Below are 72,089 nucleotides of genomic sequence, written 5' to 3'. Positions count from 1 at the left end.
TTAATTAAGGGTATCTGTATTTTGTAAATGCCTACGTAGGGCTGGTGGTCAGGGAAGGGAGAGAGGCTAATGTGTCTTTAATGGAAAGGCTCTATAAATTCAAGTCCAGACACTGATAAGTAGCAGACAGAGTGGCTGTTGGGGACTAATGAACACTTGTGTATTCCCAACACACAGTCTACATGCCATAGTACATGGCAACAGCAGTGGCACTTCCACCAGCCAGATTCAATAAGTGCAGCTATTCCCAACATAGTGCTAAGCTGTACCTGCCTGCCATTAAGTGGTTAAAGGAGTCTCTTTGAAAAAGAATCAGCATTCCTAACTTAACATGGTTGAATACACAGACCAAGATCCCCCAGTGTAGCTGGACTGGACCAGAAGTGGCATTAACTGCAGGCAAATTGCTGCTGATTAAAAAGAGATAAAATTGTCAGTGTTTTTTTTTTCTTGCAGTTTTTTGATATCTCAAGTTCTCATGCCAAATATAAATTGAAAAACATGGTAAACTATTTATAGCCCCCTCCCACTCTTCTTCTTCTTCTTCTTCTTCTTCTTCTTCTTCTTCTTCTTCTTCTTCTTCTTCTTCTTCTTCTTCTTCTTCTTCTTCTTCTTCTTCTTCTTCTTCTTCTTCTTCTAATGGGCACTTCTCTATAGCATTGAGTTGCCTATGTGAAAACATAACCAAAAATTAACATATTACAGTTTGGTAATGAACTTCTGTGCTCTTTCAAAGAAGAATGACATTTCCTAGGATGAAAACAAATTCATCACAAGTCAAAAAGACATTGCTATAGCCAACCCTTAAAGGCTGAACCTGAACATGTTCATTTTCAATGTAGGAAATGCCATTCATTTTGTATTTTGTTCCTATACAAAGAGATGTCTTGAATTATTCATCGCCTACATTAATTCCCCTTTGTACTGAGTCAAATGTAACTTTGGAAACATTATCTAAATGTTTGCCCAAGTCTTTATGAAAACAATAAAATGAAACCCAGTAGTCAGGAGAGAATGGTGAGGTCATGAAGGAATCATGTTACTATTTGCTGATACAACGATGTCTCCATATTGCCTGGGGGAGGCAAATCATGAGCTCCAATTTTTTAACTCTTAGACTCAGTGTCATAGACTCTGCTAATAAAACCAACAGTGGCCAGAAGTGTATTTCCAACAGTCACGCTGGTGGTTCAGAGTTATGGCATAAAATTTCAATTTTCCAAGCGCAGTTTTCAGTGAAATGCGTATCTATAGCTCCTGACTATGATTTGGCTACATCATTATACATCCAACATTCTCTCAACAGTGGACTTCTCCTTATATTAGCAAAGTGTAACTATAGACTGAAGGCTGAATTCCAGCGTAAGAATGGTCTTGGGTACAACCTTTTAGCTGCGGATAGTGCCAAAGGCAAAGTAAGTACGTCCGAAATGTGCTTCTTGACAAATGCACTTATTTTTGCATATTGAACATGCAGTCCCTCTAGCCACTGCATAGTTACGGTTCATGGATCTTTTCATGTTTTTTCCCCAGTAGAAATGAATGGTGGAGACTATGCCTCCTCCCCCTCTTTGGCAACCTGTTTATATGACCTTTTATTGGCTGCAGGTCTTCCTCCTCGTCATGACACATTCAGAAAGCTTGTGGCCTCTACTTGTGCCTTTGACCCTAGTACACATAGTGGCAATTATTGGGTTAAAATCATAGTTTTTTCCTACCTTCTCCCGCCATAGGACAGGTTTGTGGGGAAAACATCTGATCCTAGCTTGTTTTTACTTGAGCACTACATCAATTCCCCACAGGGCTCAGATTTATGAATAATACCCTACAGCAAGGAAAACCTGTCTCTTTAAGAGACAGGCTTAAGTAGCAGCTTCCTCTACTTTGTGAATGAGCATGGTTTCCTTAGAGATACACCAGGGAACTCAGTGGGAGAAGTTGGTCTGCTTTGGACTATTGCTGTTGAATGTATTCTTTGGTTATTTATATATACATATATTCAGTAGAACCTCTACTTAATTTTATTTATTTATTTATTTATTTATTTATTTATTTATTTATTTATTTATTTATTTATTTATTTATTTATTTATTTTCATTTCATTTTATTTTATTTATATGCCGCCCACACTACCCAAAGGTCTCTGGGCGGCTTACAATATTAAGAAATTAATCCGTATTGGAATGGTGTTCTTAAGCTGAAAAGTTCTTAAATTGAAGCAAAATTTCCCATAGGAATGCATTGAAAACCGATTAATCTGTTCTGGCTGTTTTTTGTTCTTATGTAGAGGCGTGTTCGTACATTGAAGCATTAGTTCCCATAGGAACTAATGTAAAGCTGGTTAATCCGCACTCTACCACTAGAGGGAGCTTTTTTAAAAAAAACCTATGATGACCTAAGGTTAAAAAAGGGCAGGAAAGTTTTTCCCCCGCATTCTTATCTTGGAGCTCCGTTCTCAAGTAGAAGCAAAATTTAGCAAACGGAGTTGTTCTTAAATTGGATCGTTCTTAAGTAGGGACGTTCTTAAGTAGAAGTTCCACTGTATATATGTATGCCGTATTTGCCGGCGTGCAAGACGACTGGACGTATAAGACAAGCCCCCCAACATTTCCACTCAAAATATAGAATGGACGGCTCTGCTGTGGCGCCGGAAGTTCATGGCCACCCTGGAAGTTCATGGCCGGCGAGGAGGAGGCAAGGAGGATGGGAAGTGGCCAGGCGGGCGGCGGCAGCGGAGGAGGAGGAGGAGGGGAAGTGGCCTGGCAGCGGGCAGGTGAGCAGGCAGCTGGCTCAGCAGTGCGGGGTGGCAGGCAGCCCGGTGGCGGGCTCTGGCTGCTCAGGCATGGCCAGCTCTGCTTCCCTCCCTCCGTCTGGACCAACTGCCTGCCTGCCCGCCTGCCCTCCTCCCCAGCCGGTGCGGCCCCACATCACTCACTCAACAGCGGCAGCGGCAGCGGTGGCTCCTTCCTGGCCCAACTGAAGTGCACCCAGCGTATAAGACAACCCCCCCCACACACACTTGGAGGCATGTTTTTGGGCCGAAAAAGTCATCTTATACGCCTGCAAATATGGTATGTATGTTTTCCTCTGTTGTCTTAAATTATTCAGTAGAGGCTTTCTTTTCTTTTTTTTCTTTTTTTTCTTTTCATGTCCCTAAGGTAGAGTTTCTATAAAACTGGGAAATTCCCACAACACCATCCCACAAGTTCTTCCACTCCGTATATAGTGCATCACTAGTGGGAAGGGTGAGCTGAAATGAAACATAGCCATGGTTGTATCAATGCCTTTAAATCACAGATCTGCAGCAAATCCCTATCCAATGTTATTAAATCTTTACTAATCTAATCTGATTGATCCATATTTGCAGGAAGGAAACCTCATTGTCTTCAGTGGGCTTCGTCCAGGAAAGCAAAGGAGCACCAATATTTGTGTGGCTAACTTTAAGTGTGGCTTATTCAGAAAATTGTTGTAGGTGATGGTTTTATAAGTGACTAAGCAACCCACATATGACAGAGTGAAACCTGTCTGAATGCAGACAGTCTTACTTCCAAGTAAGCATGCATGGGGCTGGGCTCCATGAATGTTTGTATGTTACAACTGTACATGAATGATACTCGACCTTCTTATAAAAACAGAGTGTATGTATCCTGTATTTACTCTTGTTATTTATAAGGTATAAGAAACAACATGAGAAATATTCACATTTGTATTTATTTGTCACTTTTATTTCCTATCTTTCCTCCAATATTCTGATGGTAGTGTACTTGGCACTTCTTCTTTCACTTTATCTTCACAACAACCCTGTGAGGTGATTCAGTGTAAGAGGAATGAATTGGCCCAAGATCACCCAGTGCGTGGCATAACTCTGTGGGGACTAGAACCCAGGTGTGTGTGTGTGTGTGTGTGTGTGTGTGTGTGTGTGTGTGTGTGTGTGTGTGTGTGTGTGTGTGTGTGTGTGTATCTGCATTTAATTTTTTTCATCTACCTTCACCCCCCCCGGGGGATTCAAGGTGACATATAAAAAACTAAAAACCAACAATTAGTTAAAACAAATTCATTTTGATTAAAAACAATAATATAAACATTTTAAAAACATTTTTAAAATAATACATTTTAAAAAGACTTCATCATCTCAGTTGCCTGCTAGCTCCCTAAAAGCCACACAAATCACTATGCCGCACTGGTTGTTAGACTACACTGTTTTCTTGCAATTTAATAGCAAATGTTTTGAACAGCAGGTTTTCTGGATCTTGCTGTACTTTGAATCTTGAATCCACCATCCATTTAAAATCTCTTTTGCTCCACTGAAAACCAGAATGGCTTCCTTGGCAGCATTTTAGATTATGTTCCAGGCATTCTTTCAAAATTTCAGCTTCCAAATGTAAAGAGTAAATTCCCCCTTGCCCACCACTTCTACATATGCCATCTCTTCCATGCAGAACAGGGGTGCTTAACATTGTTTGGGTCACAACATGGATCCCTTTGAGAATCTGATGGAAGCCATGGACCTTCTCTCTCCAGAAAAATGAACATCAATGCATACAACATTTAGCATGCAATATATTTTATGCAAGATAAAGAAATCATGTTTTCACTGTACAGTATCTAGTTCACAAAGCTCATGAAACCTGTCTTAGAGGTCCATAGACCAAAGTTTGCTTAGAACTTCTGCTGTAGAATATCTGTATCTGTATCATCCAGATCTCAGGCTCGCAGTCTGACCCATACATATGAATGAGAAATAATAGTATGGGCTTTTGCCTATAGATACGTCAGAGAGCAGTTCAGTGCAATGCCCTTTGCTGTCACTTGGAATATATTTCCACTCACTTGAGATGACCTATTAACCTCCTTATGTCTCTGTTTCACTTAATAGCCACTTAATCGGGTCAATGCTAACCTGTGTAAGTGTACTTTTTGGAGACAGAGAGAGAAAGGTCATTTTTGTCTTGTCCTTTCGTTTTCAAGCTTGAAAACACGCTACACAAGGCAGCTGGTACTGATTTTCCCCCCAATACTGCAGAAGAGAGCTCTAGTGAAAGAGTACATTCACCCTGTTCTGTTCCAACCAAGACAACAATCCATTCTTTCAAGCTACAATGCTATCCTCCACTTGCTAGGCGGATACCCACTGGGTTTCATAGTATGTACATTGAGTAGGCATTATCTTGAAAGCCCTATTAGGGTTGCTCTAGGTTCTGACTTGGTGGCACAAAGCAACAAGATTGAGTACTCATACACACACAAACGTACCTCATGTCACCAACGATATCAGTAGGTTTCATCCATTTACTTGTTTATCTTCTAATGTGATCTGCTCCATCCTCGGCCAGTTGTTGTGCCCCTTTGTATAGCAGATAGGGGAAACCCAGGGCTTATTTAAGTGACACCAGAAAAGTCTTCATAAGGCACCTTCAACCTGTCATTCAAAATACTCAAATGTGGCAGTCCAGGAAGGCTGATTATAGCAAGTATTGATATCATAACTGTTGGGATATCGGGATATCTGGACACTATCCACCAATGCTCCCTATACAAGGACCACAATTCAAATCCCGAGAAAGTCCATTCATAACATCCTGGATGACACCATTCTGTGGTCACAAACTGCCAATTCACTCTATTGGTACTGAGGCAGTTTACACCACAAGGATAATGTATAAGCCATCAAACACACCATTATAAATAAGGCCATGGCATATCTACCTGCTAAACTGTGTGACTCTGCACTCACAGAGACGTATTTCACCATGGGCAGTTATATGTCTCTTCATAGTGTTGTTTTGTGGCTATGGGCACACATATGGCACCACGGAATGCAAATATACTCAAGGCTGACATAGAACAATGCTTCTTTGTCTCCTGTGACCCAGAACCATGCCTGAGATACATGGAGTATCCCTTTCGCATCTGGACTCATGGAAAGTGTCACTTGAGAAATTCCACCAGAACTTCAGTAACTTTCACCCTAGCACTGACCTGACACCACACCAGTCTACACAACAACTACACTTCTTAGGCTCCACTGTGCGGTGACCCAGTCGTCTTATAAACAGCATCTTATATTGAACACTCATTGTTCATTATGCATCCTTACGTGCCTCCACCTTCCACCCAGAACAGATCACAAAATCTATAGCCAACTCCTTTGATACTACCTTATCAACTCAGACCCATCTCGCCCTATCTTTTACTCTCTCCAGTCTCAAAACTCATCTACATCAACTATCTATCTTATCTATCTGCCTTCCCAAACACTCCCCCACTCCTATATACATGCAACTTCTTCCTTGAGCAGGGGAAGAACAACTAATGAAAATAAGTTTCTGTAGAGCCTTTTCCTTATCCTTTCAATGTTCCAGGTGGTAGGACTAAGCTCATTTACAGACATCTCACCCCACATCGGCCCAATCTTACACACTGAACAGCCATATAACATGGGATAAGGCCTTGCTACAAATCTAGCTGCCAGCTCTGTTCCAATATCTATTCAGGCAGCACCACTGCAAAAGCATCAGGGGCTTGTTTGTTTATTCATCTTCTGAGTCTGTTTTTGCCATATTTTTCTAGCAGTGACCCTTTGCATTCTACATAGGAGAAACAGGTGCATCTCAGTGCAAGGGGATAAATGGACATAAGTCCAATATCAGAAATGTAACACCCCAGAGCCAGTTTCGTAATACTTCAGCTTCCAACAATACTCTGGTCCTGGTTGGTAAATGACTGTTGTAGGAAAAAAAAAAACCTACAAAGGGAGATTGAAGAGGGAGACAGCTGAAGTTGGTTTCATCCATAAATTTCAGAGTGCCTCAAAAGCATTAAATAAGGACTCAGGATTCTTAAAACAGTGCGATTGTTGTTGTTAATAATAATCTTGCATATAGACAGTTATTTACTCCAGCATTAGAATCATTCAGGAAATTTTATGCTTATCTCAGATTCCTAGTTCAACATTTTTACACCTATGCTCACCTGACAGATATTTAACTACTCTAGCTATGCTGTAGCATTTATGTAATCTGCCCTCTCATAGACCATTACTTATGTTAATGATACTATTGTCACTTTGAAATTGCATTTTTGTGCCTATATCCATCTTCACCAGGTCACCCACTCCCACAATGTATATGTGTGTATAAACCTGCAGCTAAATATTTGATTCCACATGTCTGAGAAGTGAATTGGAATCCATGAAAGCTCACACTGAAATCTGTTTGTCATAATATGCTACAGTAGTTGCATTTCTGTTTTATATTTGTTTCATTTTTATTTTAAGGGGCAATTAAAACAATTTCCCTCCAACATGCCTTCTACAGAATTCATTTCCCTAGGATGTTGCAAAGCCTGCTACCTAGAATATTAAAGAGACTGTGATTCTCAACTGGTTTTGGACACGTCTTTTAACCATGAATAGGAAAATGTGCAAATTTTGGGGACTACATTCTCAGCTCCTATGCTGGTTGTGGCATTCTAAGAACTGTAGTCCAGAAAAGTAACTTTTCTCATTTGTGCTCACAATTCCCCAGTAGTCCTTTCTACTCCTGTGCAACTATCAAGGTTCCTGGTCTCTTTAAGACTTCAGGCAGCTCACTTTTATCAGAAACCGGAAGCAACCATCAACAAATAACACTGTTACTCTCCCTTTAATACACACTGTAATACAGGCTGAATGAGTAGCATTTCAAAAGTAATATAATGGCTGGGAGTAAAGTCAGTTGATTGGTACAGGGAATAACATTTTCTATTTACTTTCTTTTCAAAATTACTTTTAGAGAGCAAGTTATATGCCATTCTTTTTATTAATTCAGAGGTTCTTGCTCCTCCAGAAGTAATGAAAAAAAAAAAAGAAGTAACACACAGTGGCCATAATCCTGTTACACAGGAGGAAGAATAAATAACAGCTATTGTTTGTTTGTGTGTGTGTGTGTGTTCCTGTATGTGTATCTGATGTTGGGGTGGGTAGTTGACTTCAAACATTTCTTTAATCCACATCTATTTCAACCGGTGGTTCACAACCTTTTGAGCTTCATGCTTCCTTTAAGAAATCGTCAAGCCTTCTTACCTTCCTTTAGCCACCATCTAATCCCTTCTAACAAAAAATTTCATTCATAATTAAAAAATAAAAATAAAGACAAACATTTAGTTTAAAACATCTATTTAAAAAGGAAGCATATCTTTTCTTCTCATACCAAAGTTACGGTAAGTAAAACGTAAGTTACCCTGAGAAAAAGCAGAAACAAAATGAATTAAATATGAAGGATGATAAAAATCTCTGGTCCCACCTGCCTCAAAAATTCTGCAGATCACCTCCCAGGAGGCACACACACACACACCCCTCCCAGTCTGGGCACCAGTGATTTAAACATCCTCATGGGAGGATTGCTGACTGCTTACTTGTCCTATTTTATGTGTTAAAACTGAAACTCAGTCCCCTGAAAATCTCATTGAATAGCATAAAAGATGCAGATGTGTGCTGGTACTAGCATTTGCATTTCAAGTTTCCATATGACAGACTTGATGCAATGTGAAAACAAAACTGATAGACTTGATTAATGTTAATTAAGAGAGGATTGTGAGCCAGTCTGCATGATGGATGGCAGTCTACATGTGGGCTTCCAGTGGGAGATTAAAAGAAGATCAGTAGATCCATTTCCCACCCTTGAAGCCTAATTTGTAATATAAAGCTGCCCAGAGTTTGCAGTGTAACTTGGAGCTGTGTTTCAATTACTCTCCATTGCTTTTGATATGATCACAAATACCCTTGGGCAGTGTAGAGATGAAAATGGGTTCATTCAGACCTCATCAGGACCTTAGAAGGATCAAATTCTTGGTGGAGGTGACCTTGAATGAGGGCAAGCTCTGCAGTTTCCCAGGGGGCTAGACAGCGGCTACACTAGCCAGAAGCTGACTATTCAGTGTATGCTCAAGGGCCACCATTTGAAATTCAGTTGTAATATGTATTCTGAAAGCCTCCAACACACAGTACTCTCAGGTCCATGAGTGACAGCATGACGAAATGAAACAAACCACTGATTAAAAATCGCAAACAACAAAAATAGCATCACAAAAGACATGTTCTGGAACATCAACAATAAGGAATAGCTTGTGGAGGAGGGTTTTTTATGGAAGGTCAAGGAGAGGAACTTGTGGCAAAACAAGGTAGGCAAGCCTACCATATCAAATATCATTGGACAAAACCTCCCAGAATCCCCCACCAGTGATTATGCTGTCTATAGCTGATGGGAGTTGCTGTCAAACAACAGCTGCAGGGCCCACAGCTTGCTTGTACTACAGTATGGGACTGGAAGTAGGGAGATCCAAGTTCAAGTTCCCATTCAGCTATGAAACCCGTCAGGTGACCTTGAATCTCCCCCTTGGGGCTTTCAGCCTGACCTACTCCACAGGGTTGTCGTAAGGGTAAAGTTCAGGGTGGCAGCCACTTATATTGCTTTGACCTCATTGAAGGAAAGTGAGACATACATTTTATGAGTTTTCTTAAAAAGGCTTAGAAGGCTTCAAAATGCTGGGAATTTTTAAAAAGAATTCACCCAATGCCAACATTGATAACATTGTGGGTGGGATTTTCAGGATTTGTGGACTACACTTCCCAGAGGTCTGCAGGAATTCCCACAGCCAGACCTCTAGGGGTTTTGCTATACATCCACACAGTCTTTTCAGGTGTCTGTAATCACGTTGAGCTGAGAAATGATGGCTGCTCTTGGACATGGTGAAGACAGAGGAACTGGCTGGGCAGGACTAAGCTCTCTGGGAAATGAGAGACCTTATAGGTCTGATAGTCTTCCTCCCTGTTAGGCTCCATACAGGATGCCTCCCAGGAAATTAGAATACTTGCGCTCAGCTTTGACATCACAGCCATACAGACAGTGGATAGAAAATGGATTAATGCCAATGGACAGCAACCAGGTTCTTGACTATTAGGTTTTCTAAACTGGCTTCATGCCATGCGAAGGGTAGCTTGATTTATTGGAAAATGCAATGAGCTCCTTCCTCTAGAAGCTGCCATTGTAGCACCTATGGTTCTCTCTTGTTTGGAGGTTTTATTTTTCATCACAGCAAAAACGGCTTTTTTTAAAAGGAGGATTCTGAATATGCCACATGAGTCCCATAAATACATCAAACAGGCTGGATCCAGCCAATGTGGGAGATATTTGTCACCTCTGGTATGGAGCTTTTAACTAAATGGTCCCCTTAGATTATTAAAAGGTCACTAGAGGCAGCTGGGGTCTTTCTTTTCCTATTACAAAGTGTGGCATAAAAACACATTTGTAATAAATTCCTGACAGGCACTGCTATGCATAGAGGATCGAATAACAGGCAGCTGTGAATTATGAGGCTATAATTCTATTGAAGGGTCCGAGTGACATCATAAGTGAAGCTCAAGCCACCTTGGAAAAGAACGAAAGATTATTAACCTCATCCTTCAAAATGCACCTGGCCTTAAAAAATATTTAATATAGTGGGCATGAATCCAACCCATGAAAAACGAGACATACTTCCTGTCCCATGATTCCTGAATCCCAGTCCTCCTGAAGCATCATAACAGCTGGGTCTCAGAAGAATACTCTCTGACGTCGACGGTCATTTCTGTAGATTCACTTTCAAAGACCAGCTACGAGAGTATTTGATATTGCACATACTGGTGTTACCATCAGGCCAGGTGTTATCAGCAGGTGACTCTTAGCAGCTGTTTAGGGAAGCAGGCTGCAAGGCAGAGAGTGAAACCTCTGCTACAGATACTTGAGTGCCATACAGGAGGATGGAAGCACATATGTAGATTCAAAGAAAGGGCTGGGGGGAGGGGAGAAGGCTCTTTGTCCTGCATGGATAGGGATTTCAGAGGCCTAGGGCTCAAGTATGTGGACATGGAAGGGTAAGCAGTAGCAGGAAAGCCTTGGAACACCAAAGGGACTTGGTATAGAATGGAGCATAAATAATCTAAGAAAACAAAACCAGGAGATTGACAACTAGGGCTGTGCACCCCCTCCTCCAGTTTATAGGCCAATATGGGCCATCCCAATATAGACTGATTTGGGCCCCATCCAAATAGATTTATGTCCCACACCTAAAAGAACCCTCCAAATTCACTTTGCTTTTCCCCTGGAATCAAATCTATTCATTTTGCTTCAATCTGGACTTCATGTAAATTGATGCTAATGAGGCACACTTGATTCGGAAATTGTGATTGATCAAAATCTGGTGTACAGCCATGCTGGCAATGAATTGGCATGTATGGGTGTGGTGAGAGAGAGATGGAGGGAGGGAGGGAGAGGTAGTGGAGAGAGGGAAATTAGGGAAATTATGGTCTGAAATAGCTGGATGGGCTGGCATACTGTGTCCCAGAGTGGTGTTGTGCCACAGATTCAGCTGAAGGCTGAATCACCGATGGAATCAACCCAATTTGGGTTGGTTGGTTTGAGGCCTCGAGTAAAACAGGAAAGATTTTGTTCAAAGGCAAAGCAAAAGGTTCCTCAGTGATTCAGACTTATTTGACCATTCTTACAGTTAACACGGGGAAGGGAAAGACTGCGGGGAGGTTTATGAGAATGTCAAACAATGTATGACAGAAAGAAAGGAGAAGACCTGGGTTTTGCTCACTGTCAGTTCAAACATACAAACTGAGGCAAGAGACCACCAACCACATCACTGTCCGATAGTGCCAACACAAGCTGTCCCACCCCCTGAGATGGAAAGAGAAGTCTTCCTACCACTACAACTTGTCATTCACTGACTCCCTCTCACAGCAATCTCCAGGAGAAGGAGGACAATGGCACCTTTCTCATTATTACACTGGCTTGCGTCGCCCAGCCATTCAGATGGGTGTTGAGTTGTAACTATCACTTTGGTGTGTGAAGCAGGACTGACCCCACCATTACACTGACTGAGGCTCTCATCTCTGATGGCAGGTCACGGGTGGTGAATGTCCACCCAGGCACCCTACTGCTCTGCAAGAGGATGACCTCAGCCAGGGCTGCCCTTCTACTCACTCCTACAAGAACATACAAGAAGAAGCATCAGAGGCAGAAGACTGTCAAAGGCAGTACGAAGGCTCAATGCTCAATGGAGGTGTTGCAGTCTAGTGGTAGCAAACCATACATCTCCTGCTCCTCTTTCTTTGGGAAGAGAGACTTCTATCTCTTCTTCTGCTGTGATTTGTGTGCAACTCTCAGCCACTGCTTCTTTTCTGCCTTCGCTGCATCTTCCTCCTGAAGAGCCAGGAGGCAAATGTGGGGAATACACAGTGCAGTATTGCTTTCACTGGCATACCATCATTTGAGGCAGCAGCCTCAATCAATCTAACAGCCGATCTGGCCATGTTTCAGATCATTGCTCTGATATTTTATGCCCTCTGAATTCCTGTCCTTTATATCAAAGCCCCACTTGACTTATCCTAGTTAAAGCTTTGCATATCTGGCACAGTGGAGAGAGAAATGGTACTGCCACTATTCTCCCCCTCTTTCAAGAAACAGCTGGTCTGTGCAGGCATCTGGGCAGGAGCTAAGGGGCTGAATGGGCAAGAGTGAGCACTCAGCCATATGCATTTTGAGAATTGTATGTTGTCCTCTTAAAGGTACCTTATAAGCAAACTCCTTAAACTAGCTTCCTACGTTTATATATACACAGACATAGTTTATGGTCTAACGTGTTCCCAAAATTCATGTGCACCAATGTAAAAACCAAAGACAGCACTATTTTGGTTTCCTAGCGTCCAGATGGATGAGTCAGATGGGGGCACAAATCATCATGGACTAAATCAGCAACCATTTTGAAGCCTTGAATTGGCCTCTAAAACAAGTTGGAGGATGAGTGTACGGCCCTAGCAGGTAGTCTGCAGCCATGAGGTAATATTTGTGTGTGGGGGGGGAAAGTCAGCTTTCTGATGCAGGAAACTCAGACTGAAGAAAAGTCGTAGGGCAGTTGCTCTTAGTCTTTGCCTCTGCATATATTTTAGGCTCTAACTCCATAATCACTGGCCATGCTGGCTGGGGCTTCTGGGAACTGAAAGCCACAACTTCTGGAGGCCCAAATGATAGTTTCCAAGTTCTGTCTCATCCCTATTCATTTAGCTCTGCAATGGAGCACTCCATTTTGGAGCAATGCTTCTCTTTATACAAACTTTCCCTGGCTTGTTCGTTCAATCAGTGCACATGCACTGTTTTCCTTTCTTTGCTTCACTGCCCATTTGGTAGGACTCTGATCTCTCTGATCTCTCTGCATTCCATTTTCAAGAACCCAAACCCTGATGGTGGTTCCAGCAAGTACCATAGAGTTACTGGAGTCTAAAACATGTAGGAGCACTCATGAATGACACCCAAGTGCTGGCTTGATGCATGACTTACAGTCCGAGTCTGACACAGTAAGGAGATAACTGCTCTTGGTGGAGTTACAGCCCTGATGATCTTTGTCAAAGGCAGACCAGAAGCTGGTTGTTGTGGGTTTTTCGGGCTCTTTTGACATGTTCTGAAGGTTGTTCTTCTTAACATTTCGCCAGTCTCCATGGCCAGCATCTTCAGAGGACAGTACTCTGTGCTCTTGTGTAGTATGCTTGGGAGTGGAGTATTTATGGCTGTGAGATAGACTTTCGTCCTTTTCTGGAGATGAGTGATTAGTGTGCCTTGTTGTGGGTGTATTGTTGTGATAAGGAGCAGAGATTATTTGTCACTGTGATTGATGGGTGTCATTAGCTGGTCTTTTGTGTGTAGTGATCCCCGGTCCTTGTGGCTGGGTAGAGTTTGTTGACCTTTTGCACGCTGTATTTTTGAGAGCTGGGAGCCAAGTTTTGTTCTGTTTCTTCTCCCACAGTGATTGGAGTTTCCTGATGGATGAGCGCCTGGTGACTGGGGCTGATGGGATCATACTGCACTGTGTCACACTGCGTTAGCATGCTGGCACCGACACCCATCAGCCGGCTGCCTCATTTTGCGATGTAGCCTAACATGACGTGACACCCGGTAATCAGCATAATGTGATGCCGTTCATTGGAAATTTAAAAAAATAACAAAACAAAAGAGGACTTGATTGGATCTCTACGATGAGCTGCAGCTGGAGATCAATGCACAGTGGCATAGATTATAGAGAGCAAGGGCTCATGAACCAGACATGCTTCCCCATCAGAAGAAAAGGAGAGCAATTTGTTACTTTGCTTTTCTCAACCTTTTTTTTAAATGCCTCCGAACATTTTCTTTCTGGGTGGGTGGGGGAAGAGAGCTGTCATTTATATGACAACAGGGCAACAAACTCAAGGAGGCATTGGCTATAGTGGGATTGGAATGCGCAGAAGATTCTTGTGTCAGCACAACTACCATTGTCCTGGCACAGACCCCATGTGCCAGTGGTTCCAGAATCTTTCAGCACAACTGGATCTGCCAACAGAACTGTTGTACTGGCTGAAAGCAAGAGCAGAACCAAAATGGGGCAGATATGGGCAGGAGGAACTGGACTTATGTCAGATCCCAATTCCTCTCAATTAAACTCTCAGCTGCTGTGCAAGCACAAAATTAGTCCAGGGTCAGGTTAGTCCCAAGTAATTTGCAACATCCCTGAGCTGGGAGGGGTTTGGATTCAACACTGTTTCAGCTCAGCCACCTTGGCCATTAAGGCTTGCACCCATAGACAGGTTTTAGTCTTCTGTTGTGTACATAGGCAGTTAAGACAATCTGATTCCTTGTGAGCAGGTCCCACATTTGTCTCACCTGATGTCTTTACTTTGATTTTAAACAGGATTTGTGAGTCAGTCATATGTATTTTGTGGTCAATGAAGGCTACTATAAAATTTGTGTGGATTGGGTTGCAGTGTCTTCTTTGACTGAATTGGATTCAGTATTTCACCATGAAATTTGAATAAACATCACAAGAGATCAAAGTTTGATGCTCCCAGTGAAGTACATGTGAGGAAACTCAACCTGCCATAAGACAGCTGCTGTCGCATTGATTGGGGTGGTGGGCCAGAGCTAGTCTGCTCTGCTGACTTCATCAAATCTCATTTGAAAATTTCCCTTTTAGCACAGAATTTACAAATGTTTGCATTACACTCACTTCTCAAGAGAAGGTATTACAGTTTTGCACTGATCCTTCTGTGCATACGTTGATCCTTCTGTGCAGCATTAATAAAGGCCATTGAGCATGTATTGAATATGCATAGCACAGGAAATGACACACACAAATCAGGAAGCTATGAGGGTTGAGAAGCGACCCTCCCTCCGGTCCATGCAAATAATTTATATGCATATTCTGTACATTATTTCTAAAACCAAGGGTGCACAGTTGTGGACACAAAGATGCATGTGGTTCTTTATTTTCACTTTGTTGGTGCTCAGTCCCCCACCCTTTTTTAAAAAAAAAAATGTAAGCATTAACTTTATAGCCTTTTACTGTTCTAAGCTTCAGTGTAGTCTTGGGCAGTGGAGTTCAATTTGTTGAGACTTGGCACTAAAGACAATTCGTGGTTTAATGCCACCACTGTGCAAGAAGTCATTTTCGGTGACTCCTTCTGATGAACACAAAGTATATGGAAAAGATGGGACTAGAGATGGGCATGATGGTTTGTGCCAGTTTGTCATTCCAACAGGAGACTTGTGGTTCTCAGCCCTGCCTCCTCTGGCAGGTGTTCCTTCAGAAGCAGTGCTTGGAGGAAGTGAGGCAGGAAAGACAGGGTGCTGCCTCTGTGTGGGTGCCTGCCAGGGCTCAGAACCATGAGACACTTGTTGGACCAATGGACAAACCAACACGAACCACTGAACCAGTGGTTTCTGCCCCTCTCTAGATGGGACCATTCCAATGACTAATCCTCTGACATAAAACAGCACACCTAAAACGGAGCATACATATATGAAGATCTATATTGCACTCTGAGGAAGTACTATATTCATTGCTTTTTCAGAGTTTTGATTGACAGAGCTGCCCTTACCATTAGGCTGAGTAAGGCAACCACCTCAGGCAACAGATGTTAGATAATGGAATTGATACCCCCATAGCTGCTCCTCATGACACTTCCAACTACCCTCCTTCGTTGGAGGACAGATTATGCATGCTGCATAATCTTTCTGGACTGCCAAAACTAGCTTGCTGCCATAGTAGTGGTTGAGACATCTGCCGGTCCAGTCAGGTTTTATATGTGGACTGAGGAGAAGGTGCCTTATTGTTTTTTCCTTCAGCCAGTAGAATGGCTTGGACCAGCCAGATTAATTGCTGGTCACCACCACAGAGAGGCCATGCACAGTGGTGGCCTCCAGGCAGTGGAACATCTTACCTAAAGACCAGAAATTGACGATAGCTCCCCAAATCCCAGCATACTGTTTGTGGTCTTCTGGAAGTTTTTATAAATTATAAACTCTAAAGGCTTATAATTATTTAACCCCTGTTAAACTGATTTACATCAAGAATGAATCCTTATAGTTCTGTTGGAGGAAATGTAACGAGATTGTTGTGTGTTCTGTCTTTGGTGATCCTGTCCGCTTTGGGAATTAATTTCTAAGGGGTTCAAGGATCATCCACCATTCTTCTCATAGCTGCAAGAATAAGTTTTGAAATAACAGAAGTTACATGTTTTAAGGAGCTCAAGAATCACCCATCCAAATCTATACATACATTATTATCTCTGGACATCCTCATCTTATTCTTAGAGAGCCATCTGAACTAGAATAATAAAAATACAAATGTATACATAATATAGCTGCTGGATTACTAAGTGAAACTAAATGGAAACCAAATGATCAGCTTTTCTTCTCTCAGATGTTGTAATTAGTTGGTCACATGACAGTTCTAGAGAGATTGACCTATCCTGTTCTATCAATGAAAATTCATAACATTCAAAACATACCTTTGGACATTTGGGTTCTCCCCAGCAACGTCACATGCAAATCTCTGGACTGATCTTTTCTAATGTAATTCTCATTTTTGTTTATAAGATGAGCTCCTCTCCTCTCAGAGCTCTGATTGTCGATTGTGGTTTATTTATTTATTTATTGGACTTATATACCGCCCCATAGCGCTACAAGCACTCTCCGGGCGGTTTACAATTTTAATTATACAGGCTACACATTGCCCCCCCAGCAAGCTGGGTACTCATTTTACCGACCTCGGAAGGATGGAAGGCTGAGTCAACCTTGAGCCGGCTACTAGTGCATGCTCTTTTCCTTTATCTTTGTTCAGACTGCACTGATACTTTTACTTAATGAAAAGCTAATACTGTGTTGTTTGTTGACAGCGTTTTAATAAAAGTCATTCCACCCCCTTTGTTTCAAGAAGAAGGGGAGGGGAAAAAACCACTATTGCTGGACTAGATGGGGTGGACCTCAATTGGAGTTTGCACATTGTCAGACTGAATGACGGCAACACGATTCTGGGCAGTGACTCACAACCCGGTATAAAAGCAAAATGGGATGAAAATGCAGGTGGGATTTGGAGAGAGACAACAAAATTGAGACTGACAGATTTTCACATCCCTCATTTTGAGCAGTGTGATGCAGGGTCAAGATGCTATGACAAAGCCTCATAAAAATCACACTGTGATGGAAAGTGACGGTACAACATCCTAATATGCTGCTGGATAGCCAGAAGCTGAGTTTCTAATAGCAACCTGACATTATTATTTCATCTTAGATTATAAATAAATAGGAGCCCAGTGGCAATTTATATATTTATTTGTTGTGGAAGTTGTATTTCTATCTTAAACACAAGCTCTGCAGGGAGAAAAGGTGACTAATAGTCTTTGGATCACTGGTATTACTGCATTATTTGAGAACATTAATATACCTATGCCAAATTCTCTCTCTCAGCAGGATGTAAAAGCATTGAATTTTAGAAAGCTGATGACTTAGCATTATTGTGTTAGCATTTGGATTTTAAGAAGCATCTCTCAAAGCCAGGTTTCAAGAGCAAAACTGGCGAAATGTTTGCAGTTTCCAACTTCAAACATTTAACTTCAGGATCTGGATAGGAGGGATTTGCACCCTCCAGTTGTATCACCAATGATGAATTGTCCCACAATACTGTACATGTATCTGCTTTAAAGAACACTTTTGTGGTAAACCTGAGCTTGGGAAAAGCTGTTTTGAACTACAACTCACAGGTTCCCACAGCCAGTGTGACTGGGAAATTTGGGAGTTGTAGTCTAAAAATATATTTCTTCCAGGTGCTTATGACAGTTCCTCATTGAAAGTGGACACTAACATTGGAAACAGCTCTGCCTAGGTCACTTATAGGCATCCAGTGTGTTTCCTATGCTAATCTCTAGGTGCCATAGTGAAATGGGCAAAGCTGCTGTCAGGACAGAAAACCTGCCTCTTCAACACTCGCCTAAGACCCCTATAGACCCTCTAGGAAAAATCAGACCCCTGTGTTTGTCACAGCTAGCATTTATCCATGAAAGGATTAATTCCAGTATGAAACCAGAAAATTATGTCCATTCTATCAAAGTTCATCTGGGTATCAAGGTACAGTGGTGCCTCGCTTAACGAGTGCACCGTTTAACGATGAATCCGCATAGCGACACGTTTTTTGTGATCGCTAATGCGATCGCATTGTGATGTTTTAGATAGGGAAAACATTGCATTGCGATGATCAGTAAGCGTTTCGCTTACCGATTTTTGCATTGCGATCTTTTACAAACAGCTGATCGGCGGTTCCAAAATGGCCACCGGGTCAACAAAATGGCTGCCCGCAGCATTTTCGCGCCCTGCCCTTGCTTACCGGGTGGCAAAAATGGCAGCCGGATGGAGGATTCCCCACATAGCGGTGAGTTTTTCCCCAATAGGAACGCATTAAATGGAGTTTAAATGCGTTCCTATGGGTCCCCCCGCCGCATAGTGACAAATCCGGATAGCAACGTTAATCCTGGAACGGATTAGCGTTGCTATGCGGGGCACCACTGTATAAGCAATTTTAAGCTTTGTTTCACCCATGGTGAAGTAAATTTTTCTAGACATCCACATCATTCTTTTATTTTATTTATTTATTTATTTATTTATTGGACTTATATACCGCCCCATAGCGCTACAAGCACTCTCCGGGTGGTTTACAATTTTTTTTTAATTATACAGGCTACACATTGCCCCCCCAGCAAGCTGGGTACTCATTTTACCGACCTCGGAAGGATGGAAGGCTGAGTCAATCTTGAGCCAGCTACCTGGGATTTGAACCCCAGGTCGTGAGCACAGTTTTAGCTGCAGTACAGCGTTTTAACCACTGCGCCACGAGGCTCTTTCTCAGGTGGAAAAATTATTCAGGCAATAGCAGCTTGCTTATTTCTATAAGCTTTATTTATCTACATTGCTTCTACAAAAGTACTTAAAAGATGTCGAAAACATTTAACTTCTGTTGCAAGCATATTACTTCAAAACTTATTCTTGCACCCATGAAAAAAAAGCTGTAAGCACAAATGCTTAAGAGGCACAGTCAAGAAGCAGAGTATACAGTATTCCTTAAAATGTCAAAATTTATAAAGGTAAAAATATATGAAAGTTAAAATACTTTTCTTAACCTTTAAACATTTTCTGACACATAAGGAAATACTCTAAGTGCTCATCAAACCATCTGCCAGTTTGAATCTATGGAGGGAAATCCATATTGTTGTCACTGCTGTGCTACTACATGCATGCTGCTCACTTCCTTGTATCTCATGCCTTCCCTTTGTCTATATTTCTCTCATTTGTTTATATTTCCCTTCAACTATAAACAATAAAAAATTGTTATTGTAGTAAATTATAATTCTCTATAAACAGTCAATAAAGCTTCAGTGGGAATACCTATTGCATTTCCTGGACTTGAAAAACTGGAAAATTACAAAACTGGCAAACTGCCATTTTGGTAAAGTTTGTTTATATCACTGGTTTCCAATCTTGGGTCCTGGATGTTCTTGGACCAAAATTCCCAGAAGCTTTCACCACTAACTGTGCTGGCCAGGATTTCTGGGAGTGCAGTCCAAGAACATCTGAGGACCCAAGATTGGGAACCATTCATTTATATTTTGAGTTGTTTCCTTGAACCTGCATGCCCAGAAAAGTGTCAGAGAATGAATTTCTGCAGAATGAATTTGGTCAGGTATCAATTTGCTCTACCCACATTTTAGAACTCTAGAAATTCTGTGCTCTAGGAATTATTTTGTCAATATTAAGTTTTGTCAGAGTATTAAAAAATTTACAGGCCTGAAAAGAACAGAACAGAAGCATTAATGAGCTGCCATGATATGCAGGTGTGTAAAGTACTGAGTCACAGTGACTCTGGAGAGGTGGTGCCTGGATGATGCAACATCTGCTCTGATTGGGGAAGGGCAGATGCTTGAGTGTATATATTTGAACTGTGCAGAGGAGATGTACTTTCCCTCTTCTACTGATGATTCCATGCTGTTGTGCTGCCCCTCTGTATATATGTATATATGCTGTAAATACATGTGTTGTGGTGGAAGAAGCTAAACGTGTCTGTGTGAGTTATTTTGGCCATCAGGACCTGAAAAAGCGCTCTGCTAAATTCTCGCGTGTTAACATGTTTTTCCTAATGTTATGTTTTCATTTTCCTTATCCACATTCAAGTGTTAGCCCGCTAGGAGAGAGATTCCTTTGTGGGGCAATATTATTTTACATTGACCTTGTTTGTGGACTTGACTGCAGAGCTGGCTGATTGTTTTGCAATGACTTTAGTATACTGTTGTTCAAACCTCATTTTAAAAGCACAATGTACATTTCTAGGCTTACTTCTTTTACAGCCCCCTTAATTATTTTAGCACTCTGTATGTAGAAAATACTGGTTAAACCTTGGGGTCCAACATGTTGTGTGCTTCTTGACAGAGATCAAAGGGAAGAGAATGCATGACTGGGGTTTGTAAAAAATAATTATCTTTTTTGCATGGGCGTTCTAAGAAAGATACTGTCCTCTTAATTTCTATAAGAAAACAATTTGTTTTTTTTTCTTTTAAGTTTCCTGATTAATGCTGGGGGTGGGAAACAGCTCCTGTCATCAAGAAAGTCTAATAAAAAACCATGAGTCAGAAATAATAAGCATTGTAAGAAAGTAAGGACCACTAACAGCAAAGCTTTGCAAAAACTCAGCACTGTAACCTCTGACTGTTCAGACTTTTAAATCCTGGTTAGACATACTCTTCACAGTCCCTTTGGATACCAATCAGAAAAGCTGGAAGAAATATCAATTATGGATTAACCTAGGTAAAAGCAGGCAGTTCAGTCTCTGGGCCATATAATCCTTTAAGCTCTCACAATGTTTTACATAGATTGTCTCTAGGACTTGTCTGCATGTGGCAATTAGAGCAGGCTGGATTGAGCTAAACAAGGTTGCATCCAAATGGCATATGCACCTCAAGGAACCCTATTTGATCCAGCTCCTTATGCAGTCAGTTTCCTGTACAGTGAAGTGGCTTAAGTGAGGACATCCACTTCAGAATATGGGCAAATTAAACACTTCCTCTGCTCCATGGAGGGACATGAGATGGTTTTTTAAAAAAAAATTACACTGCATTGGATCATGCAAATATGCTGCATCAAATATAATTTTTTTAAAGTTAAAAACTTCCTCCCAGAAGCAAGAGGAGGCAGGAGGGGGGTTTTCCTTTCCATTTTTAGTGACTTGCCTTAAAGATTGGATCCAGAACCTTCCTGCAGCCAAATCCACCACTGACTCTCTGACAGCTCCTGACAGGGACCCAGAAAGGTGAGGGTAGGAAATCTCTGGGGATGGGCTGGTTCGCTCCAGTGACTGCTGGAAAAAGGAGAAAACCAGCCCATCCCCAAGTGTACCAAACATCCAAACATCCATCTGGTCACACCCCCAGTTATTATTAAAGCAAGCCTTTTCCCAAGCATAAGTCTCTCTCGTGTTGGGCTATAACTCCCATTCCCAATACCTATGCTGACTAGGGATACTGTGAGTTTTTGTTCAGCCCATGGAAAGCCTCTGGATTATGGGTAATCCCTATACCTATTACATGTAGGGTTTGAAAATCAGCGGTTTACTTAAAGCTACCTACAGAGATTACAGCTGAGAGATGAGTCTAACATAGATTTTTTTTCAGCTTCCAGTTCATTGTCTTAACTACAGTACTGTTCTATATTAGTTCTCCACAAAGACATGGTCATGATAATAGAGGAAGGATAATAAGTAGGAAGCCAAATAGTAAAGATGGTTATGAATGGCATCAATTCATCCCACCTATGGGGCTCTGGTAGGTCAACACTCAAGTTAGGTCCCAGGTATTCAGTGGATTTACTTTCATTAGGACTAATAATGGGATTTAGGGTCATACTGTGGAAACAAGGTAAGCTAAATCCTGCTCCCCAACCAGCCCTTTCCACCCGCAGCTGTAAAAAGCAAAGTAAAAACCCACCCTTTAACATACAAACAGTAAACCACCTTGAGAGTTCTCCTCAGCTCTCTGTTCCCCTGAGCCCCTGCTCCTGTCTAACTTGTCAATAATTCTCAGTGGGACATGGCCTTTTCTTTAATCCTCAAGGCAAGAGGCGTGAGAGATGATGATCCATCAATTGATCCAGATCACTGTTAGCTGTAAGTTGGGGTTTGGACAACAGCCACTCATGCTGAGCCTGACATGTTCAGAGCAGCTGCGCGTCAGGCTAGGTGTGGAAATGAAATAATGTTATCAGACAAGCATGTGGGCCAACAGCCAAACAAGGCAGACAAGATGGGGGAGAAATCTATATCCCATTCCACCTCATGTCTCCACTTCCTGACGGCTTTGCCATTGCAGTGGCTGCCTGCAATAGGGGATATATAGGTAGATGTTTAAAATTATTATTTACTTTTTGTGGTGGAGGAAAGGAAAAGGAGAATTTTCAAGACTGGTTTTTCTTTTTATAGCCACCACAATTTTTATTTATTTATTTATTTTTATTTTTACCATTCCACTTTAACAAAAAGCAAAATTAGTTCATGGAAATTATTTGCTCATTTAAACCACTTTCTTACTAAATATTATTTTAAATAAATGTTGAAGGTGCATCGTCAAGATAACCTCAAGTTATGAATGATATTACCAGACTCACTTTTCCCAGCATCCATTTTTGTTTATTTCTCTGCTTCTTTTAAAGTTAAGTTCTTACCATCAAATATAGGAAGAAATCCATGGATTTTGTAAAGCTTTTCTTCTAAAAAATGAATTGAATGGAAATTTTCACTCATCTTTCGTAACACCAATAGAATTGACCATAAAAAGAGGCCATGGTGATTTTCATTCACTGAATCATATTTTGAAAGCTGTTAGGTTATCACCTAAACGACCGCCCTTTAACTTTACTGATGATGTGAGAGACTCACTGGAGACAACAACTTTCATGATCTATCCTTTACTACTACTTCTTTTACCATCTTTTGCCTGCTTGCTATACAGATGTGTTGCAGGGAGGGCAAATTAAAAGATTAAGTGGTGCTGGCAGGTCTGTGAGTTCAAATGGCCTGTTCTCTCCCCTGACCCTCCGGCTGTGTCTAACTAGCCCTCTCCTTCCTGTCACCTTACCTGAGGCAGATGTTCAGGGCCTCATCTATGTGCCTTTCTTTCTGAACTCTCAGCCTCACAATCTCTTGGGGTAGGGAACATCTGGAGGTAGAAGCAGTCTGTATCTCCTTGACTCTACTCACTATTAGTTGTTGCGCATCAACCAGAGTGGGCAGCAGCCATCACTAGATGAGTCAGAGAAGCTGTCGTATCACAGTAATATTTAAGGGCAACACATTATTTTCTGCTTCTGCTTATAGAAAGAAGACAATATGTGAAAACATGTCATGGTATCTAAGTCAGCTTATCAGGAACCCCAGAATTTTCACTCTGATTAATGCAGTTCTGCTGCAGTATTGACCTTATCATTAAAATGAACCAAGAAAAAATAAAACAAAACAGAAACTGAAGTATTATAGCACCTTTATGAGTAACAAATCTATTTCAGTGTTATCTTTCATGGATACAGTCTACATTGCATCCTGGTAAAACTCATACTAAAATAAATGTGTTTGTGTTCAATGTGACACAATACATTTTTGTTGTTGCAGAAACAGACTAAGGGTGCAATCCGACGGCTGCAAAGATGCATGCCTGATTGTACCGGGAAAGGTCACAGAATCATAGAATCATGGAGTCGGAAGGGGCCTAGAAAGCCATTGAGTCCAGGAGCAACCTCCTTTAAAGTGACCCTTCTGTCTGCTGGGGAATCACTCCAGCTCAGTCTCTAAAAGTAGAAGCCTTACAGCTGGACCAAACAAAGTCTGGGGCACTGCTAAGAGTTAGGCTGGAGTGCATTTTCCCACGCATTGTGTGATCACCGAGAAATAGGTTACACCAGGCTACTCTACAGGTGGTCCAAATGACAAACTCTTTTCCCAAGTGATCACATCCTAATATAGCTGCTTCACTGACAGCAGATAAAAAGAGTGACACATTCCCCTAAGGAAGCTAATTTTGGGTGTCATAGAAGGACAGAAACTTGTTAGTTACTCAAGTCATTGTTATCTAGCTGCCTAGAGTGGTCGTAATTGACCAGATAGGCGGGATATAAATAGAATAAATAAATTAAAATATTTTATTTTTAACTTTTACAGAGAGGTGCCTGTGGGAATCTTTTCCTTAGATGCCGGAACAACGTGGCCAGTCTGGAGCAGCAATGCAAAATCCTCTCAGTCTTAATTTTATTGTCTTGATTTTATTTCTCCAAATCCTATCTACATTCTGATCCTGTCCCTGTTTCATCTCAGGTTGTGAGATTTCTTTTGCCACAACACTATTCAAAAAAAAAAAAAAAAAAAAAGAGGGGTGGGGAAGGAAGAAAAAGATAGGCCTTGCTGGATTTAACTCATGCCACAATGCAAGGCTGAAATTCTACCCTCCTCTCTTTTTCCTTTCTCTCCTTTCCACTTCTTCAAATGTGCTTTGACACCAAGCGATACAATTACAGTCTGGCATGTCAAGGGCCAGCCAGATCTTATATGGGCAAATCTTTTTGGATCACAGTCTTCCTCAAGCTTTTATTCCTAGGACTTTCAAGGGGTGATGGTGGTGCTCCAGGCCCATTCTTCTTCCAAACCCCCAGGCCCATAGCCAAAGTAGCTAGCCTGAGGAGCCCCCTTTGCCCGATAGTGGTGCATCTGGGGTGCTTACCAACACGGTTTGCTTATATCCTGATCAAGCTATCTGCTAACATATCCAGTGGTTTAATGAAGCACCACCCGTAGTGAGTTTTTCCAAAGCCCTCATAGGTCCTCCAGGTTAAGCAGGTAAAAATCAAAACAAAACAAGAAACAAACAACAAAACAAAAAACAAAAAAACAAAACAGTCCAACCCACCTCAGTCATTTGTTCAGTACAGTAATCACACAAGCCCAGGAACAAAACTTATCTGACCAAACAAAGCTTGCACCTAATGCATAAGGCATGAGGAACAGCCAGATAAGAAATGAAAAGGCCAACAGTGTGGCAGAGCAGGCTTAAATATCTGCCTTTACTTCACCCCTTACATTACTTCACGTCATAATGCTGCCTCCATAACAATGTTACGTGTCTTCCTGCATCTATTGGGACCAGTAACAGATGTAGCCTTGCAGCTACCTGGGCATGTGGAATCCAGTATGCTTATTTTAATGTGCCTTTTATATATATATATATATATACTCAATTTGCAGTTGTATATATATAAGGCACATTACAATACACATGAAGGCATAGAAAGGATGTATTTCTTTTCACCCATATAGTACAGTGGATTGAATAACAGACCAAGACTCAGGAGACTGGGGGACTGGGGGTCAAACTCTTGCTTAGCCATGAAAACGTGGTCTCTCTCTCTCTTTCTCTCTCTCTCTCTCATACACACACACACACACACACACACACACACACACACACACACACACACACACACACACACACACACACACACACACACACACACACACACACACACACACACACACACTAATGAGCCTGCTGCCTGATAAACAAGACTTACAAGTAAAACTCTTCTGAAATCTGCTGTTGGTTGCCATGGTATACAATAGTGCCACTGGTGTTGGACTTTGTGATAGAAGTTTAAATCCCCACCAGTGAAATGAATAAGAGAACCCACAAATACACTAACATCAGCATACTACATTCCAAAGTAAGTGAAATAACAAGAAGTGCCTTCTGAATACCCTCTCTCCTAAGACCTGCAAGTCATCCTTGGTACCCCATATAGTAAAGTGGATTGAATAACAGACCAAGACTCGGGAGACTGGGGTTCAAACTCTTGCTCAGCCACGAAAACCTGGTCTTGGTCTTGGTCTTGGTCTTGGTCTTGGTCTTGGTCTTGGTCTTGGTCTTGGTCTCTCTCTCTCTCTCTCTCTCTCTCTCTCTCTCTGTGTGTGTGTGTGTGTGTGTGTGTGTGTGACTGGTATAACCACTGCTTAAATGTCTCACTTACCTTGAAAGCTGTATTATGGTTGCTGTAAGTCAGTTCTGACTTGACAACACATAATATGATAAAGCTTTCCTTCCCCCATAATAGTTTACTGTAGGAAAGACAGTATACCTGATGGCAGACAATGTCTGTCATCCTGAGTGGCAGGATGTTGATTGGGAATGATGGGAGCTGTGGTTGAATACCCTGGAGAATGCACTCTTCTTGGAGAAGAGTGGTAAGCAATGTTGAAAGGTCTGGGAGCCACGTTGCTGCTCACGGGCCACACAGACTGCCAAAAATAATGGGGGAAATGCAGCTAGATGTAGCTGGAAATCCACTTCCAATTTGGAAGAAACTACGATGGAAGGGGTCTGTAGAGAGGCCTTGTAACCTATTTAAAAGGCAGATTGCAATTCCCGGGAGTTTCCAAGAGTTGCAATTCGCCTTTTTTGCTAGAAAGAGAGGGGGCTGAGGTTCACATGGTCCCGGGAGGCATTTTCCCCATCTTCTGATTGTGGATCCTTATAATGGATTGTAGAATAAAACATTCTGGAAGGTGCACTGTCAAAACGACATGTCCAACCAAAATAAGTAAATAAGAATATAACGAACGGAAGTTTTCAGTTTAAAATATGCATTACCCTGGAGGCCACAGATGAGGATCAAGAGGGAGAGACGCATCACATTGTATCATGAGAGGCAGGGATAGCTGAGAAGCCACTGAAAGATGCTTATTGCCAGTCATGAAAGGGGAGAAACGAGCTTCTGGTGGCTGGGCTGAACTGAAGTTGCCAGAGGAAGCCGAACGGACACAGATGAAATGAAAGCAACATGCTCTCTGACAAGCTGGAGACCTAATGAGCTGATTGCTTTAGCCCACTGAGTGAAGTAGAATGCAGTTAGTGTCCCTTTCAATTTAGCCCCCCACTCACAAATTAACATCACCAAAGCAGCCAAGTTGGGGCAGAGGCAAGGGAGAGATAGAAAAGAGAGAGCTGTGGATTGGAATAAATACCTTACTGGGTGGATTTTATTTAAATCTGTGTAATCTGCATAGGTCACCAAAGAAATGTGAACAAGAACAAAAGGTCCCCAGTATTTAATGTGCCAGCTGAGCTTGATCAGAATGTAGCTAACCACTTTTTGGTCAAGAAAAGCTCACTTGTAACACTCATACAAGCACCACTGGAAGCATAATCATGAGGCCTCGTCTGGGAGGTCCCTAGTTGTAATGACAAAACTTGAATCCAGTGATAATAAGTAAGATGATGATGATCACAATTAATTTCTGAATTACCTTCAGTGTGACTACATGCATCCCTTGCCCAGTCACCCTCACAACAAGCTTGTGTAAGAGCGCTTGCTCCATTCTCATAGCATCCTGACCCTTAAGGAACCAAGTCTGGGCTGTGGTCCAGCAACCTCTGTATGCACAGAAGCATTCCTTCATGGCTTCCTGCATCCCTCCACAGCTTTCTCTTTGGGGAATGAAAAGCTGTTTGTTTGTATCTTTTTAACATGGCCTGTTTCACTGTAACACAGTACGTTTGGGGTATTCCGCAATCTGAGCTGCTGGAGGTTTGTGCTGTAACAAGTGTGAGGCAAGTAAGGCAGTTGTCTCAGACATTCAGTGCTAAAAGGTGCAGAATATACCGTATTTTTCCATGTATAAGACTATACTTTTGTCTAAAATCTTTAGACTAAAAAATTGAGGGTCATCTTATACACGGAAATAAGCTGAGGAGAGAAAAAACAAGCGGAGGGGAAAGCAGGGATCAAAGTGATCCTGCAGGGCTTTGATCCCTTTCCCCCTACACTTGCTAAGCCCCACATAGATTTCTTAACTTTGGGTTAGAAAAGTCGAGGCGTCTTATACATGGGGGCATCTTATACATGGGGCATCTTATACACAGAAAAATATGGTAGATATGCTGCACCCAAGCATTGGGATGTTCTTGGTTATGTGCAGAGCAGGAATATCTTCCATGCAGACACATTGCTTTCAATATGCAAAAAATAACAAGGGGTGAGCGCTGCTCTCCTCTAAGTGTCATGAAATGGTTCAGGTAGATAAGAACTAAACAGGGCTTATAGATTCAAACTGAACCAAGCACCTCAAATTCCAAACTTTGCCCAATGTTCATGGCTTTGTTTGGCCTGTACTTCCATTCTCTCTACTTTTTGCAGAAAACAGCAAAGAGTGTGTGTGGGGGGTACAACTAGCTCCCCCTCTTCCTATCTCTATCCTGTGCTTTGGGAGAGGCACTCCCCCTTCTGGTTCAGCCCATAAGCTCCTGGTACTTAGAACATACTTGTTTATTTCACTGGGTTAGGCAAGTAGATTTGGAATGCTAGTCTGGGGAAATCAATTTTTTTTTCTAAAAGCAAAGAGCAGACAGACGTCAGACCCTGACTCCCCTCCATCTGTACACATACTGCTTCTCTTGTCAGGTACCTTCAAATATACCAGCATCTTCCTTACTAACAGTATTCTAATTTGAATCTCTCCAGCCCCCATCCAGATTGGCCCAATGTGTTGTAGCTAGTAGACATCCATTCTCAAAATTCATGTAAGGAATAGAACAGTAAATGTTCACTGCAGCAACAACTTCAGCTTTTAAACCAGTGGTTCTCAAACGTTAGTCTTTTCAATATCTGGTAAAACTCCCAAGAATCCCTGACATTCGGCTGTTCTGGCTAAGACTTCTGGGAGTCGAATTCCAAAACATATGGTGAAGCTAAGATTGAAAAACCCACCATGTGAGATTGAAACTACGGAAAAGATTACTTCTCTGACCTGACAGAACAAACAAGAAGTACAGGGGAAGGTGTCTCTCAGAAGAGATGCCAGGGAACTTCCATTGCTGTTTCTGGGTGCGTCATGCTTCCCAGATCCTTTGACCTCCCACAGCTAGCGTTGCCAACTTTCTTGTGGAATCTGCACACCCCTTTGGCAGCAGCCCAGACATGCACAGGTTTAGCAGGTAAAGATTTTCCTAGCAAAGAAATAGGTAACAGAAAAAAGTCTTATGTGCTAAACCAAGCTTGGGAGACTTGATTTTGTAAACTACAGTGCCCTGAACCCCAGTGATCAGGCTCGCAGAGAGATTGTGGGAGTTGTAGTCCAAAAAGAGAGTGACATCCACATTCTGTGCCAGATTGTGCAGCTGTGTGTCAAGTTCACACTGCTGTTAAAGGAGCAGGAATGAGGGTGATAAAGCCGAGCCACTCAAGTGATGAGCTTGCTACAATTCCTTTGTAACGGAGTGAACAAAACATGGAAACACTGACAAAAAAGGTGATGATCAGCCACCCCTAACATCTAGATGTGTCCTTGCTTGCACATGCTGTCACGAGTGATGCCTTTCTTAAAGGCCTCTGTTATCTTCCACGTGTCTTCTCCACCTCATCTTGGGCCTTGTGTGTTCAGATCCAGCTATTGCTTGAGGCACACAAATGGCCAGAATCAGGCAGCAGAGGGAAGACAGGCCTGGAGCAAAGAGAGAACCAGGCAGCAAATCTGCCTGTGATAACATTCTTGATTCCACCTCCTAAAACACATTGATCTGTCAGCAATACTTTCTTTCATGGGAAACATGCTTCTAAATGGGAGTTTACGTATAAAGTGTCGACGTTGCATTTCTATCTTCCCCTCCTGTGCCCCCCCCTTCAGTCGAAAGGCAGGGAGAAAAAGAGGTTGTTAACTGCTGCCCGCATCAGAGGTTTCCCACAGAGAACAAACTGTGGTGGGGATTAGATCGAGGCTTCACTCTTCCCGCCATATAGCTTTTGATATCAGAAGTGTGTAATAATGTCCTGAGGTGAAGGAATATCATCCTAGGTAGATTTGACCTTTGCATCCAGGCCTTTCATCATCTCCTCATGTCACGCTGCAGGGAAATTTTCACCCATCTGTTTGTGGCATGTGTTTTTGAAGGGCCTCCTGTGAACCGATGCTTCAGGCGTCAGATCCAGCTAGCAACCCTTTTAAAAGAGCTCTTGCAGGATATTTTGTCTCTTCAAAGTGTTCATGTGGAGCTCAGGCTTACAGAAAAGAATAAGTGAATGTGCTGTGGCAAAAGTATGTGCTATATTCAAATCTATTTGTTGGGGTCGGTGGCAAAGAGGCTGAGTTTTGAACCAGGAAGTCTCCAACTTGACACTTGCCTCTGCCAGAAACCTTGGGCTGGGTGAAAAACCTCTGGACCGCCAGATGTTCTTGGACTGCAACTAATTGCTACGCTAGCAAGAACAGCCAGTAGTAACAGACTGGGGGAGGAGGGAGTGCCATTCCTTGCATTCATCCCCCATTTGCAATAGGGGATAATGATGACAACAATGATGTTGGTGAGGGTGCTGTAATCACTATATAAATAAAACCTCTGGCCTACAAACTCTACTGTTCTGTAACTTTAGTACTTAGTTAAGGTTATATGTCTTATTATTACCATTGTTGTTTTCTAGGAGAGGGGGACAAAGCTCCTGATGTAATGCAAATCTACCCTGGAGCAACGGCCTGGATGGATAACTTATGTTATTAATGCGAACTCTTCTCACAAAGTGTCTACCTTGGAAGCAGGATAAGGCAGTTTCCTCTAATTTTCTGCCAGTGCTGGGTGGGGCCTGGGTGGAGCCCCCACCCCACATGCATGGAGTTCTGACCACGGCCAGAACCAACACTGGTGAGAGAACATTCGTGAAGACCCTTAATAAAGACTGTTCAGAGGAAGTATATTAACTCAAGCATTTTAAAAGCAAAACAAAAACACCCCCCGGGGAATCTGTGGTGCTCCAGATGCTGTCACACTCCAGCTCATGTATAGCGTTTGGAGATTATGCAAGATACAGTAAACAACATTTGGAGGGTCAAAGGTTGCTCATCATTCTGTACCTCAAACTTTGCTTCTCCATTCAGTTTTGCATCTCTCACTGCCCCCCCAATATTTATAGCTGGATGTATTGTCAGTATCTCAGACTCCATGACACAATCATTTTCCAGTAATAAACAAGACAATGCTTGTCCTGAGGCTTGCAACCTAAATGCCATGGCATAAAAGGAAGAGGGAAGAAGACAATGAGGAAAACAAGTAGATCTAGGCCCAGTTGTTAGAGTTACAATATATGGAGATGACCAACTCAAATTAAAGTTATTGCAGAGGAGGAGCCAAATAGAGTAATCTCTAGGATTCAAAAAGATGATGTCACTCACAGTTGATCTCCATCTCTCGCTCTGTTGTAGTTCATACTCAGAGCATGAACGGAATATCTCATTTTCCATTCCTGTTCTTTCCATTGTCACACCTCTCACGTTATCCAGAATGTTGCCATCAACCTAATTCATCTCTTTCATTATTTGAGTCAGATGCCCCCCTCTACACACACATATCGCCACCATATTTCCTTACATTTATTTCCTAGACAGTCCACATCCACTCTCGGTTTCTTGCCTCAACTTCAAAACCATCCACATCCTTCTTCTCTACTTACTTACTTACTTACTTACTTACTTACTTACTTACTTACTTACTTACTTACTTACTTACTTACTTACTTACTTACTTACTTACTTACTTATTTATTTATTTATTTATTTATTTATTTATTTATTTATATGCCGCCCACACTACCCAAAGGTCTCTACTTGCCTTTCTGACTCCTGCCTTGATGTGTCTTCCCATCTTCTGCTGTCAAATAGCTCTTTCTATCCTTCAAATGACCCTGCATATTCTTATCCAATAACTCAAGTGACTGGAATGTCCTTCCAAGTACATGTACGATGCTTCGCTTTGGTTGTGTCCCATTAAAGAACTAATTCTAAGATATGGGCAGTTTAGAGACGGGCACTTTGCTGACTCTCCCATGTAGAGATTTTAAGCTTTCAGAAGGTATCAAGACGAGAGGCAGAACAGCAGCATCAGTGAATAACAGCCACCATCATTATCAAGTTGCTGAACAGAAAGCACAGTCAACACCCATCCATTTCTACAGGCAAATGAAGAAGAAGAGAGAGGAGGAAGAGGAGGAGGCTGTAGATCTGAGGCAAATATATTGAGGTAAGAAGAGCTTATACATTGACAATAATGATACTAGATAATGGGAAATGAGAACAGAACAATTTCCATAGCGAGTGTTTGGTCCCATTTAATTTCTTAGCAATAGTGTACAACAGAATATAGGTGTTCTTTATCAAAGTTACAACATGGTTCCAGTTGCTGATTTGTTAGGATGGGTTGTTTTGATGCTGGCTTTAAATGCCACATAGAAGCAATATTAAATCCACCTACAATTCTCTCTAACTACATTCTTGTGCTCACTAAACATAAAAATGTGGAATTCAATTCTGTCTGAAGACTTTTTCAGAGGTAAATCCCACTGAGCCTGATGGGATATGCTCCCAAGTAAAATATGTATAGGATTGGAGTCCACAATGCACAGAAACAGCTATAGCCCGAAAATATTTCCCTGGATTTTTCTCACATCTTATATTAGAGAATAAATAAGAATCATGCGGAAGGGAAATCTGTGTGGAAACAACACTAATCTGCAGAAGATCAGAACATGGAACACCACAAAGCAACTTCATAAGCTAACTGTGCTTTTTGGTTTTGTTTGCCACGGGGAGAAAAGATAAATATTCCATACCATCCGTGGTTCAAAAAACCATTAATATTGCAGTTCTGGGATAAAGTGTATACTAGACAAACCAGTTACTAGCTGCAAAAAAAAATTTAAAAAAATCAGTTCTTATACCTTCCTGGAGCTTCGGGTTCAGAGGAGTCCTGCTTCCTACCATAAATTCTGCTTGTCAATAGGTGTTTTTTTTTTCAAACCCATGGTATCAAAGGGGAAATGTAGGGTGACCAGATGCAGAGGAAGGAGTTCCTGACCCTTTAATACAAGGTTGGGTATACCATTGTTGTTTTTGTTTTGACGTATATACTGCTCCATAGTGCTCTCTGGGGGCAGTTTACAAGATAATTATGCAAACAAAGCAAGCTGGGTCCTCATTTTACCTACCTTGGAAGAATGGAAGGCTCAATCAACGTTGAACCAGTGACCTCAACCCACTGGGATCAAACTCAAGTCATGAGTACAAGCTTGACTGCAGTACTGCAGTTAAACAGTGCATTATGGGGCTCAGTGGCCCATGGGATTCATGCAGTCCAGCAACCAAGTTATGTGCCCTTTGCACCCCAACATATGGATTCTTTAAAGGACCACTGAAAATCAGCACTGTAATTCACTGCAGAGAAAGCACTTTTTTCCTCAGCAGCTTTCCCACCTTCAGGCTGGCTAATTTGTATTTATTTTAACTTCTTTTAAACTATTCAGTAAATAAGCATTGTTTACAACTTTGCTTTTCATGTAAAATGCCAGTTAGGGCCTTAATTGTCTTAATAAGGAAGTCTTCAATCGAGTGATTACATCACAAGATATGACTTCTTTCCTTGTTAATTGGCAATTGTTTGTAATTTCCCATATGTGTCTTCATGGTTTGGGGACTGTTCAGGCATCAGAGAACCATAGAGCTGCAATCCTCTGATGCCTAAACAGCCCCTAACCATTGAGCTATGTAATAGGAAATTACAAACAGTCTGCAATTAACAGAGTAGGAGGCCAGGGAATAATTACTTCCATTGAAGACTTCCTCATGCAATGGAGGCAATTAAGGGACAAAACTGCAATTTCACACAAGGAGAAAAACAGTAAGCATTGTTGATTTGCTAAATATATAAAAAAACCTTTAAATAACACCAGGATAGCTGGTGTGAAATGAGGAAAGTGGGTGGGAAGTCATGTGGATGATCTTTGGCAGTGGATGTTGTTTTGTCAGGTTGAATGTGCCCCCAGGTTGCTGGCCAAATCGAAAAGAGGCTCTCTCCTCAACTCCTGTTTCAACTGAAGATTCTCAAGGTGGCCCTCTCCATATGTTGGACAAGAAATGCTGTCCTTTCCATGACGAAAACTGTCATCCCCAAGGAATTGAAGGATGCTATTTTGAGGAAGGCTGTTTTAATGGTTGTGGAGCAGAATGGAAGTCACTGGTGAAATCCTGTCATGCCACTATGCAGGTCTAATTTTTGGGATCAAATAGCTGTAATTTAAGAAATCTCCACATACTCAGCACGCAGCAAACAATGTTTATGGAGATTTCTTAACTTATAGCAATTCACTTCCAAAGATTATGTGTTTTGCATGGCTGCATAACAGAATTTCAGACACTGTGTTTTTCATTTGCTATTAATCTTTTGGTGGAACACTTTCTTATACACTAAGAAGTGTGTGAGTGCGTGCGTGTGTGTGTGCGCACGCACGCACGCATGTATAGGTATGTACTTCCATGTTTCATTCCAGGACAGCAAAATGTAAGGAGGAAACCTGACCATAGTATTTCAGTCTCCTCTTCTTTACTCTTTTGGATGATAAAGGGGCAAAGTGGAAGGGGGAACATAATTAAACACGGGATTCCAGTGCGGATATGTAATGAATAATAATAGGAGTCCAGCTGGTAATATGGTTAAGGATTCTGAATTTTCAGGCTTACATGATTTGATGAGTTCTGTGTATCCTCTGGCTTCATAACTATGCAGAAAAGGAGTGGTGGTGAGGCCGTACAGTATACTGAAATCCCAGTTTTCTGATGAGACGTTTATGGCCAGTGGCTCATAAATACAGGTATTGGTGGTGTTTCTGCTACACAAATATTACTGGACCTGGTGTTACCCAAGGGTTTAACTTAATGTTGTGTTTGACTTAATCGCTTTGCTCTTTTAAGTCTTTACAAGAAGAAAATCAAATTCAGAGAAAAACAAAAAGGAAAGGGTAGGAACCAGAGAGGATTTTGTTCAGTTTATTTTCCAAAAGGAACTTACCAAAGATGCACTTTCCAACCTGATACATGAATGTGAATACAGCCATCCTTTGATATTTAAATTTCTCAAGAATTTCCCATGCAGCTATCCCAACAAAATAACATACGTATGTTTATATCGGGGAAAATGTGCACAAAAGTGTACATAATAATGGAATATGCACAAAACTGAATGCCATTAATGGAAATAGCTCACAAAAGACCATTATGAAGCAAAGTTACATATTGAAAATAATATATTTGGGGGAAGATATACAAAAATGCACACATGTTTTCATGAAAACTCTGAAGTAAATTAATTTGAAAACAAAACAGAATACATTTAATATGTGAAAATGTTTACTCTCCTGTTTCAGTTTGCTTCACAATGTTTTCTTGTACAAATTCCTACTATCTGCTCCATAACAATCCCATTAACTATTCTTTTTTAAAAAATGAGAAAAGTGGAAAAGAGAAAAATGTAACATAGATAAGAAATGAAATGTGTAGTGATACTTCATAAATTAGGGATGGGCCCTTGTAACTCTAAAACAAGAACTGTGGGGAACCCAGACATTGATTTATAAGGCCCACTTCCTGGAGGCTCTTTGGAGTTTGATTCTGCTCTAAAAGAAGCCCCATGATTCCAGCTGGTCTTGTTCTAGTGGTAAATGGAGGGTGTTACATACAGCACTGATGTTACCTGTCTGTCATGGGTTGGAGGGAAAGTTCCATCCTATGGGGAGTGGAAGGCGGGACATCAGGAGGAGGGGCTGTACTGTATATATATGTGAAGCCTGTGTGGAGAAGTTTAGAGAAGAGCTGAGGGAAGCTGGAGGAGAGCTGGGAAGAAGAAGCTGGTGTGGGAGTCTGTGTGTCAGACAGGGTACTACTGTGTGTCAGTCAGTACCAACCTGATAGGTTCAGGTGTCTGTATGGTTAGCCAGAACTGATAGGTTCAGGGTCTGTGCTTTATTTAAAGGTGTTCTGTGTGAACTTACCTGGTGTATGTATGATTGAGACTAAGCCACGTTACTGTATCTTATTCACTTGATCATTTTATTTTCCCTGTGTGTGATTTAAATAAACCTTATTCCTTTATTTGTTAAAAATCCATTCCTGGTCTGTGTGACTCCTTACAGGGAATGGTTGGTGGCAGCTTAGTGAAAGTGTGGCATCCTCCAGTAGGTCTGGGTTTGTCACATTAATTGGTGTCCAGCGTGTGGGATACGACTGGTCCAGTTGTCCAGTGGTCCAGCAAAGCCTTGGCAAGTGTGCCCAGAGCAAGGGGGGTCTAGTCAGGGACAATCTGAGGGCGCGTAGGTAATCTTCTAGGTGTACCTCACGGGGAGGTGCGCTAGTGGAAGAACGTGCCAACTGGGGAGACTAGATTAGGGAGCTCTGAGGCAACCTGTTTTGGCGGGAAAAAAGCTGAGGCAAAACTGTGTGAAGTAGCAGTGATCTAGCCTGCCTGCTGAGAGGCCTAGCAGAGGGGGGTAGACTCTGGCTGGCTACAGTTGCAAGTTAGTGCTGAAGAACAGCAGCAATCTATAGAAGGCTGGTTCTGAGGCAAAAGAAAGAAAAAAAAAGTGGTCGCTTTATTCTGAGGCTTGACTTTTGAAAGCAGCCTGTTCTGGGGGGGGATTATGCCCTTGACTCGAAGCCAAATGGCAGGAATGGGTGAAGTGAAAGACCCCCAGGTAGACCAAGGTTCTGAGGATGAATTTGGCTCAGTGCAGGGTGACAGCACGGGAGAACAGAGCCCAGAACTCAGAAAATTGCTCCTAGCCCAACAGCATGAACTGAGGGTGAGGGAAATGGAGGAAAGATTAGAGAGAGAAAGAATGGAGGAAAGAGAGAGACAGAGACGATTTGAAATGGAATTGGAGAGAGAGAAAATGGCATTTGAGTTACGAAAATTGGAACTGATGAACCAGAATAATAATAACAATAGGGATTCTGAGGGAGGCCAATTGTCTAAAGCTGACCTGAAGAAATTCCCTGTGTACCACAAGGGAGATTGCCCTGAGGTGTTCTTTTCCTTAGTGGAAAGAGCGTTTGTGGACTTCTCAGTAAGGGAAACTGAGAAGATGACAATTATGCGATCTTTAATCAGTGGCAGCCTGGCAGAAGTCTATGCAGAGATGCCAGAGGAGCTGCTAAAAGACTTCTCTGAGTTTAAAAAACTGGTGTTTGCCAGACATGGGATAAATGCGGAACAGCTGAGGCAGAGATTCAGGTCCCTCACAAAGAAACCAGAGCAGACTTTTACCCAAGTGGGGGCCCAACTGGTGAGGCTGCTAGAGAAATGGCTATCTCAGGAGGGAACAGAGACCTTCCAGCGGCTCAAAGACTTGATAGCGCTGGAACAGTTCTATTCAGTCCTGCATGGGGAACTGAAGTTCCAGGTGAGGGAAAGGAAACCGAAATCTGTGGCCAAAGCAGCAGAGATCGCAGATTTTATTTATCAAATAAGAAAACCCTTAGGTGATGAGGGGAAATCGATAGGTAAACCGAAAGAAACCTACAGCAAGTACTCTCAGGGACCAGGAAGAAACCAGCAAGGGGGAGGGACCCATGGGGAAGGGAAGCCCTCAGACACGAATCCAAGACCTCAGATTTTGGAGGGAAAACCAAAACAAGATGAGAAAGACTCAAAATACAGCAGAAAATGTTATTTCTGTCAAGGAAAGGGCCATCTAATCTCAGAGTGTGAGAAATTAAAGCAGCTAAAAGGAAATGTGCCTCATGATTTGAGTGGAACCAAGCCAAAAGCTGTGTTCTGTGTCCAGAAAGAGCAAAGCTCCATGCCACTGAGGGAGCCTGTTGCCATGGCTACTCAATCTGGAACAGTTACATCTGCTGATCAGGCTGGGGAAAATGGTCCTCTTGTGGAGGTCAGGCGCTGCTTACTTGTGAGAACAGATTCACAGTTGTTTGAAACAGCAGGGGTGGACGTAGGAATACTTGACCATCAGTATCGGGGGTTAAGGGATACTTGTTCCCAGGTGACCCTGTGCCATCCAGATATTATTCCTAGGGAGTATCTAATCCCAAATGAGAGCATAAAGGTGGCAGGGATTGAGGGACAGGTGATCTCGCTGCCAGTGGCTGAGGTACCTGTGAACTTTCAAGGCTGGAGGGGAGTTTGGCGGCTAGCGATTTCATCGACTCTGCCAGCAGCCGTGCTCGTGGGAAATGACCTGGCTGAACATGTGAAACGGGTGCTAGTGATTACACGTTCACAAGCCACCACGGGGACAGTTCAGGGGGGTACTGGAGAGCCCGAGACGGAAGCAGGTGGGGGGAGTTCCGAAGCTGTGGTGGAAACCTTAACCACAGACAGCCGATTTGGCCAAGAGCAAAAGGCAGACGCCACTCTCCAAAAGTGTTTTGAACAGGTGACCGACGCCCAGCTAACACTTGAAACCCCAGTGAGATTTTGTGAGGAAAAGGGGATTTTATATAGAGAGTCCCTGAGGAATATCTCAAAAGGGGGAGATGGGATCAGAAGTCAGCTAGTAGTACCTGAAAAGTATCGCCCCATGATCTTACAAAGGGGGCACTCTGACATGTTTGCTGCGCACTTAGGGGTGAACAAAACACAGCAGAGAATCACACAGAATTTTTACTGGCCTGAAATAGGGAAGCAGATCAAAGAGTTCTGTAAACAATGTGATGTGTGTCAAAGGCAGGGGAATAGCCGCGACAGGACCAAAGCAAAGTTGTGCCCTTTGCCTGTGATTGACACTCCGTTCAAATGCATAGGGGTGGATATTGTGGGACCTTTGCCCAAGGCCACAAAGAGGGGGAACAGGTTCATTCTCACCATTGTGGACCATGCCACGAGGTACCCTGAAGCCATTCCCTTGACTAACATTGAAACTAACACAGTGGCAGATGCCTTGGTGGGGTATATGTCCAGGATGGGATTTGCCTCAGAAATAATCACAGATTTGGGTGCATCGTTTACATCGAAGCTCATGAAACGGTTATGGCAAATCTGTGGAATTAAACACAAGGAAACCACTGCCTATCACCCTGAAAGTAATGGGTTAACGGAGAAGTTCAATGGGACTCTAATGCGCATGATTAGGGCTTACTTGGCAGAGAATCCAAACAATTGGGACCAGAAGCTGCAATCCCTTTTGTTTGCTTATCGATCAGTGCCACAAGCCAGTACCGGGTTCAGTCCGTTTGAACTCTTGTTTGGGAGAAGGGTGAAAGGGCCACTTGATTTGATCAAACAAAATTGGGAGCAGATCACCCAGGATGACCCACAAGATGTTGTGACATATATAGACACCTTGATGAATGACCTAAAGAGAAACCTAGAGCTAGCAGCAGAGACCCTGCAAGCTCAAAAGGTCAGAAAGAAAGCTTGGGATGACCAGGAAGGCAGGGAGAGGCGCTTTAACCCAGGGGAGGAAGTGCTTTGGCCTAGGCCCTGCAAAGAGAACAAACTGCAGCTGGGTAGCCCAGAAATAAAATATTTGGGTCACATAGTAGGGGGAGGAGTGATCAAACCCCTAGAGGCCAAGATAGAAGCAGTTCGTGATTGGCCTAGACCCAACACCAAGAAAAAAGTCAAATCATTTCTTGGGTTGGTGGGCTACTACAGAAAGTTCATCCCGAGGTTTAGCGAGATTGCGGCTCCGCTGACCGATCTGACGAGGAAGAAGACTGATGACCGCATCCCGTGGACCAGCGACTGTGAGGAGGCGTTCCAGAGGTTGAAGGAGGCCCTCATCAACTATCCAGTGCTACGTGCTCCAGACTTCGACCGGGAGTTCATCATCTACACCGATGCGTCTAACAGCGGGGTAGGAGCAGTTCTTTGCCAGGAGGATGAAAATGGTGACCAGCATCCAGTGTCCTACCTGAGTAGGAAACTCCAGAAAGGTGAGAGACATTTGGCAACCGTGGAGAAGGAGTGCCTGGCCATAGTCTACGCGATCCAGAAGGCCAAGCCTTACATCTGGGGAAGACATTTTATTCTGTGCACTGACCATTCACCATTGCAATGGTTAAAGACAATGAAATCCCACAATAGTAAACTTATGAGGTGGGCTTTAAACCTGCAGGACTATGACTTTGAAGTGAAGGTGGTCAGAGGGTCAGTGAACTGTGTTGCTGACGCCTTGTCAAGAAGACCTGAAGAATGAAGACGGCGAAAGAAACATGGACTATGTGTATATTTTGGTGACCATAAAGTTAAATGTATCTGGTTATTAAATATGCCTGGTTTGTATGAATAAAGGTAACTTGATGTATTGTAAATGGTAAATGTTTAAATGCCTAATTGATATGGTTATCCTAGTGTAAGTATAAGTAAGTATGGTATTGTATGTTATTGTATAACTGTTTTTGTATGTTTTGGATCCAGGTTGTTTTTTGGAGAAAAGCACTTTAGCTTTCCCCCTACAAAACAACTTATAAAGAGGGGAGGTGTTACATACAGCACTGATGTTACCTGTCTGTCATGGGTTGGAGGGAAAGTTCCATCCTATGGGGAGTGGAAGGCGGGACATCAGGAGGAGGGGCTGTACTGTATATATATGTGAAGCCTGTGTGGAGAAGTTTAGGAAGAGCTGAGGGAAGCTGGAGGAGAGCTGGGAAGAAGAAGCTGGTGTGGGAGTCTGTGTGTCAGACAGGGTACTACTGTGTGTCAGTCAGTACCAACCTGATAGGTTCAGGTGTCTGTATGGTTAGCCAGAACTGATAGGTTCAGGGTCTGTGCTTTATTTAAAGGTGTTCTGTGTGAACTTACCTGGTGTATGTATGATTGAGACTAAGCCACGTTACTGTATCTTATTCACTTGATCATTTTATTTTCCCTGTGTGTGATTTAAATAAACCTTATTCCTTTATTTGTTAAAAATCCATTCCTGGTCTGTGTGACTCCTTACAGGGAATGGTTGGTGGCAGCTTAGTGAAAGTGTGGCATTCTCCAGTAGGTCTGGGTTTGTCACAGAGGGCACCAAAAAGCCTCATTTGAATACCATCACCAAAATCAGAGATGGTGTCAGGGCTTCTGGCGCCACAGAAATGGCCTGGGAGGCTGCATGGTGCTGCTGGGATGTATGACTACCTTGTGATAATTATAGTTACTAACCCAAGACTATTAAACCAGAAGGATGTTTCTGGTATGTGTACCCAGTGCTTCTCATGTAAGAAAAAAAGTGTCTTAACTAGAATATACTTCTTTACAAAAGACAGTGTCCAGCCTCAAAGTGTACTGTATTTGAAGGGATGTGCTGTGCATGTCCAGTTTAATGAGCCATGAAACCTAGGCCTTGAAGTGACCCATCAACTTGGACAACAGGCAGAGCAGGCACACAGGTCAGCTGGTCATCTTTTACTTGGTAAGTCCTGATGTCCTGTGTTCCTAGTTAGGAACGCCTATGTATTTCACCCCCAAGGCAACCCTTTTAGCTAAGAAAAGACCCGGAATATAAGCCACTGGATGGCAGCTGCACCTTCCAAGTACTCTGAGTAAGGTACAAAACAAATGGGATATTTGTGTTTCTTCTGAGCCTCTGCTTTTAGAGGAGCGTGGGAGTAGAAGAAACTGTCTCATCATATTAACTCAAACAGTTTGTCCAAATAGCCCAGCATTATTAAACTTGGACAAGTATAGTTTCAGAACAGTTGTTTCCTATCAGCTGCTAGCTGATTCAGCTCAGATTTTTTTTTGCATGCAAAATACGTGCTCAACCACTACTCTGCTATTTCACAGTTACACAGAAGGAGCAAATGAGTAGTTGTATCGTTAGACAATCAAGTGTACCAGAAGAGGCCCCACTGATTATGTTTGCAAAAGCAGCCAATTTGAATCGTCTGTTGTTATCTCCTTTTTCTATTTGAACAAAAGTGTTTGTTTAGACATGATTGTGCAAGCATTCAAATGGGGAAGTAGTTGCCGTCTTAAACACACCAGGCATACAAATTTGATCTGAAGTTCTCTGGGTGGGGCCCTGAAAAATAAATGTGCTATCGTTTTTGCATAAGAACTTCCCGTGTGTGTAATGCATCTCTGGATGTATGCAAATGCCTTTTGTATGGAAGCCTCCATGGAAAACAGTTGTATTTCCTGTACCTGAAACAGATGTTTGTAAAATATAGACTGACCATGAAGCTGCTGTAGGGTCAGAGTTTGCCTTGGTACAAGTTATTCAGCATCAGAAGTGAGGTCGTCATTGTTTAGTCATTTAGTCGTGTCCGACTCTTCATGACCCCATGGACCAGAGCATGCCAGGCCCTCCTATCTTCCACTGCCTCCTGGAATTGTGTCAAATTCATGTTGGTTGCTTCGATGACACTGTCCAACCATCTCATCCTCTGTGTCCCCTTCTTCTCTTGCCTTCACACTTTCCCAACATCAAGGTCTTTTCCAAGGAGTCTTCTCTTCTTGTGAGATGGCCAAAGTACTGGAGCCTCAGCTTCAGGATCTGTCCTTCCAGTGAGCACTCAGGGTTGATTTCCTTTAGAATTGATAGGTTTGTTCTCCTTGCAGTCCAGGGGACTCTCAAGAGCCTCCTCCAGCACTACAATTCAAGGGCATCAAATCTTTGGCAGTCAGCTTTCTTTATGGTCCAGCTCTCACTTCCATACATCACTACAGGAAAAACGATAGTTTTGACTATTCGGACTTTTGTTGGCAAGGTGATGTCTCTGCTTTTTAAGATGCTGTCAAGGTTTGTCATCACTTTCCTCCCAAGAAGCAGGCGTCTTTTAATTTCGTGGCTGCTGTCTCCATCTGCAGTGATCATGGAGACCAAGAAAGTAAAATCTGTCACTGCCTCCATATCTTCCCCTTCTATTTGCCAGGAAGTGATGGGACCAGTGGCCATGATCTTAGTTTTTTTGATGTTGAGTTTCAGACCATTTTTTGCACTCTCCTCTTTCACCCTCATTACAAGGTTCTTTAGTTCCTCCTCACTTTCTGCCATCAGAGTGGTATCATCTGCATATCGAAGATTGTTGATATTTCTTCCAGCAATCTTAATTCCAGTTTGGGATTCCTCCAGTCCAGCCTTCCGCATGATGTATTCTGCATATAAGTTAAATAAGCCGGGGGACAATATACAGCCTTGTCGTACTCCTTTCCCAATTTTGAACCAATCAGTTGTTTCATATCCAGTTCTAACTGTTGCTTCCTGTCCCACATATAGGTTTCTCAGGAGATAGATAAGGTGGTCAGGCACTCCCATTTCTTTAAGGACTTGCCATAATTTGTTGTGGTCGACACAGTCAAAGGCTTTTGCATAGGCAATGAAGCAGAAGTAGATATTTTTCTGGAACTCTCTGGCTTTCTCCATAATCCAGTGCATGTTAGCAATTTGGTCTCTGGTTCCTCTGCCCCTTCAGAATCCAGCTTGTACTTCTGGGAGTTCTCGGTCCACATACTGCTGAAGCCTACCTTGTAGGATTTTGAGCATAACCTTGCTAGCGTGTGAAATGAGTGCAATTGTACGGTAGTTGGAGCATTCTTTGGCACTGGCCTTCTTTGGGATTGGGATGTAGACTGATCTTTTCCAATCTTCTGGCCACCGTTGAGTTTTCCAAACTTGCCGGCATATTGAATGTAGCACCTTAACAGCATCATCTTTTAAGATTTCAAATAGTTCAGCTGGAAGTGAGGTACAGTAGAATAAAAACACGATCAAATCACAACAGAAAATGGAATAAAGATGGAATGCTAAGAGTTACAATGATAACACAGACCTTAAAACATCCCCACAAAATCACCAGGACAAAAAAATACAATCCCCTCAACTAACACAAAATAACTTCCTATAGCCTGGTTGTGTTAGCTTAAGGAAAGCCCTCCTGATTTTTATATTGTTTGTGATAGACCATGAAGCAGCTAAGAACGTATGTGGACAGCACAGTTCTTGGACCATTTAGCACTGATGGTTGTAATTCAGGCAGAGACCTCATCAAACTACAAATCCCAGGGTTCAAGGAAGACAGAGCCAGTACAATTAAAGTGGTATAGAACCATTATAACTATGTGTGATACAATATGACATAGTTCAGTCCTGTAGATGTCTGACCAGAAGTCAGTCTCGTTGAGTATAATGGGTGTTAACTCCCAGATCTTCTCTGTTCATGTGAGAAGCAATCCGGTAGTGCTTCTGAGGTGGAAGGATCAGGCAGCAGGGCACTCTTGTTGCTCAGGTGATGCTTCACATTCTCCAGGGAGGCTCCTTCCATGTCCTCCAGCTCCCGGATGATAAGCAAGGTGAGGAAACTAATCACCTCAGCCACCAAAGAGTGGCCCTGAGCATTAAGTGTGTGGCCTAGGGATGCTACTAGACATCATTGTGTTCTGATCGATTGGTACATCGTGCTTTCCTAGAGGAGAACAGTAGGTATGAAATACAATTCTAATAGGCTCACTAAGGAAGGATTATTTTGCTCTGTTGTTCCTATATTCCTATGAAGGTTTTTGGGCACAGACAGAGATGAGAAATTTTCCTCTGTGATGTTGTCCTTGTTAGTTTGGTTTTTTTGTTTTGTTTTGTTTTACTACAGTTTCCAGAATCCCATAGCCAATCCAAAAAAGCAACATTTCCTATCTTCTGGGCACGGGAAACCTTCAGCTCCATTGCTGTTTTTATCTTACTTATTTTCCAGAAGTGACCCTCATCATCTCACATTTACATGGAACACCTGGGGCTTTGCCCCAGCACAGCAACAGATGGAGGGCAACAAAATCAATGGGTATTCAGAAAGCAAGTGGCAACATCATCTGGACATATTCCCTTACTTTGAAAGCACAAACTGTCTCTTTGGGGGTTGGGGCAGGAACTGCATCCTCCTTATTTTTCTTGTGTGGGGGGGCGTTGCTTATATTCATGTGTCTGGAGAGAATAGGTGGGAGACAGCATCAGATGCCCTGGATGCCAAGGTTGTTCGTAATGTCTCTACAATCACAAGCCTACTGGTCATGTATGTGTTTCTTTCCAGGTCCGGGATGTATCCATATGGATGATGCACAGATGGTCACCCTGGTCCTGTTATTTGGAAGAAACATTTCTATTTGCAGCCTCCTCCTACATTTTCTGAATCTTTAAGGGACGTCAGTTGTTAGGCTGGCAAAAAGTTATGCAAATAAAAAGGAAGAAAAGTAGCCAAAAGCTTCTGTGGTTGGAGAGTCGCCAGGAACCGGTTTTGCAAAGTCATTTGCGATCAAGCTCCAATCTATATGGATGACTCACGGCCATTTAATACAAAGGTTTCTGGCCGGCATTGAATCTTTTGTTCATTCTTTAAATCAGTGCCTCAGTTCAACAGCATGCGTATCACAGCGTGTGATCTCAAAATAGAATAGAAAGCCACATAGCCTAGCTACCTAATTAAGGAAGCTGACTAATCAGTGGTGAGTAATGTTATTTTACCAAAATGCAGATTTGGTTCATGTACATGTGTATTTTCATTGCCTGTAGAGTTCATCTACTTTTTTTTTGAATGGAAGAATTTCCAGCTTCAGGGGTGGGGTGCCTCAGGCCCTGGGACTCTATCCAGCCCCTCTGCAGTTCCCCAGAAATCCATGGCTGACTTTCTCTTGACACCACCATCTCCCATTTTCAGTGGTTCCCCCCTCTTTTAAAGGTTTGAAAAATGTCTTTCCTAAGGCTTAACTCTTGGCAGCAAGAGCTTTAAGCTAAAATAAGCTGGTATTTGGGGTCCTTTCCTCCTTTTGCCTTTGGTAGAGGTGTGCAGATTTGTGTTTTTGAACTACAACTCCCATAGCTGCCCGAGGAATTCTGGCCATTGTGGTCCAACACCTAGAATTAGCACACAGCTTTAGCCTTTAGCGCCGATCGCCAATGGAATGCAGTCCCTGAGAGCATCTCTCTGCAACTGATTGTAGCCCAAGGGCTGAAATACTGTAAGTTCTTCAGCCTTGGTCTGTAATCTTGGTCTGTAATGTGGTTTTGAAAACCCACATCAACACTTCACCATCTACATCAGAGTGGGGGCACATGGGGCCCTCCAGATGTCATTGGCCTGTAGCTCCCATCAGGCAGCATCTGGAGGGCTACGTGGTCCATACTGTATCCCCATGTTACAGAGCAATTCAAGGGAAAAAAACCCTTCATTTAAAACTCATGTATAAAGATACAATTTGTCTTTTCCCTGTTAATGCACCACCACCACCACCATGCATAGCTTACAAAACTCAAACGAGTTACATTTGATCATGAATGCCTGTCAGGGAATAAAGTCACTTCCTTCCAGTTGTTCGGAAAGAACTTTCACCTGACGGGATGACTGGAAGGTAAAAATAGCCATTTCATTTCAAGGGCGGGGCATGGTGTGGTACTGCAGAAATCATATTTCCATCTCCACAGGTGAATCGCTGCTCCTAGAAATCAATTACAAAGTGGGAGAAAGACTGAACAAGAGAAAGTCCTTTTTTATATACTTTTTTCTTGCATACATATATCCATCAGGAGTATCATGCTGCTGTTATTACTGACAGAATGGATACATGCATAGGCTTAAATCAATATTTGCCCAAAAGGAAGGCTCATGCATCCCACAGCTGCAAATTAACCTCTCCTTGTATTTTTACACTCATGTATAAGATCTCCAGGAGCCTTCTCGTCCCAAGGGGAAAAATTGGGCATCCATTTTTTTCACTCAGAAAACAACCTGTCCCAACTCTCGGGCACGTTTTGCTTTCCTCTCTCAGGCTGGGTTGGAGGAAAGAGAATAAAAGTCCTTAATGAGCACCCTAACCTTCTCTAACAAGTTTCAAGAGTGTCTTGGTGCTTTCGGGAAATGGTGTGAAAGCTGTTCCATCAATGGAATAACTTCAGCAGAGTGGTAGCTACATCTCTGTATATATCAGGCAAAATCCAAAGAAACAAAACAAAAACATGTGGCACCTTAAAGACTAACTGTTATACAGTGGTGCCTCACATAGCGACATTAATTCGTTCCGCAAAAATCGCTGCAGAACTAAAACGTCGCTATGCGATATTAAAAAGCCCATAGAAACACATTAAAATGCGATTAATGCATTCCTATGGGCTTAAAACTCACCGTTATGCGAAGATCCTCCATAGCACGCCCATTTCTGGTGCCTCTTAAGCGAGGAATCCATCCCAAAAAACAGCGGGTGGCCATTTTGTTTACCCGGTGGCCATTTTGAAACCGCCGATCAGCTGTTAAAAAATCATCGCTTTGCGATGATCGGTGCCCGAAACAGGGAACCGATCGTCGCAAAGCGAAATTCCCCCATGGGGAACATCGCAAAGCAATCGCTTTTGCGATCACAAAAATTGCGTTGCAAAGCGATTTCGTCATAAAACGAAGCGATCGCTATGTGAGGCACCACTGTATTTTAATGTGAGCTTTCGTTGACATGTCCACTTCATCAGACATATGGAAACAGAATGAAATATGAATGAAGTATCAGTTTCACAAGAAGAACATTCTAAATATTCATTGGCTCTTGGGTAATAGTACATCTACATGCAGTAATTTATGACCTAGGTTATTTTAGGGTACTGTTGCAAACTTTCTTCCAGGAGACAGAAAACAAGTTATAGGCCTGAGCAAAGATGAGAGGGAAGAGAGTAGGGGTGTGGAGGGGTTGGAAGACTGAGGATTCTGTAAAAACAAGAGGAGAGGAAAGGAATATATGAAAGTAAATATAAAAGTGAAATAAGGTAGCAGAGGAATCACATGTGTTTATGTTGGGAATACTTGCAGTTTTTACCTTTGAGCCTTGTGATGTGAGATGGGCTTGGTAGTTATGAAGAAAATAACATTGTCCCTGGGAGCAATTCTCAAGGAATACTGGGACTTTTGGCATAGATAGGATTGTGCTCTTAGGTATAAAAAGAACTAGCTGATTTCCAGATAGACGATGGAGATGCCAACTACTAAAGTTAAATGAACAGCGAAATTTGCAAGATGCTTTCTGCTGAGCCAGGCCATTGGTCTGTCTAGCCCAGTATTCCCAAATCTGACCATCAAGGGCTGCCCAGGATAATACTTAACTCAAATGGAATGTCCTGATATAATGTGGTAAAATCCCATCCAAGTACTAACCGGTCCCAACTCTGCTTAGTCTTTGAAATCAGGCAAGATCACCACATTCAGGGTAATCGACCACTGGCTTAGGTGTTATCAAGCTGAATCCAATTTAGGGTGATCCTAAGAGAGTTTTCAAAGTATGTGAGTTATTTAAGGAGTGGCTTTTACCAGTGCTGCCACTCACACCACATTGAGTTTCCATGGCTGAGCAGGGATCTGAACCCAGGATATCTGAGTCTCATTCTGACACTCTCTCCATTATACCATGTTGCCTTCAACTAGTCCTTTAATAAGCTGGTTGGGTAACTCTGTGGTTTAGGCATATACTGTATATGGCTGCAAAGTCAGAAGCTGGGAGTGCAATTCCCCTCTGTGCCTTCTGTCAGAAGAATCTGCCTGCATAGTCATGGGCAAGATGCACAGACCCAGGATGCCCCCAGAAGAAGGGAATGGTGTGCCACATCTGTGCATTCTCTACCTAGATAACCTTGAAAAGAGTCACCATAGCAGGTGGACAGACACACAATACTTTAATGGACTGCAACTCCTACAGACGTGGTGGCACTGTGGGCTAAACCGCAGAAGCCTGTGCTGCAGGGTCAGAAGACCAAGCAGTCGTAAGATCGAATCCACGCGACGGAGTGAGCGCCCGTCGCTTGTCCCAGCTCCCGCCAACCTAGCGGTTCGAAAGCATGCAAATGCAAGTAGATAAATAGGGACCACTTCGGTGGGAAGGTAACAGCATTCCGTGTCTAAGTCGCACTGGCCATGTGACCACGGAAGATTGTCTTCGGACAAAACGCTGGCTCTATGGCTTGGAAACGGGGATGAGCACCGCCCCCTAGAGTCGAACACGACTGGACAAAAATTGTCAAGGGGAACCTCTACCTTTACCTAGTTCCTACAGAAGCTGTTCTGATTGCAGATTCCAATGGGAGCCTAGCATGGGTGCAAGACCAGCTGAACTTTTACTCCTCTGGTGATTTTTCACCTCCCAAGTTTGTCACCTACTTGCTTTTACAGTGTATGCCTGTGTGTTGAAATATTTCAGACCAGCCCAAGATAATGCTTGAAGAGAACAAAGTGACATCCCATCCCATTCTGCACACCAAGTAGAGTTGGAAAAGACTAGCGTGAGACTAATATGGCCACCCAGTTGTCTTTCTTCCCTGACATGCTGAAAAATAGCATCCCTCAATAGGGATTGAGCTGGAGGAAAAAAAACCCACCCAGCTCAGAGGATAAATTAAGATTCTTCCTCTGCCATTTACCATTTCCTCGCTGGAGACTGTAAATTTGTGTCTCCTTTAAATAAAACAAAGAAACAGAGGTATGGGCAAAACCACATCACAAAGCCAAGAAACCCACAAGAGAACAAGGTATGGGGATAATAACAGGCTGTAGCTGGATCTGATTATGTGAAGGTCTCATTAAATAAGCTTCCAACCATGGGCTTGACCTTAATGGGGAAACCATATAATAGAAGATCTCAGCAAGCGCTAGACTTTAACCTGTTGTGGGACTTCAGCAGCTACTAGCAGTTAAACTGTCTGGAAGCAGTAGTCTGCATCTCATATTGAATGCTGAGGAAGGGAACAAGGGGGGGGGGAGGGTGTAGCTTGACCTTGAATGCAGTGCAGTCCTTCGGTTTCAGTTTTCTATAAGAAAAATAGGAATGGTGGAAACCGATGATGGAAATAGTCCACACACAGTCCTTCTTTTTAAAAAAGCCTTTTGCTGTCTGTAGTAAGTATCAGCTACTACAGCGACCACAGGCAGTTATGTGGTCGCTGTAGTAGCCATCTCCATTCTGTCCCAAGAAAAGAAGATATCTAGTAAAGTCAAAAATGTATTTGTGATTTAAAAAAAAACACACAACAGCAACAACTTGGTCCTCTTAAAGGTTTTGCACTACTGCTGCTGTCTGGTTCTCTCCCTCATTTTCCTTTTTACACACTTCTCTGAACTTTGATTTTAACAATCAACTTTGTGTGTCGACAGAGCACTTCCAGCATACTGTAAGCCTCTCAGCAAGCAAAGCCTGCACTTTTTTTAAATTTTATTTTCAGTCAGATGGAAGCCGGCTGGGACAGGACGTCATATAGGCAGACAAACACCCACCCACCCAACACAAGTAGGTGTGTGTTTGTATGTGTATGAAAAATTTAGATCCACCCAATATAAGAATGGACATTTATAGCACTGTTCCTATGTCCTTGGAAAGTACTGCATGTTTCTACAGTGGACCCTCTACTTATGGAATTAATCCATATTGGAATGGTGGCTGCAGGTCTAAAAGTCTGTAGGTCGAGGCTCCATTGACTTACAATGCATTGAAAACCGATTAATCCGTAACTGGTCATTTTTGTTCCATTTTGGTTTTTTTTTTCTGGTCTGTAGGTTGATTCTCTGGCTGCAAGTCGAACCTAAATTTTGTGGCCAGAGAAGTCTGTAACTCGAAAAGTTTGTAAGTGGAGCCGCCTGTAAGTCAAGGGTCCACTGTACTGTATTATAGATTACTGCTTAGAAAGTGCCTTAGGACAGCCAAGTATGCCTGGATTTTATTAAAAAAAACATGAGGAACTTCTTTTCTCTGTCTTCTTGTGCAACATATTGGTTACAAAGTCTAGGAAGTATAAAGGTTCCTTTTTTATTATTGTTGCCGCAAAAGACAATATCACAAGGTTTAAAGACTTTTATATATTTTTTTTTTAAAATAAATCTTCAGTTGTGTACATGGCAAAGCTGATTTTCTTAGATTTTCCCTATTTTCTACTGTATCTCATGGCAGTCATGTGGAATAAAAGAAAGTGGGAATAGTAAACCGTTTCTGACTATTTTATATTTGGAAACTCTGGAAAGAGTCATTATAAGTCAGAACTGACTGTAGTTGTTATACCTGGTGAAAGGTAGCCGGTTGTGGTGATAAGTTAAGAGTCCAATTCTTCCCATTGAGACTCCCAAAAGAAAGGCCAGCCTGAGTAGACCTGGACAAGCTGCATAGTCCCAGAGGGCCCCCCAAAAGAAGAGAATGGTAAACTGAGTACAGTGGGGTCTCGACTTACGAACGATTCTTCATATGAACTTTTCGACTTACGAACCCGCCCGATAGGGAAATACAGTAACAACTCGACATATGAACTTCCCTCGAGTTACGAACAGGAAAAAACTGCCCCGTATCTCCCCGTAGAGGCTTCTGGAGGGGAAAAAAGGGTGAGAAACTTAAACATAAATAAAAGAAAGTCACTTACCAGGCCTTGGTAGCCCCTGAACTGCAGGAAAAAGAGCACTAAACAGCTAAAAGCCGACACCCAGCAGGGAGCCTGGCAGCCATTTTGTGCTTTTCTCTGCTCCTGCCCCCTCCTCTCCCAGCCTAACAGCAGATTGGCTGGCTCTGAAAAGGCTTGGGGAGGCTTGCTCAGCACCTAAAAATCCTGCCTGTATGTCTTTGTGCTGAAAAAATCAGCACAACATGTTTTAAAACATGCTTTAAAATTGGCTTCGTTGAAAAAAAAGATTTCAGAAGTGCTTTTAAAACTGTTCCCTGCCTCCCCCCTCCTTTCCTGAAGTTTTCTTGACCTAAGAAAAAAGAAAAAATATCCCCCTCTAGTGGCAGAAGGCGGAATAGCAGCTTCCCATTAGTTTCCCATTAGTTTCTATGGACGGAAAAGAGCAGATACGGATTAAATGGTTTTCAATGCATTCCTATGGGAAATGCAGATTCGACCTACGAACTTTTCGACCTACGAACTGCCTTCCAATATGGATTAAGTTCGTAAGTCGAGATCCCACTGTATGTATTCGCGAAGGCTTTCACAGCTGGGATCTAATGGTTGTTGTGGGTTTTTTGGGCTCTTTGGCCATGTTCTGAAGGTTCTGAAGGCATGTTCTGAACCTTCAGAACACGGCCAAAGAATCGGAAAAACCCACAACAACCACGGGTAAACTGAGTACTTTATTCTTAGGAAACCCGGAAAAAGATCGCCATAAGTTGGAACTGACTTGACAACACATAATCATCACCATCAGAACTGTAAATCAAGAAGCTACAATTAATCTTCATTTCATATATTATGGAGGCAGTATGGCAGCCACCAAAGAAAGTGACTCTCCTCAGCTGGCGGACATACATAGTAGGATCATCATGTTAATATGGGTTTGGCAGCCACTAGAAATCAGAAGGGCCTATGGTTTGCTTGTTTGTTTTATAGGCTAACTTTCTCCCAGCATAAGGGGACTTGAGGCGGCCATCAGTACTAAAAAGAATAGAATTAAAAACATAAGTTAAACATTAATAAACAAACTATGAACTAATTAAAGTACAATTGAATAATTAAAAGCAGCTAAACATTAAAAACAATCTTACCTAAAAATGGCATTCAAGGACTCAACCACGATTGTTAAAAACCTGCCTGAAAAGATGAGTCTTCAGCTAATAGCAGAAGGATAAAGGGGATGGTGCCCGACCTGACCTCCCGAGGGAGAGCATAACATAACCTGGGAGCAGCCACAGAGAAGGCCCCCTCTTGTGTCCTCATCAATCGTGCCTGTGCTGCCATTGGAACTGAGAGAAGGACCTCGTCAGATAATCTTAAACGATGAGAAGGTTCATACAAGATATAGTCCTTCAGGTAGCCTGGAGCCAAGCCATGTAGGGCTTTATAGGTCATTCATTGTTCTTCCTTCAATAGATCTTTAGTAATTTCACAAAGGGAAGTAGTATAATTTTCTCATTCTGTTTCATTTTCTTTGCAGTTTGGGGCCTAAAATGAAAAGCAATTCTCACATAGAGGAGACCCATTTGGATTCATGTAAAGATTGACATACAAGTGGTGAATTCAGTGAAAAGGTTCTAGTTGTAACTAATAGCTGGGTTTATGCCTTGGCTTTTTTTGGTTGGATCTTGGATCTGCCCTTCACAAGTGGAAACCTTTTGCTCATGGAAGTCAGTGTACAATTGGCAGGGAAGGGTCATCTCTCCCTCTGCCATTTTAGATTAGCCCAGGTCTGCCAGTCCTTTTGTGTAGCATTCAATCCAGCTTGAGCCCATCATCCTCATAGATATCTAAACACTGATTTCCGTCAAAAGGAAACCATGTAGAAATTGGTGGTGGTGATTGTGTTGGATATAATATTACAATTTTATCCACAAGATTTGAGGCAGGACAGACCTAATTAATCTACATTAAAGAGAAATTAGCCTAGGATTAAAACAATAGAAGCGGGATGGGGTGGAATATCATCCCATAATGTCCTCATTAGCCAGAATGGTCTTGATGAGTGTTCTGTCATGTGACAGTAAGTGTCTAGTTTCACTTCATTAACAATGAGGTTAATTACTGGCAAGAAAGCAGGTAGATTTGCTGTCCTCCCCCTCTCCTGCCCCTAACCATTCATGGGTGGGAATTCAAGCTCCTCTTACCACCTAATGGCTTCTAATGTGCCTCTATTTGTAAAGGCAAGACAGGTAGAACAGGGCCATTTTTCAAACTACGATGACAAGAGTGTGTTTTATTTGGAACTTGGGGCACCTAAATGAAGACATGGGGGCAACCAGCAACTCCTAGAATAGCAGGACAGGTCTGTCACGAGAAGAACAGGAAGTGGTTCTATAAGGAGACAGAGACAGCTCTCCAGTTTACATCAGGTAAAATGGTAGGCCCATCCACTATCTGGCAAATGTGGACAAGAGAGATTTTCCAGTCCCCAAAGCGCATCTGCAATCTTGCACCAAGCGGTTCTGTCCCACTGACCTTTGGAAAGGTTCTCCTTCATCTGTGCCTGCTGTGGGAACCTGAGATTTTTATACTACTAGTGGACTGAAAGTGAGAACTGAAGGCTCAAAGATTCCCAGCAACACTTTATGTCTTCTCTTGTAGAAAATCTGAAGGGATCATGGTGGTGTGAGTCATTGGCATCTGAGGAAAGAGGAAGTCAGGGCAACTGTGTGGATGCCAGTCCTAGACAGCTGGCTGCCTAATGCAAATGAGAAGCAGCTCCCTCATAACATAACGAGGTTGAAATGTTACTACTCAATAGTAGTGTGTGGCTGCAGATTAGCTAGTGGCTCCTGGACAGGCTATGTGGCAGGCAAGATTCTTCCGACACAGGGGAATAGCTAGAAGGCCATCATTGTTGCCCTCCTGTATCTGCCATATTAAGCAATTGACTCATTGTACTTAATGATAGAGCTATCCTTGAAAGCAGCAAGAGGAAAGAACTAAAACTCTTTTGCACTGGCTGAAGCTAGTTGTCAAGTCTCTGAAGATTAACCTCATCCCTCAGCAGATTCATTAATTTATTTCCTTTTCCCTTTTTGCTCACTAATCCTCAGGCAACCAACATCTAAAAAAGTTTGATTGTTTTGTTTGGACCACAGGTCTCAGAATATCCTAGGCCTAGGCCATGCTAGGCCTAGGCCTAGCTGGACCATAAAGAAAGCTGACCGCCGAAGAATTGATGCCTTTGAATTGTGGTGCTGGAGGAGACTCTTGAGAGTTCCCTGGACTGTAAAGAGAACAAACCTATCAATTCTAAAGGAAATCAACCCTGAGTGCTCATTGGAAGGACAGATCCTGAAGCTGAGGCTCCAGTACTTTGGCCATCTCATGAGAAGAGAAGACTCCTTGGAAAAGACTTTGATGTTGGGAAAGTGTGAAGGCAAGAGGAGAAGGGGACGACTGAGGATGAGATGGTTGGACAGTGTCATCGAAGCAACCAACATGAATTTGACACAACTCCGGGAGGCGGTGGAAGATAGGAGGGCCTGGCGTGCTCTGGTCCATGGGGTCACGAGGAGTCGGACACGACTAAACGACTGAACACACAGGCCATGCTGGCTGGTGGATGCTGGGAGCTGTAGTTCAGAAAATAAATTTCGTAAGGCATGGCATGATGGGCCAGCGCTGGATCCTTAATGTAGTATGTACCTTGAAGCTTGGTTAGAATGTTCTCAGCCAATTCCCAAGAGAGCTTCATCCTGCCCATGATTGTTAACCTGACATACTAAGTTGACAGCCAGCTTCCTCTATCCCAAACCTGCTGAAGGTTTTCTTCCTTTCTATGGCTTTTGTGTGTCACTTACTTAATTACAGAATCAGCAGAATTGTTCTGTAGTTATTTCTAGTCTACATGTTTGAATGCTTCCCCTTTAAAAATAATAAAGAAGCACCTCCAGGACATGGCCAAACAGCCCGAAAAACCTACAACAACCATCGGATCCTGGCCGTGAAAGCCTTCGAGAATACAAGAAGCAAAAGCCTTCACCTGCAGAGAAAACTATCATGACACTCTTCTTTTGTATGGGCGAATACTGAAACACGCCAATAACAATATAAAGTGATACAGTCCATCAACAGGTGAACCATGTAATTCTCATGATCATGTAGCTCAGCTTTTAATTTCTCTTACATCTAATATTGATTTGGCCTTGGGAAGAAACAGCAGTTGTTTATGCATGTGTGATGATTGATTGTACAGGTACACTGTATTTCCCATTCCCACAATATATTGTTGTGAAAATATCAATCTTGCATGCACTATCACTGGGTATCAGTGGGAGGGAGCTTTACATCCTAATGTGATTGTCCTTTGCCACTAACCTGGTTAGTAAAATTCTTTTCCCACCTCTGGCATTTGAGGCAAGCTGCCGCCCCTGCTTCCTGTTTAGTTTTTGCTTGTTTCTCTTGGTTTTTGTTGATAGCTCTCTTCTTCTTCTGACCTTTCTCCAAGCAACAAGCAAGGAGGGCTTTCCACATGCTGAAGACTCCAGTTTTCCTCCTCCCTCCCACTTCTGACTGTTACTATAGATGATAACTGTGAGTAAAGATACTGTTTTCTACCAAATTTTTTCTAGAGTGATTTTTATCATATAAATTACTAGTTTATGTGCAAAAGAAACCAAGGAGGGGACTGATGAGACTGAGCTGATCTCTCCATGTTTCTGTGTTGTTGTTTTGCCTCATACTCTGCTGAAAGGAATCACCAAAATTCCCCAATATATATTACCTCCAGTATCCAAGGCAAGATGTTTCTCAGAAGCAATTACTGAAAGGGCTACAAGTAGGAAAGGATTGTTGTTTTCACATCCTGCTTAGCAATAGGTGAGAATTTATTTTGGTACACTAAAATACATTTTTGACTGGGATTGGTGTTATGGTTTTTAGTACAAAACTAGAAGAGTTTGGTAGTCTGAAATGGACAGAGTAGACCCTTATTCGTATATCGTGGGCCATCCAAGGTGTGGTAAATGTAGTAGCTGAAAAAAAAGAAGGATCACTTTGGTGTGATAGGTTGTTGGAAAGTAAACACAAGATTAATTTGCAAGTCTAATTTGCCCACGTTCATCTCTCTGAAGAAATCCCATTGTTGGGGGGGGGGAAGAGAAGCTAATAATAGGTAATAAACATTGTTATGTAATGTTCAGTTAGACACACAAGTCGTCTAGATCTGAGCACAATGTAGGCTTTAACAAAGAGTGCCAAGGGGGCAGAGTGGGAATAGAAAACTATTGCAATCAATCTTATCTCTCAGGGGTCTCTCACAATTCTGACAAAAAATGCCTCTGGACTAAAAGGTAGAAAACAAAAGTTACAAGGAAAAGACACTATTGTAAAATGTGTGGTGGTATTAACAGTAGTATCAAGGGAAAGCTCTGGTGGTCTCAATCAAGAAAACAGTGGATGGAGTAAGTAGGCATGTGTTGTTCCTCAGTTTAGGCATCAGGTTATCCTGCAGTTTAAGATGTAAAATAGCTTGAGCTTGTATTGTTAGAAAGACCCAGAAAGCCAGGAATGCTTTTCCTAATCCATTTAAAAAAACAAGATCTGGAGGTCTGGTTTTGTATGACCGTACTGTTCAATGGCAGATTTGTCTTTTTACTAAATGCTCCGAAGCAGACTCAAGACTGATGACTTGAATCTTTGCCACAATGCACCCTTATGGTACCAAAGGCACAGCACTCGTCATCAGCTAGGGTTGGACTGGTACACACGCACACCTGCTACCTTTGAATGATTGGCTATACTCACAGTTAGAGCCTATCCACATGGGCATTTGTACAGCTGTTTGGTGCGCTGATGGGTTGGGTTGGTCCCATCTTTTTTTTTCCAGCATCCACATATGGACATGGCCAGAGTGGACCAATTTGTCCCAAGCTGCTTCTTTTTGAACCCCTCTTAGGTGCAGGTTGGAGGATTACAGTTTAGTCCATTCCCAGCAAGTGCAGAAATTGAAGACTTCCCCTGATCAGTTGAGGAGGGTCAGAGCAAGCGAATTTTTTTTAAAAAAATCTGTCTGCTAAATTGCTGCTGATGCAATGAGTCACTTCAATTAATTTAATTTAATTTAATTTTTTTTGCCTGTGTATTGCTAATTGAAACCACAGTTGTGTGCAGTTTCTCTATTGGCAATACACAAGCAGGCGGCGAAAAATATTTTTTAAAAAATTTAATCAAAGTGACAATCTAGCAGACTTTTTTTTAAAAAAAATCACTTCTGACTCTCTGCAGATGATCAGGGGAAGCATTTAATTGACACAATGGTTGATATGCCATTCAGACAAGAGAAGCATGCCAAATGGCACATCACTCCTCCCCTTGACCTCAACCGACCCTTTGCAGCCTGATCCAACCTGCACTAAAATGGCCATTCTTGGCAGGACTTTACTGTCCTTTAATAAGAATTTGTTTCAATTGGTTCAGAAAAAAAGTATGAAACTCACCTCTCGGGTTACAGAAATCACAAATGTCTGCATGCAGATTCAGTCTTCTAAACTAAGCAGTGGTTCTTAACCTTTGTTACTCGGATGTTTTTGAACTGCAACTCCCAGAAACCCCAGTCAGGACAGCTGGTGGTGAAGGCTTCTGGGAGTTGCAGTCCAAAACTCCTGAGTAACCCAAGGTTAAGAACCAGTGTTCTAAAGCACACACCTATACATTCATATTCTTACATTTCATGCAGCCTATCTATATGCAAATCTGATTTTTCCCTCCTTGTGACCTCCCCACAATCTCTCCCCCGCCTCTGCTGCTTCTACTGTATCCAGAAAGAAAAAGGCCTGGTTTTTTTTTTTAATTGACTTCCCTAACTTTGGTTTGAAAAAAAAGTTTTATATGGGGACCATGGGTAGGGTTGCCAGATACATGGGTACCAAAAGAAGGACATAGAAAGACAAAAAAGAGGACAGAGGAGGACGTATTGAATGTTTCATTTGAATCATTCCAGATTAAACCCGCAACCAATACATTTTATTACAATAGCTGCCAATAAATGTCTCTTAGTGAACCGACCAAGAAACAGTCATGTTAAAAAATAAAAATAAATTCAGTGGAGGCTTCCCCCCCCCCCAAATACCAAAAAATTGTTTAACAGTCAATTGTACAATTAGTACCTTATAATTTTTATTAATTACACAACATATCCCAGTGCCTGCTGTTGTTGCTCCTTCACTTGTACCAAGGCGAGCTCTGCGAGAAGGTTTCCCTCTCTTTCCCACCTCCTTTTGCTGAGGTGGTGGCAGTGGCGGTGGCTGCCGCCTCTTCTCCCTCTCCCTCTTTCTCTGGCAGGCGCCTGGCGCGGAGCCCCGCTCTTGCTCTGGCTCCCCTTCCCTGCAGCTTCACTTCTTCTCCGCCAGCCTTCCTCAATATTTTCTAGCCGCTGCCGTTGTCTCTCCTTTCTCGAGTCCTGCTGCTTGCTCAAATACCTCAGGGCAAACTCACAAACTTTTTTCCCTTAAAAAAAATATCCTGCCCTTGTCCGGCCACTGCTCTCTCTCAACTCTCTCCTTTTCTTTTGCCCATTCCCTCTCACTTCTGGTGTGTGTGTGTGTATGTATGTATGTATGTATGTATGTATGTATGTATGTATGTATGTATGTATGTATGTATGTATGTATGTATGTATGTATGTATGTATGTATGTATGTATGTATGTATGTATGTGTTACATACAGCACTGATGTTACCTGTCTGTCATGGGTTTGGAGGGAAAGTTCCATCCTATGGGGAGTGGAAGGCAGGACATCAGGAGGAGGGGCTGTACTGTATATATATGTGGAGCGTGTGTGGAGAAGTTAGGAAAAGCTGAGAGAAGAAGCTTGAGTGGGAGTCTGTGTGTCAGACAGGGTACTACTGTGTGTCAGTCAGTACCAACCTGATAGGTTCAGGTGTCTGTATGGTTAGCCAGAACTGATAGGTTCAGGGTCTGTGCTTCAAGTTAAGTGTTCTGTGTGAACCAAACTGTGTGTATGTATGATTGAGACTAAGCCACGTTACTGTATCTTATTCACTTGATCCTTTTATTTTTCCCTGTGTGTTGTTTAAATAAACCTTGTTCTTTTATTTGTTTAAAAATCCATCCCTGGTCTGTGTGACTTCTTATAGGGAATGGTTGGTGGCAGCTTAGTGAAACTGTGGCATATCCCAGTAGGTCTGGGTTTGTCACATTGATTGGTGTCCAGCGTGTGGGATACGACTGGTCCAGTTGTCCAGTGGTCCAGCAAAGCCTTGACAAGTGTGCCCAGAGCAAGGGGGGTCTAGTCAGGGACAATCTGAGAGCACGTAGGTAATCTTCTAGGTGTACCTCACGGGGAGGTGCGCTAGTAGAAGAACGTGTAACCTCAGATTGGGGACTAGATTAGGGAGCTCTGAGGCAGCCTGTTTTGGCGGGAAAAAAGCTGAGGCAAAACTGTGTAGTAGAAGTGATTTAGCCTGCCTGCTGAGAGGCCTAGCAGAGGGGGGTAGACTCTGGCTCGCAACTGTTGCAAGTTAGTGCTGAAGAACAGCAGTAATCTATAGAAAGCTGGTTCTGAGGCAAAAGAAAAAGAAAAAAAGTGGTCGCTTTATTTTGAGGCTTGACTTTTGAGAGCAGCCTGTTCTGGGGGGGGGGATTATGCCCTTGACTCGAAGCCAAATGGCAGAAATGGGTGAAGTGAAAGACCCCCAGGTAGACCAAGGTTCTGAGGATGAATTTGGCTCAGTGCAGGGTGACAGCACGGGAGAACAGAACCCAGAACTCAGAAAATTGCTCCTAGCCCAACAGCATGAACTGAGGGTGAGGGAAATGGAGGAAAGATTAGAGAGAGAAAGAAGGCAATTTGAATTGGCATTGGAGAGAGAGAAAATGGCATTTGAGTTAAGAAAATTGGAACTGATGAATCAGAACAATAATAACAATAGGGATTCTGAGGGAGGCCAATTGTCTAAAACTGACCTGAAGAAATTCCCTGTGTACCACAAGGGAGATTGTCCTGAAGTGTTCTTTTCCCTAGTGGAAAGAGCGTTTGTGGACTTCTCAGTAAGGGAAACTGAGAAGATGACCATCATGCGATCTTTAATCAGTGGCAGCCTTGCAGAAGTCTATGCAGAGATGCCAGAGGAACTGATGAAAGATTTTGCAGAGTTTAAAAAACTGGTGTTTGCCAGACATGGGATAAATGCGGAACAGCTGAGGCAAAGATTCAGGTCAATCACCAAGAAACCAGAGCAGACTTTTACCCAAGTGGGGGCCCAATTGGTGAGGCTGCTAGAGAAATGGCTATCTCAGGAGGGGACAGAGACCTTTCAGCAGCTCAAAGACTTGATAGCGCTGGAACAGTTCTATTCAGTCCTGCATGGGGAACTGAAATTCCAGGTGAGGGAAAGGAAACCGAAATCTGTGGCAGAGGCAGCCGAGATCGCAGATTTTATTTCCCAAATAAGAAAGCCCTTGGGTGAGGGGAAATCGATGGGGAAACCTAAAGAAACCTACAGCAAGTACTCTCAGGGACCAGGGAAAAGCCAGCAAGGGGGAGGGGCCCATGGTGAAGGGAAGCCCTCAGACATGAAACCAAGACCTCAGATTTTGGAGGGAAAACCAAAACAAGATGAGAAAGACTCAAAATATAGCAGAAAATGTTATTTCTGTAAGGGAAATGGCCATCTAATCTCAGAGTGTGAGAAATTAAAGCAGCTAAAAGGAATTGTGCCTCAGGATTCGAGTGGAACCAAGCCAAAAGCTGTGTTCTGTGTCCAGAAAGAGCAAAGCTCCTTGCCACTGAGGGAGCCTGTTGCCATGGCTACTCAATCTGGAACAGTTACATCTGCTGATCAGGCTGAGGAAAATGGTCCTCTTGTGGAGGTCAAGCGCTGCTTGCTCGTGAGAACAGATTCTCAGTTGTTTGAAACAGCAGGGGTGGACGTAGGAATACTTGACCATCAGTATCGGGGGTTAAGGGACACTTGTTCCCAGGTGACCCTGTGCCATCCAGATATTATTCCTAGGGAATATATAATCCCAAATGAGAGCATGAAGGTGGCAGGGATTGAGGGGCAGGTGATCTCACTGCCAGTAGCGGAGGTACCTGTGAACTTTCAAGGCTGGAGAGGAGTTTGGCGGCTAGCGATTTCATCGACTCTGCCAGCAGCCGTGCTCGTGGGAAATGACCTGGCTGAACATGTGAAACGGGTGCTAGTGATTACACGTTCACAAGCCACCACGGGGACAGTTCAGGGGGGTACTGATGAGCCAGAGACGGAAGCAGAGGGGAGTTCAGAAGCTGTGGTGGAAACCTTAACCACAGACAGCCGATTTGGCCAAGAGCAAAAGGCAGACGCCACTCTCCAAAAATGTTTTGAACAGGTGACAGACGCCCAGCTAACACCTGAAACCCCAGTGAGATTTCTAGAGAAAAAGGGGATTTTATATAGAGAGACCCTGAGGAATATCTCAAAAGGGGGAGATGGGATCAGAAGTCAGCTAGTGGTACCTGAAAAGTATCGCCCCATGATCTTACAAAGGGGGCACTCTGACATGTTTGCTGCGCACTTAGGGGTGAACAAAACACAGCAGAGAATCACACAGAATTTTTACTGGCCTGACATAGGGAAGCAGATCAGGGAGTTCTGTAAACAATGTGATGTGTGTCAGAGGCAGGGGAATAACCGCGACAGGACCAAAGCAAAGTTGTGCCCTTTGCCTGTGATTGACACTCCGTTCAAATGCATAGGGGTGGATATTGTGGGACCTTTGCCCAAGGCCACAAAGACGGGGAACAGGTTCATTCTCACCATTGTGGACCATGCCACGAGGTACCCTGAAGCCATACCCTTGACTAACATTGAAACTAACACAGTGGCAGATGCCTTGGTGGGGTATATGTCCAGGATGGGATTTGCCTCAGAAATAATCACAGATTTGGGCGCATCGTTCACATCGAAGCTCATGAAACGCTTATGGCAAATCTGTGGAATTAAGCACAAGGAAACCACTGCCTATCACCCTGAAAGTAATGGGTTAACTGAGAAGTTCAATGGGACTCTGATGCGCATGATTAGGGCTTACTTGGCAGAGAATCCAAACAATTGGGACCAGAAGCTGCAATCCCTTTTGTTTGCTTATCGATCAGTGCCCCAAGCCAGTACCGGGTTCAGTCCGTTTGAACATTTATTGGGGAGAGGGGTGAAAGGGCCCCTTGATTTGATCAAACAAAATTGGGAGCAGATCACCCAGGATGACCCACAAGACGTTGTGACATACATAGACTCTTTAAGGAATGACCTAAAGAGAAACCTAGAGCTAGCAGCAGAGACCCTGCAAGCTCAAAAGGTCAGAAAGAAAGCTTGGGATGACCAGGAAGGCAGGGAGAGGCACTTTAACCCAGGGGAGGGAGTGCTTTGGCCTAGGCTCTGCAAAGAGAACAAACTGCAGCTGGGTAGCCCAGAAATAAAATACTTGGGTCACATAGTAGGGGGAGGAGTGATAAAACCCCTAGAGGCCAAAATAGAAGCCGTTCGTGATTGGCCTAGACCCAACACCAAGAAAAAAGTCAAATCATTTCTTGGGTTGGTGGGCTACTACAGAAAGTTCATCCCGAGGTTTAGCGAGATTGCGGCTCCGCTGACCGATCTGACGAGGAAGAAGACTGATGACCACATCCCGTGGACCAGCGACTGTGAGGAGGCGTTCCGGAGGTTGAAGGAGGCGCTCATCAATTATCCAGTGCTGCGTGCTCCAGACTTCGACCGGGAGTTCATCATCTACACCGATGCGTCTAACAGCGGGGTAGGAGCAGTTCTTTGCCAGGAGGATGAGAATGGTGACCAGCATCCAGTGTCCTACCTGAGTAGGAAACTCCAGAAAGGTGAGAGACATTTGGCAACCGTGGAAAAAGAGTGCCTGGCCGTAGTCTACGCGATCCAGAAGGCCAAGCCTTACATCTGGGGAAGACATTTTATTCTGTGCACTGACCATTCACCACTGCAATGGTTAAAGACAATGAAAACCCACAATAGTAAACTTATGAGGTGGGCTTTAAATCTGCAAGACTATGACTTTGAAGTGAAGGTGGTCAGAGGGTCAGTGAACTGTGTTGCTGACGCCTTGTCAAGAAGACCTGAAGAATGAAGACGGCGAAGGAAACATGGACTATATATATATTTTGATGACAAAAAGTCAAATGTGTCTGTTTATTAAACATGTTGGTTTGTATGAATAAAGGTAACTTGATGTATTGTTAATGGTAAATGTTTAAATGCCTAATAGAGTGTAAGTATAAGTAAGTATGGTATTGTATGTTATTATATGACTGTTTTTGTATGTTTTGGGTCCAGGTTGTTTTTTGGTGAAAAGCACCTTAGCTTTCCCCCTACAAAACAACTTATAAAGAGGGGAGGTGTTACATACAGCACTGATGTTACCTGTCTGTCATGGGTTTGGAGGGAAAGTTCCATCCTATGGGGAGTGGAAGGCGGGACATCAGGAGGAGGGGCTGTACTGTATATATATGTGGAGCGTGTGTGGAGAAGTTAGGAAAAGCTGAGAGAAGAAGCTTGAGTGGGAGTCTGTGTGTCAGACAGGGTACTACTGTGTGTCAGTCAGTACCAACCTGATAGGTTCAGGTGTCTGTATGGTTAGCCAGAACTGATAGGTTCAGGGTCTGTGCTTCAAGTTAAGTGTTCTGTGTGAACCAAACTGTGTGTATGTATGATTGAGACTAAGCCACGTTACTGTATCTTATTCACTTGATCCTTTTATTTTTCCCTGTGTGTTGTTTAAATAAACCTTGTTCTTTTATTTGTTTAAAAATCCATCCCTGGTCTGTGTGACTTCTTATAGGGAATGGTTGGTGGCAGCTTAGTGAAACTGTGGCATATCCCAGTAGGTCTGGGTTTGTTACAGTATGTATGTATGTATGTATGTATGTATGTATGTATGTATGTATGTATGTATGTATGTATGTATGTATGTATGTATGTATGTATGTATGTATGTATGTATGTATGTATGTATGTATGTATGTATGTATGTATGTATGTTGCTCTCCTTTCCAAAATTCCATATTTTTTTTTAATTTTATGATTTTATATATTTTTATACTGTTTTGTTTTATTTTGTAAGCCGCCCCGAGTAGACATGGTCTAGAGGGGCGGGGTAAAAATCAAATAAATAAATAAATAAATAAATAAATAAAATAAAATTTCCTTGCTTATCTTTACACACAGCTTGGTCAAAACGAAGCAGGAAGTCACCTCCAGAAGCAAAGGCTCCATGTGAGTGTGGCTGATTTACAGCCCAAAGTGGTGTCTTAGATTGTGACTCCATCAGAGACTGCTTTCCACCTTCCACCTCTCCCCCCGACCATCCAAAATTATAACATAAAAGATTACAAAAGCCAGACATTTTAAAGGTTTTTAGCTTTGCCTACCGGATGGAGGACATTAGGCTAAAAAGGAGGACATGTCCTCCTTTTGGCGGATGTCTGGCAACCCTAGCCGTGGGAGACTTAGGAGGCTGAAAAACAACCTCTGTTGCTGATTGTGGTCCATGGGCCACTCTTTGTACAACCGTGATATAAATATAAATGATCTTCCTTGATTTCCCTGTGCAGAGAGCCAGACAACTCTTCCTCTGAATGGCTACATGGCCAAACGTCTGGATAAGACCCTTAAACTGTATACAAGCAGAGCTGGGGAACCTTTAGCCTGCTAGTTGTTGTAGACTACACCCCAGAATATCTTACCAGTAGTTACTTTGTCTAGGACTGCTGGGAGCTGAAGTCCAAAACCAGGCCAAAGGTTATTGGCTTCTTAGTAAAAAGCCTCTTTTTTTGCTCCAAATGATTGTGTTTTAATTATTACACATATTAGGATGCATACCTTGTTCAGGAAATGCATTAATTTCAATATGAGAAAGTGGATTTTAATCAATAATTCAAATAAACGTGCAGCCCTCGCACAGGCACCCACGCACCCACACCTCCAGGCAATTTAAATCACTGATTTAAATGACCTTGATTTAAATCAGTTCACTCACCCTGATGAATAAAAAGGCAAATGAGTTCAAACGGATCAAGTGAAGGAATAATTTTTTTTTTTTTTTTGGCTGCCCGACCAAAATATTGGCAAGTAGTGGGGCTGCCTGCAAGGTAAATGGCACACCAGTGATACTGAGATGAAAATCATTTGGAGACTGCTTTGCAAGAGGGCACAGCGGGAACTTGACAAAGAGGCTGATCATGTGAACTGGAGGCCGTGTCTATTTCTCACCTTATTGGAAGGGACTGAACAGCATAGCTGCAGGAACGCTATTAAAGTGAAGGTTGCGCAGTTAAGTTGGGAATAAAATCCATTTGCATTGATCGTTTTTAGAAAGTCCTTATGGATCATTTTAGGATGCAGGATATGTTCTAGCCTGCACAAGAGGCAGCAATCAGGATACAAAAACAAATTCAGAGACCTGTGAGCTTTTTTATGCATGAATGAACAGATCCACCGGCCCAACTTTCCCCCTGCATTGTAGAGAAGCAAAACTCCCAGCTTTCCTCAGTGCATAAGGTACAAAACAGTAAAACATACAGGGCAGATTATACAACAAGGCTTGCAAGAAGGAAAAGATGTCGCTGTTGCCTAGATTGAGGACACCTCAGAGTCAATGCTTCGCTACTAGGGTGGCTATGCATGCGTTCCCTAAAATACAAAGAAAGGAAAGAAAGTGCATTTTCAAAACAAGGGGATGAAAAGGGCACAGATTTGCAGGGCATTAGCATAATTTGTATATGTTAATATAAACTTTCACACCCCCAAAAAAGGGAATTTCATGCAGTGTGCATTTCAGTCACTCCATACAGCTTGTAATTCCTGTTTCAATACTGATAAATAAAAATAATTCTCTGATACTTGACACTGAGGATAAAAATGATCATATGGAGTACATGAAAATGTGTTTGAAGGTAACGGAACAATAGAACGGATTGTCCCCAGTGTTGATTTTGGACTAGGTAAAGGTAAAGGTTCCCCTTGACAATTTTTGTCCAGTCGTGTTCGACTCTAGGGGGCGGTGCTCATCCCCGTTTCCAAGCCATAGAGCCAGCGTTTTGTCCGAAGTCAATCTTCCGTGGTCACATGGCCAGTGCAACTTAGACACGGAACGCTGTTACCTTCCCACCGAGGTGGTCCCTATTGATCTACTTGCATTTGCATGCTTTCGAACCGCTAGGTTGGCGGGAGCTGGGACAAGCGATTTTGGACTAGAAACACAGAATCTGAAAGCTGAAATTCAATTGGCTATTAAAAAGCAGCTAAGCTCTTGGGCCCAGTGATATTTTTCAAAAGTATTATGGCTATTAAAAGATGATGCTTTAGATGAGTGGTTCTCAATCAAACTGGGGTCACCAGATGTTCTTGGACTGCAATTCCCAAAAGCCTTCACCACTTGCTGTGCTGGCCAGGATTTCTGGGAGTTGCAGTCCAAGAATATCTGGGGACTCAAACTTGAGAACCACTGCTTTAGACGCATCCAGATGCCAACAAACTGGAACAAGTTCAGAGGATGATCAGGGGACTGGAAACCAAGCCCTGTGAGGAAAGACTGAAAGAACCGGGCACGTTTAGCCTTGAGAAAAGAAGACTGCGGGGAGATATGATGGCACCTTTCAACTACTTGAAACTGAGTGATACAGAGGAGGGGCAGGATCTGTTCTTGGTTATCCCAGAGTGCAGGACATGTAATAATGGACTTAAGATAAGAAAGCTAGATTTCAACTGATTATCAGGAAATACTTTTTAACTGTTAGAGCAGTATGACAATGGAACCAATGGTGGTGAGCACTCTAGTGCTGGAGATATTCAAGATAAAATTTGACAACCATCTGTCAGATCTGTTTTGACTTGGATTCCTGCATTGAGCAGGGGATTGGACTTGATTGCCTTATAGGCCCCTTCCAATTCATTTATTCTCTGACTCTCTGCTTTAGAAAAAAATTTCAACCCATTCTATAGAACAAGAAACATTTCTGAAATTTGCTGAGGCTAGTTTTTACTACATTATGCAAAAAGGAAAATGCCAAATCACGTAGAATAGAACAATACATTTAAAAAGCCACTTGCTCAAACTTTTCTTTCAAATAGTGTGTGGAGTGGCAGGAATTTTTAAGTAAAATTGACTTTAAAAACCCAAGACAATGGAGCAAGAGATGTGCAGTTTGAATACGGAGCAGAATTTAATACGAAGTAAGGGTACTGAGGAGAGATGGCATGATGTGAACATTATTGGCTTTAATGATTACAAGAAAGTCCTTGACAAATTTAAAGCTGGTGGAGTTGTTGGTAAATAAAGATCTTGATTAAACAAATAATTGTGTAAATGGCATTCTATACTGAAAACAAAAAACTGCAGTGAATGTTGAAGACCAGAAACTAGAGGACCTAGAGGTACGAAGACCAATATGATCAATGTATATTCTTTTGCCCCTGCTTTTCAATTTGTGCTCTGAGAACAACTTTAGAGAGGCACTTTCTGACTCAAATGATAGTACTGTATTATTGTCAATGCAAGGTCATTTGCAACACCTAGCATGTACCTAATACAATGCTGCTGGGTGACAGTTTAAATGGTCTGCAAAGATTACTCATTAAAGTAAGAAGTGCAAGTAATGAACACTGTCTAAAAAAGCATAGCAAAAAAAAAAAACAAAGTTCATGGTAATCAGTAGAATGCAGAGAGACCAAGAAATGCAATTAAAGAAGCGAAACAGAAGTAAGCCATATGTTGACAAATATAAGTACACTGGAATTTAGTTGAATGAGCAACAACATAATAACCATGCAACAGAATTCAGAAAAGAGATGGCCTCAAGCAACTTCCTTAAAAAGAGAGTGTAATATGCAGCAAAAAAGTTAAAATTAGCTTTGGGAATGTACATTGCATGGTGCTCTGTTTTCTTGGTTCTGTGGAATTGTGGACTTTAACACAGGCTATTATGAAAAAGATGGAGGCATTTCAAATGTGCATTCATCACAGGATGCTAAGAACGTCTTGCCTTAAGCATGGCTAATGAAGATGTACTAAGAGGAGTGAATAAAGAGATCATAAAACACAGAAAGTACAGAAAGATAGGGCACTTCAGTCTTGTATCAAGAAACTAAAATGTATGGATTGTCACAGCTAATCATCCAATGTAAAATAAATAGGAAAATAATTACAGGAAGGAGAAGAATGTATTGTTCAAGATTGTCTTGTGGAGACAAATTACCTCAAGTTCAGAAATCAACACAGACATTATAAGTTGCACACTAATCATACAACACTGATTTCTTAACTTGTGACAATTTGCCTTCAAAAGAGGATATGGGCCACTGTCCACTGAACCTTAGATGCAATGCAGCCTCATTGTTTTGAACTGCCACGTCTGAAATCAGGATAGCCATAGTGATATCCAATCTCCACTAGAGATTCATGAGAAGCTGTGCACAGACTACGTGCATTAGCTGAGGAAAAAGTGCACAAAAGTAGCGTTAAATGAAGGAAAAAATGTTTGCAGAAGTGTGCATTTTCAGTCGTGCTTTTATAAACTGTGTATATTAGGCAAACTTGTACAAAAATACGTGTGTTGGGGAAAAGTGCACAAATATGCATACTTCGTGGTGCAGGCTTTTTTAACTGATCAAACTTACTGATCAAACAAAATGCACCTTTGCTTGACACCTGACACCTTTGCCAAGAGGAAACCATTCTATTGCTCCATAATCTGTCCGGTAGCTTTCCATCTACATTATAGGTTACATATTAGGCTAGTCAAGTGCTGAGGCGTGCCCATTTCTTTCAGAACAATCCATATCTTCTTATGATCTACAGTCAAATACTTTGCTCTAGTCTATAAACATAGACTGATCTTCTTTTGAAATTCTTTGGTGCTCTCCAGTAGCCAGCAGATACTTGCAATATAATCTTGAGTGCTTCATCCTTTTCAGAATCCACCTTGAACATCAGACATTTCTCAATTTATATAAAGTAGAAGATTTTGTTGCAACTCCTTAAGCATCACTTTGTTTACATGGGAAATTAGAGCAATGATCCTATTGTTACTGCACTCCTTGGTACCTCCTTTCTTGGGGATTGGAATGTACATTGTATGTTTCCAGTCTATTGTTTTGTTTTCTATATTTATTGACATTGCTTTTCAGGATTATGACAGATGCCATCTCTGTGGCTTGAAAGAGTTCTATTGGTATTCCATCTACCTCTGGTGATTTATTTCTTCCTAGTGCTTTCAAAGCAGCTTTCACTTCACTTTCAAGAACTGAAAGTTCTTCATCATAAGCTTCCTCTTCAAAGGAGTCTGGCATCCTTTTATTTCTTCTGTCTTCAGGATACTGTTTCCACTTTCTATTTTATCCTGGTCAGATAGTGTGTTTCTCTGATGGTCTTTCAGCATTCCTAATCTAATTTAAATTTCCTCTTGATTTCTTGGATCATCTGGAAGTTATCACCTGTTTTTCCTATTTTCCTCAATTTCTTTGCATTGGTAATTTTAACAGTTCTCTTTTTTTCCTACGTGAAACCTGTATTCAGGATTCTGACCTTACTTCTGTCTCTTTTTACTTTTGCTTCCTGCCACTCCTTAACAATTTTAGTGAAAAAATTTTAAGTGTTCTTTCTCTCACCTTTCTAAGTTCTTCTTTCCTTTTTACTACTGGAATTTTCTTTCTGCATTCTTCTCAAATGATATATCTGGTTTCAGTCCACAGTTCTTCTGGTTGATGGTCAATTGAGTTTAGTGATATAAATGTTTAGGTAGACTTCAAATTCATCAGAAATGTTGTTTAAATTATACTTTGGCACTTTGATTTTTAGATGCACACCTTAAATTGGTGAGGGTGGGGGCTGAGTCTGTCAGAGAAGCTGAGAGCAATGCCATCAGGAGGCGAGACTCCATTACGAGCCTGGACTCCAAGCAGAGTCACCTAGGGCAGAATCTTCACAGCTAAGGCACCAGGCTAAGATGCATCCACGCTCTTTGAGAGTAACAACCATATCAGCAGAAGAGGATGGATAGTTCCAGTGGTGATGGGGCTGAAGAAGCTTCTGGAGGGCAGCTCCTGGGCAGCAGCAGGAACTGAAGGTGATGGTGGTGGAGGCCCTTCACAGACAATGGCACCAATACTGAAGCTAACTTTTGTTAGTACTGTACAGAAGAAGGTAATGGTGAATGGCTGCGGAACCTTCCTTACCTTGAAAACCCTATGATGAGACAATGTTGGACAACAGCTCCCCTTATCCGACTCTGGGGAAAGCAAAAAGTTGAGGAATATTGATACACAGCAGCTCTGCTTCAATGATGTGAGGTGCTTCCTCCTGCATGGATCCAGCAGCACCCGGGGCTTGCATGCAATAGAGGTCACTCACTCTCTGATGAGCAAGCAGTGCCTTCCTCTTGTCAGACCAGTTGCCACACAGACAGTCACCCTGTGCTGGGTTTACAGTGTTCTGCCTTGTGCTGCATCAGCACACACACACGCACACACACGCATCTCACCAGGATGTCCTCAGATCAGGTGATTGCAATGCCCTTCACTTCCCATGTTTTCTTCTCTTACCTAATGAGTAACTTTAATGATGGTGTATTTAATGTCCCCATCAGCTCCATGAATTATTATCATTGCAGGAAAAGATCAAAGTGCAAACCACGCTGCCAGAGCTCACTTGAAAAGTTTTTCCTGAGAGATGGGACTTGGGAGATCAATGATCTGACTCACTACAAAGCAGATGCCTCTTGGATTTTACGCAGGGCACATGGCTGATAAGCAGAGCTGGGGGGTGGGGAGCAGGTGATTTTTTTTTTTTTTTAATAATAACAACCCCAACTCCGCCAGGCAAAACGATTCTGAAAGTTGTAGATTTTTTTAAAAACCACATTCTTCCAAGCCTTGGTGACAAATTCCTCCTCAGCTATAAAGCAGCATCAACATCTTAACAAAAAAAAATATACTCTTTTTAATATCTAGCCTAATTTCAAGGCTGTATTTGAAAACAAAGCTCAAGAAAGTTACTTTTTGTTTTGGACGGCAACTCCCAGAATACTCTGGCTAGTGTTTTGGGTGGAGGGTTCTGGTAGCTGTGGTCCAAAACTAACTCTTCCAAGGTCTGAAAATCACAGAGTTGGAAATGTGCCAGTGAGGTCATCTAGTCCAACCCCCTGTCCATGGCAGGAATCTGCAACTACTTTATCCCTGACAGATGGCTTCCCCACCCCTGCTTAAATACTCCAGTGAAGGAGAGCTGACCACCAGCCAAGGCTTCCTTTTCCATTGTCAAATTGGCTTCCCTTTGCTTTTTTTAACAAATTGGTTTGGGTCCTCTCTCCTCTGGTGCACCATTAAGCCTGTTTGGTCGTGCGTTAAGTATATGGAGCCCACATCCACTGAGGGAAGCATGCAAGCCCCACCTCCTCCATTGTTTGTGTGTAAGCACAGAAATGCTGCTGTCTAAAGAGCAGGGGGGGGTCTGCTTTACCCAG

General features: G+C 42.5%; 1 protein-coding gene across 1 annotated transcript; it reads left to right on the top strand.

Annotated features, from left to right (window-relative positions):
- The first annotated feature begins 35,929 nt into the window (after positions 1 to 35,929).
- LOC144588120 (uncharacterized) lies at positions 35,930 to 70,560 on the top strand. Its single transcript, XM_078390263.1, has 3 exons — positions 35,930 to 36,849; positions 60,151 to 62,714; positions 70,427 to 70,560. The coding sequence occupies exons 2-3, from the start codon at positions 60,209 to 60,211 to the stop codon at positions 70,558 to 70,560; spliced, it is 2,640 nt and encodes an 879-aa protein (XP_078246389.1). The 5' UTR covers positions 35,930 to 36,849; positions 60,151 to 60,208.
- Positions 70,561 to 72,089: the final 1,529 nt, after the last annotated feature.

The sequence above is a fragment of the Pogona vitticeps genome, chromosome 3 (assembly GCF_051106095.1).
Source record: "Pogona vitticeps strain Pit_001003342236 chromosome 3, PviZW2.1, whole genome shotgun sequence".
Classification (NCBI taxonomy): domain Eukaryota; kingdom Metazoa; phylum Chordata; class Lepidosauria; order Squamata; family Agamidae; genus Pogona; species Pogona vitticeps.
Note: the sequence above shows the minus strand (reverse complement) of the source record. Positions and strands in the feature narration are given on the sequence as shown.

What these genes read in the sequence shown, in the direction of transcription:
- LOC144588120 (XM_078390263.1), top strand. Translation starts at nt 60,209, where the DNA reads ATGCCCTTGACTCGAAGCCAAATGGCAGAAATGGGTGAAGTGAAAGAC. An exon ending in TCGATCAGTGCCCCAAGCCA is followed by an intron (nt 62,715 to 70,426) that starts GTACCGGGTTCA and finishes TTTGATTTTTAG; the next exon opens with ATGCACACCTTAAATTGGTG.